This window comes from Platichthys flesus, chromosome 3, assembly GCF_949316205.1.
Source record: "Platichthys flesus chromosome 3, fPlaFle2.1, whole genome shotgun sequence".
NCBI lineage: Eukaryota > Metazoa > Chordata > Actinopteri > Pleuronectiformes > Pleuronectidae > Platichthys > Platichthys flesus.
Genome location: NC_084947.1, coordinates 19,623,693 through 19,695,781, shown reverse-complemented (window position 1 = coordinate 19,695,781; position 72,089 = coordinate 19,623,693). Strand labels below are relative to the sequence as shown.

At 40.9% G+C, this 72,089-nt stretch overlaps 2 protein-coding genes across 3 annotated transcripts; one reads left to right on the top strand and one right to left on the bottom strand.

Moving 5' to 3' along the window:
* The first annotated feature begins 30,576 nt into the window (after window positions 1-30,576).
* On the top strand, window positions 30,577-60,576 carry rimbp2b (RIMS binding protein 2b). The gene is made up of 19 exons (XM_062383628.1): window positions 30,577-30,770; window positions 32,757-32,807; window positions 35,965-36,169; window positions 37,678-37,826; window positions 38,465-38,544; window positions 39,566-39,675; window positions 39,756-40,628; window positions 42,888-43,060; window positions 43,458-44,129; window positions 44,326-44,475; window positions 45,472-45,633; window positions 48,945-49,053; window positions 51,083-51,264; window positions 51,463-51,631; window positions 52,192-52,295; window positions 53,095-53,121; window positions 53,626-53,697; window positions 55,087-55,221; window positions 57,998-60,576. Exons 1-19 carry the CDS (start codon window positions 30,669-30,671, stop codon window positions 58,193-58,195), a joined length of 3,723 nt encoding a protein of 1,240 aa, XP_062239612.1. The 5' UTR covers window positions 30,577-30,668; the 3' UTR covers window positions 58,196-60,576.
* A 357-nt stretch (window positions 60,577-60,933) lies between these two features.
* piwil1 (piwi-like RNA-mediated gene silencing 1) lies at window positions 60,934-71,686 on the bottom strand. Of its 2 annotated transcripts, none has more exons than XM_062383623.1 (21): window positions 71,254-71,404; window positions 71,037-71,170; window positions 69,782-69,887; window positions 69,285-69,413; window positions 68,972-69,186; window positions 68,749-68,870; window positions 68,514-68,594; window positions 67,023-67,220; window positions 66,793-66,901; window positions 66,219-66,345; window positions 65,499-65,616; window positions 65,121-65,235; window positions 64,832-65,013; window positions 64,366-64,438; window positions 64,049-64,249; window positions 63,441-63,544; window positions 63,224-63,294; window positions 62,983-63,136; window positions 62,653-62,778; window positions 62,433-62,580; window positions 60,934-61,600 (listed from the first exon to the last, which is right to left on the bottom strand). In XM_062383623.1, the coding sequence occupies exons 2-21, from the start codon at window positions 71,103-71,105 to the stop codon at window positions 61,484-61,486; spliced, it is 2,565 nt and encodes an 854-aa protein (XP_062239607.1). In that variant the 5' UTR covers window positions 71,106-71,170; window positions 71,254-71,404; the 3' UTR covers window positions 60,934-61,483. The 2 variants fall into 2 exon arrangements, with proteins under 2 accessions (XP_062239607.1, XP_062239598.1); XM_062383614.1 differs by lacking the exon at window positions 71,254-71,404 and adding an exon at window positions 71,551-71,686 and having other exon boundaries at window positions 60,935-61,600.
* Window positions 71,687-72,089: the final 403 nt, after the last annotated feature.

Sequence of the window (72,089 nt, the reverse complement as noted above, 5' to 3'; positions counted from 1 at the left end):
TATCAGAATTCTGTGAAGAGAAGTCCGTCGACCCTGCGACCATTGCTTCAGTCTGGAGGAGACTCATGAGGACTGAAACCTTCCATTTGTGACCCACTGCTTATCTGGATATGAGGGAACTCGTCTTTAAGGCTTGCACCGTCTCTGTGTGGGAGAGGGTAAGACCAGGCTGCTGACAGTGCTCTGTCAAAAATAAGCTTTGTACAGTTTGGGTGAAAACATTTCAGGAGGTCGAGGGAATCTTGGATTGAAATGTGTCAGATTGATGTTTTTACCTTGTCTGCGTGTGTCAGTGTCGGATTTTCTGCTTACCCTTTTTTTTAACAGTTAATCTTTCATTATACAAATGGAATGACTGAAGTCCTGCTGTAAAAGTTAAAAGTTTCAGTTGTTGTATTGAAGTCATCATTTCTTTGACTACAATTGCTTATTTAGTGAAATTCGCTCTGCAAATTTTGTTTGTATAGTAATTATTATAGTAATTCTGCAAGTGTTGACTTTAATGTCATTAAGTCTCATTTGGTTGTAATATTTACATAAAGGCTTTTAGAAACTGTGGCACTTTGAGAAAATCTTTGCAAAACCATAAACAAATGGGTAGATCCCTTACTCCATCGGGCTTTTTTGATTTGCATTTTGTGCACATTTTACATGAATAACCTGGACAGCAACTAAAGCCAAATATGTTGTGTTTTTGTCTGCATTTGTTTGTTTGCTTGTTATCAGGATTAGGCAAAAACGACTCAACTGATTTACGTTAAATTTTGTGGAGGGGTGGGTCATCTAAAAGAAGAACCTCAAAATGTTTGCGAGAATCCAGAATCTCTTTTCAATTTCTTAAACGTTGCGAGAATGGTGTGTTTTTCAATACTTTCATTGGTTTCTCAGAGAATAATTAATTGGTCTTCAATTAAACAGGAAAAAACTGACAGAATTAGGGGAAAGATATTTTTTAGTCTGTATGATTTGGAAATTTAATATCTGGATCTAGTGAATTTAAATGTGACTTCATAATGGGACTGTGAGATGGAGGTATTTTCTCCACTGGCGGCTGCTCTAGAGTTCATAACCTTTTGATTCATCAATTACTTTCTGTCAAAGTAATCATTTACATTTATTTTTTGTTGGTAAATTTCGGGATGAAAGGTTTTGACTTCAGTTGTCTCATTTTGTCTGACAGTCCAAAAATAATCAGTATACAAAGAAATAATCATATAGGAGAAGCTAGAACCATAGAATGCTTGGATTTTTGCTTGATAATTGATTTAATTGATAAAACAAAACTGGTAATTGTTAATTACAATCAATAAATGAAGTCATAACTTTCATTTTGAAAATAGTATAGTAATTTATATCAGATAAATTACTTCATATCAGATACATGACCACAATGGAAAGTCTAAGGCTCTCCATTGTGGCTTTGGACCAGGCTTTGGAATCCTTAAGGCCAATTTATGCTTCTCCGTTTTGACGGACACGGACAGATAGGACCGCCCTCTTCGCCGTGGGACGCCCTCTCCGGGCTCCGCGGAGAGCTTTTCGTGCAGCTCTGATTTTTCTAACTACACGTCGGCATGGCGAAGAGCCTTTGGATAGCCAGTGGCTGTGATTGGTCCGCTAACGACAGTATTTCGGAACAACATCATTTCCTGCGGTGCAAAAACATGCTGTCTCGACTTTAATTCCACGGCTGTCATGACACTGTTTCTCAAAAACCGTCAGGTTAGAAGCAAACACTTGGTAGTAGTTAGTATCGGGAGTCCCTGCTGACGGTGTGTGGAAGCTTTAAGCTGTTGAATTAGCAACGCAGTTCGGAAAGAAGACCGGGGAACCGCTGCGCTAAGAAACGATAACATAACATTTTGACCAGCTGGGTATCACTTTATTTTATTGCGTTGCCATTGTAGACTGTGTGTGTGAAAAGCTGGGAGCGGGTAAATAATGAACGAGGACTTCTGAGAACTCATGAGGTAGGCTTCTCTAAGCTTGTCTTCCGTTGCGCCACCTAATGTTCTGCCACCCAATTGTTTTCAGCAACGGGGGACTATTAATGAAAAAGTGTCCGTCCGATCCGTCCGTCCTTCCGTCGTTAACTGACTCTGAGAAGCATAAATTGGCCTTTAGTATTTGATGCTTAGATCGTTCAGTAAGCAACAGTGGATCTGCATTGCTGAAACACTGTTACATAACACAGAGTCAACATATACATTCCCCAACTGGCAGTCCCTCACCTGCGGCTGTGTGATATTGGTGGTAGATCCAAACCCTGGTAAATATGCCAGGCATTTGGCACTTCCCTGTTACATTGCTTCCATTAGAGCTGTCCTTAACTTAAATAATGCCTCTGTTCTCTTCTCCCTTCTCTCTGCACTGATGATGACTCACACTCCAACACACCCTGCAGAGAGAGAGAGAGAGAGCGAGAGAGAGAGAGAGAGAGAGAGAGAGAGAGAGAGAGAGAGAGAGAGAGAGAGAGAGAGATGCTCTTTTATGTGGCTCTTATACACACATACTGGTTCATGTGTCCTGCTTTACCTCCTCTGGTTCTCTGTCTGTTTACAGAAATACCTGTACTCATCAGTATTCCCTCTGGTTCCCTGCAGAGTGGAAATGCAGCTGGTGTTTTTGCGCTGCTTAACCCTTGAGTGCATTTTTGCATTTATTCTGGCAACCAGTTCTCTTATCTGAGTCCACGGGGCTACAGGCCCACATTTGCATTCATCAGATGAACTTAATACCTTTGAGAAGGTGACGACAAACTCTGAATCATAAAAAGCACAAATTGGAGGCATTAGTTTAAACGAAGCAGTTGCATGTCAGATCAAAGCATTGGCAAAATGTTGCATCCGTAAGGAGCCGGGTGGAGAGGTGCCATTTATAGGTTGTCCTCGTGATCCCCTTACCATAGGCCGCTCCCAGTTAGCGGGCTAACATTGGGTGACATTTGCAGTGATGCTGAAGTCCGGCCAGCACGTAGGTCTGCTGCCCTCAGGATTTTGCTTCTCTGGAAATAGAAAAAGAGCAAAGAGCGCAAGCATGATTAATGGCTATGTATGTGCAGCAGAAACACAACAGGCCTGTCTGCCGCCATTTCCAAACGCAGGGCCCCACAGGCTGAGAATTACATAACAGATCTGCTTAGATGCTCATGCTGATTCTTAATTGCTTTAGTTTGGGTATTGTACGTGCATGTGGCTACGTGGCCTTATGTGACACTGTGTGTCAGGTGGGATCACAGTAATGGTTTCAGATTTGGACTGGTTTGCCCTGAACATTGGTCCCTCTCCTTTTATTTACTTAGCCCACTGTTTGATCTCTAAGGACTGTCTTGAGAAGTAATGTTTTATCTCTCCCTCCTCGTGCCAGTCTGCACTCTTTTTTTTCTATTAGGAATCTTCTATTTTTAGCATGCTGTGTCAAAACATGACTGTCTCATCCTGTGTATGTATGTGCTCACTGAAATAACTTCCCTTCCCCAGAAGGCTTGAGTGGTCTCTTCAGCTGCATGTGCTGGAGCCCTGTTTGCTGTGCTTCACACTGCATGCAGACCCATTACGCAACGCTGTGAATCAGCCGCAGGGCCACCGGGCCAGAATGGCGGCCAGCTACCAATCACTCTCCCTCTCATCGTCCCTTTCTTTCCTGTTTTCATCTCTCGCTCTTTGGCTCTATGTTTTACCCTGAGCCCCTCCTTTGTTCCTTTCTTAGCTCATGTTATTCAAGGTAAAGGAGGATGCATGGTGCATTGGTTTGTTTGTATACCAAATTACAGCAGTGTGTGTTAAATGGAGTCGGTAAGAGCTGTGCATGGCCACTGGCATGAAGAGTGGGTCTCTCTCAGTATACTGGAGTGTGAAGGCAGGTCAGCAGAGGCCAGCAGAAGAAGAGAGGATGATCTGTTGTCAGTGGGCTTCCTGCGTACCCTGCCTCATCTTAATGCAAAGTGGAGGCTTGTATTTTGAGAAAGGATGTAGTCTGCAGTAGTCCACAAATGTTTGATCTACCATTTTGGACAGTGCTCGTGGCAGGTTGAACAGAGCCTTGATTTAGCCTTGTATTCATAATAAGCCAAGTGTAAGATGAAGTCTATTATGGTATTCCCATGAAAAATATACTGTGGTTTGATTTTCTCTTGTAACCTGTTTTGATGATGGTGGTGGAGAGCGCTGTCTTAAGACATTAGGCCAATATCTCCCATAGGTGTTCAACTTGACTAAGATCTGGTGACTGTTAAGGCCATAACATGTGAATCACATCATTTCAGGCTTTTGAAATAATTCAGTAACCCCCACATGCCCTATGAACGGGGGCATTGTCATCAGATTGTTTAATTTCATTTGACACCAATTTTAGTTTTTTAATTTAAATTAACGCAAAGTTAAATTCCTGGATTCAAAAGTGAAAGCACAAAAAGGATCAGCAATTACAATAATTAAGCAATTTTCTAACACATACATTTGTATGAAGAATGGCCACTTTCAGAACGTTAAATCATTGATCCAATGTACAAAGGACACTGAAAATCCCAGATACAGATTTGTCTGTAAGGTTTGGATTTGAAATCAGACACCTGTTGGTCACTAAGTCTAAATTAATTAGGTGGTATTAAACTGTTGGAAGCTGAGCCTCCTCTACAAATCATAGAAGTACACTGTGTACAACTGAAAAAAGGATGAATCCAAATGTGAATTGAAACGGCTTTGTATTTGTAATGCAGACTGCATTTCTACAACCAGCTGCTGTTAGCTTAGCACAAAGACTGGAGAAGAAACAGGGGAAAGCAGTTATCCTGGCTTGAGAACATTAATTAATACTATTAATCTGAAGTGTAAAAAGTGCTGGTCTGCCAATACCAGGATAGCTGTTTCCCTCTCTTTGCAGTCTTTGTGCTCATTAAAACTAATAGACTGCTGGCTTCATATATTTACTCACAAATGAGTCTGATATTTATTGTAGCATCTCAGTGTTAGCAAGTAAGCTAAGTTCCAATAGACAATTCCTTTAACTTTTAATAGTTTAGTTTGAGTAGTAAGTGCTCACTAAACCAAAATATTTTCTGATGCAACACAAAAAATAATGAAGAAATTAAATTCTGTTAAATAATAGCACAATATGCTCATAATCAAGCCGAACCTCAGATATCCACTTTTCACTGAGACACGGTGGAGCTAGTGATAGAATCTGAGATTAGATTGATTTGAAGTAGTGTGAGTTTGAATTTCATTAACAGAGACATTATGTTGAACTAGACTCACACATGACAATCAGTATGATAAACCCATATACAAGTGCAGTCAATACCATTTCAGATTGAACAGAATTATTTTTTGATGTGGATATTTTTTCTTGTGAAGAAATTATTCAGTAAATTTAAATTAAGTTACTGTAAAATCTGCATCAATTTTTATTAGTCTCTTCGGTTTCAAAAGAAAAAACTTCTGCCTTGCCAGCACAAATGCTAAAGTAACTGTTGAGCGCAGTGCAAAATTGTTTAAGTGTTCTCATTGGAAAGACAGTTGTGTCCTTTACACACACACACACACGCACGCACGCACACACACACACACACACACACACACACTACACTCTAAGTCATGTCCACTCTGTCTGGAGGTCTCCAGGTACATGGCGGGAGGAAGCATGAGATTATTGTGGTTGTTGACACAGCTCCAAATTGTCCTGATAAGTGTTTTATTTTTGTCTGCTGTTTGTTGAATACAAAAAAAATAACAAACTTGAAAACAGAAAAGCCTGTTATTACTATTATTATTGACGTAAGACACGGTGCAGCCTTTCTCTGTCTTCCACCCACTTGTATGATTTGAAGCCTTCTGAGTAGATTTGTCCTAGAGCAAGAATCAAAATTGCAGTCCTTTTTTTGTGCTACAGAATGCTCAAATTGGCGTTTATAGTGATAGCAAACTAGAGTCCTATGATTGACAGGTCCGAGTGTTGTTTATCTGCTATTTATCCTCTCCTGTGTGCAGGAATCAAAGTTCTGACAGCCCTTCTCTGATCCCTGGATGAGGACTAGCGAGCATATTGACAATCAAGCCTTGTGCAGCAGCAGCAGCCATCTACTCCAGGCTGTTGTTTATATGCTAATGCTGGTTTCTGTCACTCCTGCTGTCAACTGACTTTCTGTTATGCTGTTATTTGAGAAGCTTGTACTTCATACACATTTCCATCCCTAACCTGTAAATTCTTGATACCTGCTAAATTTAGTTCACCAGAGAATGTCCATTGATTACAAAATAAACTTCACTGTGGCTTCTTGGGAGCTGAGGCCGAAAGAAAATGAGTTTCAGATTTGCAGCATTTATTTACCCTGGAGTTACGGAGCTCTCTGCTGTCAAAATAAGCAATTTGTTTTCAATTTAGCCTCAGCAGGGGCACCTCGTCATTTGATCCACGCTACGTCCAAACTTTAGCTGTGTGACAAGTGTCTGTGGGTGAATGTGACAGTCAGTGTGTACATTTTCTGATATGCTCTCATGTTTTAATCCAATATTTAAATTATCAGAGCATTTTATTCTGTGTTTTTTATGTTGCTTTTTTTTCACATGTAAGGGGTATGGCTACATCATAAATTGTGTGTAAAGATGGACAACATGGCTGCTCAATCACCACCTGGTGACTTGCTGCAGTATAGGTCATAAACCCTGCCTCCTCCATCAAATGGTAACAAAAAAAGGTACGGGTCACATTATGTTTTCTAATGGTTTCAGTCTTTAAGGCAGTTCATGTCACACTGCTGTTTCATATTTCATTCAGTTACATTTAGTTTCAATTGTTTTTTGTTGCGAGGAGAATGGTGTGAAATGTCAAGATTGACACAGACTGATAATGAGATTGGTAGAGCGTGTGTTGTAAGACGGCTACCTTTACCGATTTTGGCTCCAAATACTCAAGATGAAGGTGTTCGGAATACTTTCATGTATGGATAGTGGAGGGACCTAGTCAATGTTTATATACAGTCTATGGGTTAAATATAAGTCAATGTAGGTAATTTGGTCCAAATTTTGTTGGAAATATGTAAACATCTTTGATGGAATACCACACATTTTTGTACAGACATCCACAGTGCTGTGACTTTGAGTAATAGCAGAGTAGAGGTGTCTGGCACATCATCACCTACTTCCATAGTGTATGTGTATGATTTACCTTCCTGACAGGACTGTTTTCTGATGCTGCCTGTACACATTGCCTCGCAAACATGAAGGTAACCGTTGTAAATCAAATTAGTGTGCATCCGTTAATGGTCCTACTTAGTTTCTCTGTCTGACCACTTGTCCGATTTGGCACTTAGATGCTGTGGGCAGCAGGTCCTCTGTTTAACTACTCAGGTAGTGACCAGTAATTGAGTGTCCTATAAATTGGCAGTGATGGTTAAAGAGTGTTCCCCCAGATGGGAGGCAAAGGCGTCTGTTTCTGCTGCGATTGTGCCAGACTCCTATGGGGTGAGAGCCTCGCTCTTTATCTCCTCCTGGGCACCACCTGTCTCCTATTACTGGGCACAGGATCTCCTCACCCAAACCTCAATGTGAAAACTCTTCATATCAGAGGCCTGCTGGTTTTGTTAAGGCCAAAAGCCAAGTCAGCCTTGTCGCTAAGCAGATGATCCTACACTAGAAGAAACCCAACCGTTCTCTAGTCCTCCTCTTTCTCTGGCATTAAAGGTAGAGTTGGTAATCCTGGAAATCTAACAAGAGCAGGCTACACTTTAAAATATGCACCTAAAATGTCTCACCCCTCCTTTCGGCCCTCTCATCAAAGCTACGCCCCCAAAACACATGAATGCGCTCTCGGTACTTGATCGCCAACTTAGAGCTATCATCGTTTCTTCATCTGTGTCTGATTCTCTATGCTTTTGACCCGTAAAGACTCTGGTCATGCGCAGTGAGAGCACAGCTAGTGTTTGCAGGCAGTGATAGGTATGTCCTCAAAATGGGATGTAAAGAGGATTTTTCACAAACGAGATAAAAAGGTGTTTCAGAAACAATTCACCAACTCCACCTTTAGAGAGCCATTAACTGACACCTCTATGGGGCCCGATTGACTGCATTTTGTGGCAAATACTGACGATTGGACTGAGAGAGGGACATTAAAACCTGATACATAAGTACAGAAGTAAAAGCCACCATCAAGTTCCCCCCTTTTGTTGAGGCACATAAAAGGTACAGTGTACTCATTATAGTGGTTTTGCAATCTGGAGAGCAAACTTATTAGTCGACAGCTGTTGCAATGTAGTTAATGAACGGAAAGGCAAAGGAGAGCTGTTCCCTGCATCGAGTACAGCTCCTCCCTGTAGAATGGAGGAGCATATGTCCGTGGCTCTGGCTCATGATCAAAGTGAGAGACAAGCCCCCTCAGCTGGGGACAGCCCCCTTTGCCTCCAACAGCCTGTGCTCTCACTGTGTGACGATTAAATTAGCGCCCTGCCAGTGTAGAATTAGCGTTTAAGAGTTTAGCATTACATTCTGTTGAATTGAGCTTTAAACTGAGGGGAAAGACGGGGGGGTGTATAATTCGTTGCTGTGCTCCTTTGACTCCTCAGTCATTTCATAAATTACAGGTGTAGGTGTATGGAATTATTGGATTTAATTGTCACAGCTGATGATGGGCCTCTTTGTGCCAAAGGCTGCACCAGTTTGAAGGTGAAGGATCTCTGTATATACCTCGTAATTATCAGTTTGAGTCTACCATGACCTTTCATAGGTCAATCATTTTGCATTACCCGGGACGTCAGGATAACACTGGATCACAACAAATGGGACAACATGTAACATTTTGTGTTATAATCAGCTTATCTGGTCAGGGCCCAAGCGTACAGACAGCCTGATTCAATGTGAATTAATTTTATCATGGAAGGTTTCCGAGATTCTCTTCCTCTGTTTCCTTCTGAGCGAGTGGGGCCGCAGATGTGGGAGCACCGACTCCCGGCAGAAAGGGAGCAAGTGAGTCTGCCAAAGTCATGACAGCATGAAAGGAAAGATGGCTTCTCTTTTAACTTTTGGGCCCTTTTTCTTATGTGTCTTGTTATGTTTGTTTTAACTGTCAAGTAATTTATACTTAATGCTGCATATTTGTATGTTGCAAATTTAATTACATAGGATGAAATTTGACCCTAAATGCCTATAGTTTAACATTCTTAAATGTTTACAGTTCAGACACATGATGAGATAAATTGTCTATTTGGTCTTTTGTTGGCCTCAATTAACCTTTGGGATTAACGATCGCAAAATCTGAATTATATTTTTGATATAGTTTGTAGGGTTTGCTCCCTTTTATTTTATAGTGTGTAATTGCTATTGTTTGTTATGATTTGGTGCTATACGAAATAAAACTGAATGGAATTGAATCAAATATGGATAGTGTGAAACACATACTGCTAACATAAATTTACTGTATTTAGACGTTTTAACTGACAGCAAAAGAAATTATATATTAGCTCTAAAGACCATGGGGAGGACAAACACCTTAATGGTTCTACCCTGATCTCCAAGATTAAATTCAGAGTGGTTTTATCCTTTTAATAATGTAGTTACAATCTGTTAAATCCAAAATGTGATCTTTAATACCATATCTGTAGCCAACGTACTGTTAATTGAATAAAGAGAGGCCTCTGCTGAGGTTTATGTGTTAGGTGTGCCTCACAAGTACCTTGATTTCCTGTATGTTCAATTGCATCGTGGTAGAGGGTCTTGATTCATGCTTCATTTGTTCTCCCATGTTTGCTCCTCTGCTCAGTTTCCGATGTTGACACTGCCGCCCGGGGGCTTGAATACTTTGTCCAGACTGCTCAGAGATCAGTCCATCATCTCAGCAGCTCATCTACCTGCACGGCTACTGGCCACTCTAATGAGACTGAGCCTGTCTTGAAACTCCGACGTCTCAGTGTTTTGTATTTACACACGGGCCACACTGTGTACTTAAAACTTCTGCAACACAGTGATGCTGCACAAACTCAGTCTGAAAGAAAACCTTTGGGCATATGCAAGAAAGTTTTGCTGTGGATGAGCATTGATTTTATTTGACTTTGTCCCATTCATTGGTAATAGATGGTAATAGAGAGCAGGATAATAGTTTTTTTCTGTATTTTGAAAGTACTGTTTCACCTCTGACCAGTTCTTGTAGAAATATTTTATGGAGTGCAACATTTTGCAAGGTCTTGCAAATATTCTGGAGGATGGTTTAAGTATTTCCTTGGAGGTAAATAATATGGTGGTCAAGACATCTCACTTGCACTACATTATTTGTAAACACAAATGCAAACCCACATCATGAATGCAGATGTGACACAACTACCACACAAAGCCACACAATGGAAACACAATCACAATGGAAGTGAGTGATAACTGATGCTTAAAATTGTATGATGGTCTATATGAGGTGTGATGTTTCTGCTGATTTGAGTTTATATTCAGGAGCTTCCTTTTTGGCTGCGGCAAGCACCTGCACTCCAACACCTCAAGCAAATCTTGTTGTAGCTTAATCATTCATGGTTTCCATTGTTGCGCTTGTGTGAGATGTCTCGGCCACCGAGCAATGCAGAACCTTCTGGTGTGTTTTAGAGCATTGAGCCAGTGTGTTTATGCGTGTTATTCATCCAGCAGTGATCCCCTGCTGTTCTATGGATCTCTACACTATTGTTAAGCAATCTCTAATTAAAGAAAAAGCAGAAGAATAGTGATGCGGGGGATCAACCCCCAAAGTTTACAGTGAACATAGAGCAAATTACTTCCTTAAATGCATTACGTTATACTTACCTCCGTGTGGTTGATTTTCAGAGTTTTGTCTAAACCGTCATAATAATGGCTGCAGAAGGTAGATAGGTGTTTATGATTGCCATCTTTTGCTACAAGGTGCTTTCAGCTCTGCTGTAAGATATGAAGGTTACCATGTGAACCGAATGACAGTCTGGAGAAGCTCGGCCGGCATTTCCAGCTGGGGATGAGCAAGCCTCCACGTCTGAGTGGGCAACAGCAGTGCGCTTTCAGCAGTAATCATCAGATCTTCTCTGTGGACCTTTAGTCAGCAAAGTGGTTTCGGCTGCCAAAACACAAATATAAAACCTGTTTATTCTTTCATCACACCCTCATTTTTCCACATAACGGTGCATTATTGAATCTTGCGTTGTCACCTACCACACGGGCAAGTGAATAGATCTTACAGAAATACACATAGCCTCCTTCAGAGTCTGTTGTGGCTGGATGAGTCATTGTTTAGTTTCCATTAAGGTAAAAGTCTCATCTGACGTCTTGGTGTTCATGCAGTGGGATTATCAGATTTACAGTCCTCTCTCTGGAGCCTCTCATACACACCCGGGACTGCTCTTTTAAATTAGCACCTTATTCCAACAACCTTACATTTTATTATAGATCTCAGTTGATCCTTTTTTGCTCCTGTTACTTTCCATTGATCACTTCTTTTATACCATAGAGGCCTCTGTTAGTGGCTAATAGTAATTTCTGTCTGTTGTTTATCTCTTTTTTTTATTCATTATCATTCCTCCTCTTCCCCTCTGCCCTGCCCAAAGTATTCCCCCTATCCTCTCTTGCTCTCCTCCCTTTTTTCACTTCAGTAGTAGTGTGTTACACTCATAAGACATCAGCTGGCAGGTAGTGTAATGTTCAGTGGCTCAGAGACGTCAGACCCTGGTGACAGTGGCACCTTCATTTGTGATTCTGCAGCACACCGAGGCGTGTGGTTCATGGTGGGGAGGGAGAAGAGGGGGAGCATGTGGAATCCAGGGTGGGTTATTCCTTTTGCCACTGCTGCATGATGTTTAATATGCCTGATAGAGGACGACTCGCTGAGGTCTTATACCCTGGAAAAAATGCTGCAGAGCTGAGGAGCTTAGATGGTAAATCCTGCCTCCATCCAATTTTTCATTTTGCCCATTCTCTGTTCTTTTTCATATGCATTCATAGCAAATACTCTCTACTTTTACATATATTCCTCTTGATAATACACTGATTCACAATCACTCTTGTTACCTCAGTCTTAACCCTTCTCTTTATCTCTCATTCTGGGTGTGTGTGTCTTTGTAGAGGGATCTACTTATTGACCTCTGGGAGTTTTTCCTGTAAATCTGTGATTCAGCAGTCAGTCTTGATGTTGTTGTGCATATATATACACACACACACACACACACACACACACACACACACACACACACACACATACACACACACACATATATTCTTGCAGCTGGACTGACGAGTACTATATTAGTGGAGTGCAAGCATCTGTGCCTAAGCACACAGACTTAAGCAGTAGAGGTTATGTAACTTACTCTGCCATTTTAAATGATTTGAAACCACGAGTGCTTTCTCTGCTGGACTAGATTACTGTGGGTCGGAGCCATGAGAATCTGCAGTACACTTATAAACTACATGTTATACTACATATACTAAATGTGCATTTGGTTCCTGGGTGTTGTGTAACAGTAGGGAATCCTCTCTTCAAGACCCTGACAGCACAGTGGCTTGTTAACACTCAGCATCTCTAGTCTTTCCCTCAGGCTTGTTAAAGGCCTTTCTTTTAGCTACAAGAAACAAAGACACAATAGTAAGAAGTCTCTCAGTAGAATATATGTGTCTCAGGGAGTACAGCTGACATTTTGAGAGGCAGCAAATTAGCTGTAGAGATCCAGCATGTGCCACAGATAGAGGTGATGTACTATTTGTTTCTGACTGTAACCACTCACGGTAAATGTTTCTCTTAGTGTCCATCAGTTTTATTATAATGTATCTCAGCTGAGTTGCAGCACACTGAATGCCTGCATATTTTTTGAGGATTAAAATTCTGTCTCATAATTTGATGTGAAGTTAACTTAAAAGATTTTGCAACAAGAACAGAAACTAGTCTATATTTTATATTTCCATCAGATTTCTGCTGTTTGCATAAAATCGCCCCCTGGTAGAAAAACTGTTTTTTTGCTCTGCCATCGGCAGGATTATTACCCATCATTACGCATCATGCATATTCAACGCAACAAGGGATGGGAGCAAGAGAGAGAGAAAGAAAAGAGAGAGGGAGTAATGAGGTTACCCCTGCTCACCAGAGATTATACACAGAGCTTTCCCTACTACAAAAGATCAGAAGACTGAACGCTGAGAATAGGATGGGGAAAGCCTCCTGTGTTAATTTGTCAGTGCAGAAGTAATGGTGTAGTATGTGGACCTCATTTCATCAGGACGCCTGTGTGCATTGAATACACAGAAGAGATTCAGAAGCAACAGAACCAGTAGAGGTAAACTGTATGGTACTGGTATGTGAGCTCAGGGGAACTATCCATGGTGCTGAAAACAGAGACCGCACTGTTTATCTTGTTATCTTCTTTTGTTGACCTCTTGCCTGCTTTAGTTCTAGTATTGTTAATTATAATTAGATGTAAAGACTGTAAATATTTTAATATATTAAAATATTTGTTTAAATTACTGTCTGTAGTTGTTGTTTTAATGAGTATCTCTTTACAGCCCAAGCGATTTGGGGCAATAGCCATTAGTATTCAGTGGATAACGCTAAAAACTATTCACTCTTTAGAAAGATAGAGACACATGTGCCGAAATGATTACTGTGTTCATTATTCATTCATTTGCTATTAGATTGCTTAACATTTTGTCTATAAGATGTTTTCAATTAACACAAAATTATAAAAGGAACCTAGATCCTAAGGTGTAACCCAAACCCACTTATATTTGATAGGAATAAGGTGAAATGCAGCAGGTGCAACCTGAAAATGTTTGGTATTTTGCTTGATGATTAATGATTAATTAGTTTGATAAAAGGCTAAATTAATTCCCCTGATGGGTTCGATAAGTACATCACAAATTAAATAAAGATTTTTCTGATCATGAATCTGGATCCAATATCTAAAGGCCAAAACATAGCATTGTCATCTTGCACTAATCTCTCACATGAAAAATAAAAGGTGCCATTGTTTTTTCAAAGATGTACTACCGTCTGACAAAATCACCAAATGGTTGTTCACCATGATAACTGCCCTAACTGCACAGCCGTGAAAGAGGCGCTGTGGATGCACCTTTCTTGTGCATGCATTTGCATTAGTGCCACCGAGGCACGAATGCTAGATCCAGCCTACAGGGATAGTCTACCTCATCTGTCTTCATCTGCTGTGTAGTAAAAGCGTCTTCACTTAAACAGGGGCTCATTACTCACAGCGGCAGCCGTTTGAATCTTTTATCAGAGGGGGATTTTTAATTGAACATTGGCAAATATGCTCCAAACAAATGGACAAATGGTCCTGGGAACAAGCCGTGTGTGTGTGTGTGTGTGTGTGTGTGTGTGTGTGTGTCTGTGTCTGTGTCTGTGTCTGTGTCTGTGTGGGCGTGTGTGTGGGAGCAAATGTTTGATTGAAACATTCATCGTGCATGTCAGTGCAATGTCATAGCCGTCTGGTTCAGAAAACTGCACACATTAGATACCAGCCCTCATGGGAGATGGCAAGCTGTGGCTGCGGAGGCTGTGAATATTGTGCTTATGCATACTTTTTTGAACTTGTTCCATACTTTTACCATTTTTGTATTTTATATTTAATACATTTAGCATTTTCTTGGTTTTAAAAATATAGTGAATAAGAACGGTGGGGTTATAGTACGTGTTAATGCACTTAGAAAGTGAAACCTAGAAAGTTCATTAACACCCACGGTAGTTATCATTACTCCCTGATGAATAAGAAAATGAATCATCTCTCAAACGTTCCTGTCACAGTAAATGTCCTCATTTTGTGTTTTGTGAAAGGTTTAAAAACCTTTTTCCATTTTACTTTCAACCATAATGCTTACAATACATTTAAAACAAATCCCAATCATACAAAAACATTTGAAAAACTGTTCATAGTGAAATCCTCTTTTCTGAGAATATTTGTTTTCCCTATCTTTTTGTCTCTGTGAGGGTTTAATTCCTTGACCGGATAGAAATAGTAGAGCATATGCACACATTGTGAATGCATTTGAGCAGGATCATTGGTGGACCAGCTCCGCCAGATAAAGGGTCAACAATTTATTCCTACCAACTGTCACATGCCTGAGGTAAAACACCACAAGGTCACAGATCATGAAAGGGTCAAAGCTTGTTCCTCCTCCTTCTGCTCCTCATGTTCGCTGAACTCATTGCTCACTGTTTTGTTAAATATTGTTGGCACTCGTGCTCGTAAAGAGGTGAATCAGCAGATGTAGCAAAGAGAAGTATCTTCCATTTAAATGGATTTTGATCTATATTCAAAGTCAAACCAAGCTTTGAGCGCTGGGCTGGCTTTGATGAAGTACACGTCGATGAAGGGTATATTGTGCGTTTTGGGCCTCTGGTGGCTCCGCTGGTGCTTATTTTAGTTTTGTTCAGGGACACATGGTGCCATGCTAGTGTGTGTGCGTGTGTGCGTGCATGTGTGAGTGTGTGACACAGATTAAGCCATTTAATTCTATACCCTAATCTTGGAACGTTCAGCTGCACTTTCACTCCCGTCCATAGACGGATGTTCTTCATACACTGATAGAAAGCTCAGTCTGCTGATAAACACAGGATCTGGGATGTGATGTAACACTTTCATGTATTTTGCTTTACTGTAAGAGCAGTGCAATAGCTGGCTATGCATTAAGTGAATGCACACAAGGAAGATGTGCTCTCTCTGCTGGGTTTTCCTCTCACTACTGATTTCTTTACCTGTGTTATGTCCAGATTAAAGTGAGGTCCCAGATATGTGCAGGAGGACTGAACACAGGCTTCTTTGATGGAGGAATCCCACTCCTAGCTATCTGCTCCTACTGAGGAGCCAACAGTGATGAGTTCTCTGAACAGCGTTGATAGACTAAAGAAGTTTATTCTCCCTGGAAACTGTAGACTTTAGTCATGTATTATTGGCTCTAATCCTACATTGTGAAGGAAACTGAATTTATTCTGTTCATTGTTATTCCAGCTAACTCAGCATTCAGCTAGCAGCTCAGTTAAGTGGCTGCTTGCTGGAAGCAAAATATGCAGTTCAGACAGTTAAGAATGATCAGTTCAGAATATTAGGTGTCAGCGAAGCATTGAGGGAACCTTATTACAACTGAACAGAGAAGGCAATCTACAACACATGCAAACATATTTATTTGTGTTTGATTTCTTCAACTTATCTATCTGTTCATTTAGATTTTGTCTGAACGATATAAGAAAAACATTCGATATGCGATAACATTGTTTAATATCGTGATGATGATAAATAAACATATAGAGTCCCTGGCTACGGATGCAGATATCACGGCCAGCTCCACGGCCAGCTCCATGGCCAGGAGAAGACGCATAGCCCGGCAACAGTGCCACCAAGTCAGGGGCAGACACCAGGGAGCCATGCAAAGCTCCACTATGTCCACTTACAGTGTTAAGTTGGAGTCTTGTTATCCTTGTTTGGACCGTGAAAAGTCTTTTCTGTCAGTAGTTTACATCCTGTCTTGTGTTTCTGTCAATTGCGCTGTGCTCTGCTCGAACTGCGCCAAATCAAACCGAGCGTGACGCTCTCTCCTCCAGCTCTACACAAATTTACTCAGACTGAGTTTACACATGTGTCCGATCACACTTTCTTGTTTGTGTGGGAGAAAGAGGAAGAGAGATAGAGAGGAAAAGAGTGAGCCTGATGGCTGATGAATGTGCACGCTGCTCTGAATAAAGATTTTAAGTCTCACTCTACATAGGTATCGATTATTATGTGATGATCAGTGTTGATAATGTGGCAGCACACAAATACATTTTAAACTGTAGCGAGTCATGACATTTCAGCTGAAGGAGACAGAGAGAAAGACACACACAAACACACAATCACACACACACACACACACACACACACAGCAGCAGGGCCTGTGTGTGCATGTGCGTGCTGTTACTTATCTCAGATTGTAAGATCATTAATAAGCTTCACAATTATTTTATATAATCAACCACTCATATTGATGAATCTGACCAGGGACAAACATGATCACTAGAAGTTTCCACTATAGAATTTAGTCGGAGGAGGCGGAGCAAGCTTTGACAAGGCTGCGTCGCTCCGTCAAATCTCTCTATTCTCTTCTTATTCTCTTATTCTGACAATGATTCACTGACAGAGAAACACGTCAATAAACTGAATTGTCTTTCGGCCAAATACACAAAAGACGATAGAGTTGCTATATAAATAATATATATAAGGCTGCATTTCATTCAGAAGTATCAGTGATCTGCTGTTGTGCATGCTGGCTCACCTAGTTCCTTAAATGGAACAGAGCCATTGTTTAAATAATTGGATGCACATATGCTTTTTCTTGCTATAACAAGTGTAATCCTCCACGATAGAAATCCACAACACAATTTGTACAAATTTGAATTTCTTTTCATAAGACCAAGTTTTGCAGGTTTTTAAACAGATTTTTGAAGATTAATCATGACATTAGAATAGGGCAAGAACCGTGGGTGATGAGAGGCATCCTCTCACTTCACCATTTAAACTGCTCCCATCTTGTTATTGCTCCTGTCAGATTACAAAAATAGATAAAAAATGTTCCTCAAGCTGCAAAGTTTTATGCACATAAATAAAGAATTCCTGCTGGTCTGGACCAAATGTCTACTTCTGTCAATCCAGAGCTCCTAAAGTTTTAATATAAGTGTTTGTTATGCTGGTGTGTGGAAAATGGCTTGTGATTATGCTGCAAACCAATTTCCCTATAGGGACACAAATAATCGTATCTGTTCATCACGACATCGCATTCAGTTAGAGGAGGAGTCTAGGCTGGGGCTGCGTTCAGCACTGCTGAACACTATGTTCATCCACAGTGAGGATTCATCTCCACCACATGATGTAAGAATTTAAGTCGAATCACCTGTGTCCTTATGTACAATCTCACAGAGTTACGAGTGTTGCAGTGAGTTTGTTTCTGTTAGTTTTACTAATTACTGACTCGGCCAGTAAAGAGTAAATGCTTTTAAACAGGCTTTAGTTTGATCTTTTTCACAACATTATTTCTGTTGGGCCATACCCTTACTCATCATCTGTACCTTACAATCAGTCCAGCCTCCTGTCTGTTTTCCTGCAACAAACACATTTTGTAATATCTATTATCTCTGGGATTCTCTCTCCATGTCTCTGTTGCACACGTACAAACACGCGATCCCACACGATCACCTAAATACTGCTGAATAATGAAATGCTCCTGCACCCTCTCTCTCTCTCTCTGTCTAGTTCTCTCGGGAAGCTTCTGTTCCTGACAAACCATAGCTTTTTCTCTCTCCCCAGGAGACTGAGATCAGCACCAGAAGGAAGGAGTGTGAAGCACTTGAAGCAGAGGTGAAGAAGAAAAATCAAACATGTCAGACTTTGGTAAGTGCTCCAAAAATATACAACACCTTGGCCTCTGAGTGAAAGGACAGAGGCTAAATTTGATTTGTACCTGAGAGCCTCGTCTGCTATCATCACACACAAATGTCCCCTGAGAAAATGAGTGGCGGGCCACTGTAATGAAAGCTTGGTGCAGGCGTTGATGACTGAAATTGAAAAACGGGACCAGTTAAGTTGCAGTGTCTGTGGGTTGTGTTTTGTTTGCTGCAGTAATTATATTCTCTGTGTGATCATGCACCATCACGGGAAATACAGACTACGGTGTTCTGAACAAATGTTTGTATTACTAGTGGGATCTTTAGACTGAATACATTAGTTTATTTTGTATACACATTAGTTTATTGAGCTATAATTACATCAGCACACAGGATTGTGTGAGTGTTTGTTAAGCCATTGCTACAGAGCCATTATGTTTACGAGTTTTCCAACCCTCCATCTGTTTGTCACATTCCAATCAATGCAATATCTCAGAAACACCTTGAGTGAATTTTTATTACAAATTTGGCACAAACGTTCACTTGGACTCGAGGATGATCTGATTTTCAGTGATCAAAGGTCAAGGTCTCTTTGACTCATGTCAATTATGTTAAAGTTGTCAAACAAATGCTTGACTGGGGAGAGCGTGGCCTAGGGGATAGAGCGGGTGTTCTGCAACAAGAAGGTTGCTGGTTCGAAATCCCACTCTTTCCCATCTGCATGCCTAAGAGTCCTTGGCAAGATACTGAACCCCTAAAAAAATGGCCCCTCATAAATGCTGAGTGTTGTAAAAAAATGTAAGTCGCTTTGGACAAAAGCGTCAGCTAAATGACATGTAATGTAATATGGCACCCATACCAAATTTGACCGAAGGATAAGATCATTCGAATGTGGTGGTCGAAGGTCAAGGTCACTGTGACCACACAAAACACAATTTTAGCCATAACTTAAAAATGAATGTGCTAATTATTACAATTGAGCCCAAATACTTGCTAGAATAACAAGATGAAGTGGCAACATTTTATGTCTAAAAGGTCAAATTACAACTTCACTGAGACTTCAACAATGTTGAGTAGAAACACTTGTATGTTCATTATTCAACTGCCTAAAGGATTGTCACCATATTTCAGGCAACTTAATTGACCATCAGAGGCATACAACTGCAAGATGGAAATTCTAGTTCATGCTATGTTTACTGCTGTAAAAAGTCAGAGATATGCTACACTAGTCTTTTATTTGCATATGTTGTTTGGAGCCTTTTGAGAGATTTTTTTTCATAATGCCCTAGAAATGTCACTCTGTCTGCTGAAGAGGCCTTGACACAGGCCAATAAGTAAACTAGTAAGATAATCTGCTGATAAGAAACAAATTTGCATGTGTTAATTATCGGAACTGTAGACCGACAAACTAAGTGACCTGATGAGTTTTTCACCACTAGCTGTGCAGTTGAAGTCTTTTGATGAGTTGATTCTCTGTTTGTTTGTTTGTGTCCTTGAAGCATAAAAGACCATAAAAAACAACGTAAAAATAAACCATAGCAAAAAAAGAAAAGAAGACTTAAAAACATATCCAAATGCTGCATGGCTGATGCATGAATTACTTATTAAGTAATTATTACTTAATAAGCTTATTAAGTAATTATTACTTAATAAGCTGAAATTAAGCTATTTTGTAATTTCAATGACTTAGGCCCATTTCACCCCTTCTCCCCGTCGTCGTTGTAAATAGACGCTTAATTTTTTTTGCCAGGGACGTCATTGTAATAACATTGTTGAGATATTAAATAAGCCACAACGGCAGCAACACACCTTCTTCTTGCTGGCATTCAAGTCGTCTAACATGACTTGTGTGAATTATGTAAATAGATTTCTGATAAATAAGACGTACCACAAGCAGCTAAAAACGTTATTATCTACAAATGGTTAAACTTCTACTGATTTCCAATTTGTTGTTAATTAATATATGAGAGATTTATAGTCATTACAGATGTTAAAGTTGACAATTATTGATGTAACATTACTTTACAGGGACAATTAGAACATTTTCTTCTAGTAATCATCAACCAATACAAACAAATTGTTTGGTTAATTTAAACACCAGTATCTTCAACACAAAAAGTTTCAACATTGCTTCTATCTCGGTTACTGGAGAATGTGTGTAGCCTGTAAAAGCAGAAGTAGGCACAGAATAGTGCAGATGACTTGAAGTGAGATTTTTACGATGATTTTTTTTTTTTAAAGGCAGGAGCTGTAGGGACTCAGCAGTAATTTAAAGGCAGTGTTTGCTCATAGACCATTTGAATTCATTCCCTCATGCCCTTAAGACGTCCTCTTCAGAGGAGCTGCCCCAAATTTACACTCCATTAGGACTGTTTACTGTCCTCCTCTCACGTTCCCTGCCCACAGCAGTGCTCCCCTCCTCACCCATTGTCAGCCTGCTGAGTACGAGGGACGGGGCCCAAAGGACAAACTGTCCCCAAATGGCGAGCAAAAATGGAAGGATGGTCTCCACAGACTGTAGCACAGTTCTTATCTCCTCCGCACCGAGCTCTGAGAACAGAGACGCAAACAAAGACAAGCCCAATGTAGGCTTTTGTAAGGGGACGGCGAGTTGACAGTAATGTCACTCCCTGTTTGGTCCAAACTGTCTCACCTCTCTTTCCTGTTTTTCTCCTTCTCAAAAGAGTGCACATACTACATACATAATTAGCTGCAGCTGTTGGCAACTCATTTGCTCTGCGGGTGGATTTCTAATAGTCACCCTACCGAACACTGACATCTACTCTTAATAACGGAAAATACATAGATTTTTCAGATATTCTAACTGGTATTAATGCCACGTCACCTCAGTTAAATGGTAACGGTTTTGTATATATATGGCACTAGTTCAGCTGTCTTGTATATCAACGTGTAGTCTGACTGAGTGTGTGTGACAGTAAACACTGGCATAGCCATCTGGCACCTCCACCTTCCTGAATGTCAGGTGTATACAATTAGCAGAGAATGCCTCCACTAGTATTTAAGGCATGTTACCATGGTGACAAGCACTAGTGGTGCCAGTGTCACTCAAAGATGTAACCTTGCTAATCGAACATTAATACTGAGGCAGACCGGAGGAAGACTCAATAAGTCCGAGGATTAGACCGAGGAGCTGTGCTCTCAAATATAGCTTAATAGCCAAAGTGCAATGTCTGCCTCTGTGGTCGTCTGCTTTCATTTATGCTGTTTATAAACACAAACACCTTCTGTTGAAGGAGTGATTGGCAGCTCTTGTTGTTTAGACAACATGGCGTGCATTATATGTGCCTAAAGCAGGAACTGTGAGAAATCAATTGCATGATAGACTTCCCTTTTTCTGTTTTAAATTTATCTCTTTATTTATTTTTTTTCCATTATAGACAGTGCAGTCAATTCAGACATGTAGTTGTCTTGTAAAGAATACCTGGCTTTGCAATTACTGATTTGTTGTCTTCATATAAACCAGAGAGAGCAATACTGATGAAGATTTCGGGTGTGTGGTGTTAAAGGTGTGCACGACCACAAACCCTGTGTCGGTGATACTGTATGTATATACAAATTATACAGTACAGCTGAAGTCATTACAATTCAGCTGTACAGTTGAATAATGTTGAGTGACATTAGTTAGTAGAGTTTGCATGTTGACTGGGCTTTGTCTGCCTTACAAAACATGAAGATTAGGGTTAAGTTAATTTGAGAGATAAAATTGGCCAGGAATTTGATTGTTGGTGGTTGTTCATTTCTGTATGTTGGGGTTGTGATACAATGGCGACCTGTCTAGGGTAGGGGTGGGAGTCTCTAGGCAGGATTTGATTCTATTCAGTGGGCTACGATTCGATGATAAAACGAGATTCATCAAAGAATATTATTTCTGTACATGAGTTGCACTGAGGGGCATCTTCACTAGCCTCATGATTTGTGATTCAATTAAGTATTAAGACTGTTACTTTTATAACAAGTGTGCTGTAATTTACAAAACAAGGTTTTCAATTAAAAACTGCCACAGTCAGTCTGTAACAGTGCCATTGCTCTCCACACTGATTTGACATTGAATCAGATTAGACTTGTGTGCTGCATCTTTAGCCTTTAGCGTATCAGGATGGCCCCGCCTGGCCCCCCTTGGCAGCATCGAGGCGCATTACTCTGCCAGTCAACGAAAGATTCTACTCATCTCCTCTTTACTGATCACTCACACTTAGTGCTGATCTTTATAGAAACTTGCGGAATTTAGATTTATGTTCCTTGATAAACTGGACGTCAATTCCTCTGCAACAATGAATTGGGGAATAAAACTGCATTGTTTGATAATCTGCGGGAACTTCTCCCCTGTCTCCATTGCAACCTGTGTCTGTGTGTGTGCCCCTCTCTGTCGCTGACAAAAACTGATAACCACATGCATTTAGTTATTAATCGATGGTGTCGGATCATGAGTCCGGTTTGCTCTGGTCACTTTAACCCTGATGTCCTGGCTGTGTGGGTCTTGTGTTGTGTGTAGCAGGTGAATTACATGCGCACTTTAATACGAGAGATACGTGCCTCATAAACGCGAACGTCACAACTGTTCAGGTCCTAATAACTTCTGATAAGTGTCTGTGTTTATTGTTAATGTGTAAAGTGAGCGCAGGTCAGCTGTGGAGGATGCACACCCACACAGGTCATGCTGACAGGGTAAAAGACGACCACACCTTTAATGTACGTCTGTCCTGATCCTGCAGCAGTGGTGGTTATAATCATGCAGCGGCGGGAAATCAATAAAAACTATTTATGTAGTGTAAAAAATATGAAACGGTTATGTTCCTTCTCTGCATCTATGCCGAGTCGTCCACGCACGCATCGCGATGCATCTTAGAATCGAGAAATGTCCCCACCTCTCTACATGTTTACCTCTTTTAAAATTGTGATCGTTGTACAGAAATAAGAACCAATCTGAAAGGGGTTAGGTGATCAGTTGTGTCACACTAAACAAGCAAATGACGCTGCTTATGCCAACTGACTCTACAGAACAAGAAGTAAGTGAATAAAATGTTTGCTTTGATCGTAAATGGCTGGACAAAACACACGTCTGCCTCTGTGGTCCTCCCAAAAGGACTGAAAACTATCCTGGCTTGTCAAGAATGAATTTACACGTCCTTGTTTATTGTGACATAGTCAGGTGATTTTAGTTAACTTGTCACTTCACACCATACATATTATTGAAAAAATTTAGGGAAAATATTCAAATATCATATTACAATAAATGAAATAAGCTTGTATGTATTTTTTATTATCTATTCTATAAAGTATCACAAATCTATTAATTTATTTTCTATCCATTTCAAGTGCACATTGGTCTTCAAAGCGAATCTCAAAGAGCAGATCTCACGTCAGCGGAAAATCTCAGCTGTATAATGTTGGGGGCAGCTCAATGTAGGTCATAGTGCGTTCTGCCTGGAGTTCTCCCTCCATCACTGGGCTCTCCATACACATGTGTCTTGCCAAAGGATTATGGCGTATAACTGATCTTTTTAAAGCGTTAACGTGTCGACAATGAGGGACAAAGAAACAGCTGATTCTCTGTTCAAGACAATTTGATTTGCATCACCGTCACATCCAAATTCCAAAAAGGATTTTAAATGAGGAAGGCATTCATGTTAAAATGATTAAAACAAATACGAGCTTGAAGATTTATCCGACCGTTTCTCTCATCAGTGTTCATTCTGTTAAATGTGAGCTCTGTTTTTTTTGTTTTTTTTTCAGTAACCGTTTGTCCTTCAGACTGAACACCTGGAGGCTCTGGCAGCCCACACCAACTCTTAACTGCAAGATCAATGGATATGAATAGGAATGCCAGTGCAATCTAGTGCTTGTACGGGAAGCATTCAAATTGGACACTATTGATACAGGTTGAAATGCCGATACCTTTTTTTTCTGTGAGGGAAATTAGATTAATGTAAAAAACAGCAGATCTCAGTTGTGACTTTGCTGCTGTCTCCAGGCTGTTGTTTACTTATTGCTATCCATCCTTCACAGTATTTCTCCTCTATCGTGTGCATTTCGTTGCTACAGTTCATGTCCATGTCAGAATTTATTATCATCATTATTGTTAGATGGAGTGAGAAGTAGCAGTAGGGGAAGAGAAAAGTAGTAGTAGTAGTATCAGGAGAATATTTGAGCAAATATGGATATATCATGTGAATAATAAAACACGCCTTTGTGCATTTCATAATCTTCTAAAATACAGACATTAAAACTTAGATAGCATGATATTATATTTTAATTTAAATAAATGTATGTTTTATATTTATCAAAAGACATGATGACATGATTTAAATTCAAGTTCAATTAAAATTGTAATGTATTTAAGGTTCACATGTATAACAATTATTAAATATAATGTCTAAAACCAACTGTATGTTATATATTTGGCTGACTTATGTACCATAAATATTTCCACCAAAGTTAAAACTCTGGTGGAATTTTATTTAACGTAATAGGACATTTCATTCATAGGGTATTTTAATTGCATCATAGCCGCTTTTTGCCCATCTCTTCTCTGCTACAACTTCCGGGGCAGATGACATATAACGAAGGAAAAACTCACTAGTAACCAGTTAGACTGTCTGTTGTTGTTTTCCTTCCATTGTTAGAATTTGTCATGAGTAATGATCACAATTATTCGTAGCTTATCTCATCACCTCAGTGGCCGTGAAGACAACAATTCCCATGATCCCACACTGCTTCCCCATGTCATCAAACTAGATCTGGACTCCTAGCAGCCAAAGTTACATATTGTATGATTGATTCATTTAATGTAATATTAATATCTTAAATGTAAATACAGATTCTATCTAATATTTATACAAATACTTTATTAAAATTAAAGGTGAATTGTTAATGTATATATATTTAATAAATTTAATAAATACTTTCATACGCCCATAAATGTAAGTGCCAGCCAGAATAATTTATAATACGTGTAACTGTCCTGTCTGTACTGTCTGTATATATATATGTATATATATATAAATATTTATATTTATATATATATAAATATTTATTAGAAATGTTATAATGTTAGTAGGTTTCTCTTATTTGTATTACAATTCATGGTCCTGAACCAATGTCTGAATGCTCTTCAGAAAACGTATTCATAGCAGTTAAATAAGTATTATGTAGTTATCATTTACCTATTAACATTTTGACCGTTCATAGGAGTAAAAGCAGAGATCTTCCTTATCACTCCAACATTGTCTCAGTTCTATTCCCGGGAAACCATATCAGTGTAACAGTGAGACAGAAAGCACAAGCCCCTAAAACTGAAGCAGCTACGTGAATTCAGTAGTCATGACCAGCATCTATTTAATTTTGTGCATTTGCCAAGGAACTGAGTTGTATTGCGTTTTGATTACTCTCCAGCAAAGAATATTGCTTAACATATCTAGCCTGCTAAAATGTCTACGCTTGCATGCTACTTTTTCTGTTTACTCCTGTCTTCATTTGCCCTCTGAATCCATCCTTCATAAGTAAAACATAAGGGACCAGGAGCAGGCACGCCCTTGCTAGCCATTAAGAAGCACTGTATTTACTGTAAATGTATCATGCATGAGCCGGTAGGTTTCTTAGCTCCTGACAAGCACAACACTTGGCCTACATGCGGCTGTAGCTGCTGTGAATTGCATGTCTCGGAGAGCTCTCCAGTTGACACTGCAAATTGCATCCATGGCACGCCTCGTGACTGTTGATTGAATGTAATTCAATTTTCCTCCTCTGCAATGAAAGGATTTTTTTACTCCCATCTGTACACACTTGGTTGAAAATAGTGGAGAGAAGAGGCTCTTTGTGTGTGTGTTTGGTTAAGATGGTATCAGAATACATGTTTGGTTAACATCCACTAGCAGGAAAACAATTCATTACATCTGTTACAGTATGTTAAAGACATTGAGATAAAAGCTTATATTATAATAACATATTGTTCTGCTGTATGATGGAAGCTTCTTTTAGTCACGCTTTCTAGAACATACCAGAAAACCTTGAGCAGCCTCCTCTGATAAATAATGGATGAGCTATCGCTAACTAAATGCTGGGTTTGATTGCTGTGCTCTGGTCTAATCATGGCGACATCTTGGGCACTCAACACTGTTTTCTATTTTCATCTCAGGAGAATGATCTTCAAGATTTCCTTCAGGAGAACAAGCACTTGAACCTCCAGTTGTTCAACAACAGCCCCAAGGCATCTGGGTATGAGAAGGTAAGAGGCAAATTGGCTTCTCTTTTTAACATCCCAATGCTACAGAAGAGTATGCTGTCACACCAGAAAATAAAGAAAATCATGTTTTTAGGTGTAGACTGAAATATCCAAGTTGTTATTGCCATTGAATTTTGTACAAGCACTCATTGTCACCAGCTCTGTGACTTGTACTTGTTGGCTAAATCTCTTAATAGTCCATAATACAAAAAATTGGTTTCTTCAGTACTTTGGTAGATGACCAGGTACCTATAGATCAGCACCCAGGAGAGCAGAAGGCCCAACAGTCCCCTCAAATTCAATCAAGCATCCATGTTGAAAAAAGGGTGAAAAAGAAATTCATGCAACTCCACCTTTGTCCAGATCTGTTCCAAATCTGATTGGCTCTGTCTTGGCCCATATCCCACCCTTTCATCAAGTTGTGAGGAAATCCATTGTCTAGTTGTTGCATAAGCCTGTAGCCAAACAAAGCAATCAACCAACCAACCAACAAATGGACAGGGGTGAAAACATACCTCCAAGGCAGATCTAATGAGATTCCCACTCGCCTTTTGTTGCTAATTAGCACTTCATACCCGGTCTTGTTAGCATTGGCATTTTAAGCATATGAATAATTAGCCTTTTGCACAAAGCATCGGACTACAGCCTCTCAGAGCTCCTAATGTGGTTGTAGAGTCTCAATGTTAGGTCCTGATAGACCACAGCCTGGTCCTACAGTAACACACTATCAGATGACTCTTTCATACTATTACAATGCTGGATAAAATGGATCTGTTTTTCCTCTTTCTTACATATCAATGCAAGAAATAAGCAATTCAGTTAAAACCTCCTCACTTTCCTTCAAGGCTCAAGACCTCAAAGGTCTGCAGAGCTGATAACAAAGTCAAAGTAGAAACAAACACAGAGCACAGGGCCTCTCTGTGGACAGGAAGGCAATTTCCTGAAGGAGCTGATTGGCAGGTGGTCGCTTACGGGGTTGAAGACGGGTGAAATACTGGTTATTGATGTTTTATCAGGACTGGGGTGGCTCTCGGAGCAGCTATCACACTGTCGGATATGAGAGCAGCACTCTGCAGGGCAGTGTGGATATAAGCCCTCGCTTATACCTCCTGTGTTCTGATCCTTATCGTATCTGAATGAACTAGGTGGGGTGGCAAATGGCACCTCCTTCTTCCCATAATAGACTTCGACCTGCTTCTGCTGAATCGAATATAGATATATATTTATAATATAGTCCTACCCGTGAGGATAGGTTTTTTACTAGGGGGTGGACTGTACGGTGGATTCACAAACAAGTTTTCGTTTGGGTCTTGCTCTGTTGGTGTTTGAAACGCCCTCCTGAAGGAATCATAAGTCATTCATAGCAGCTCCGATGAAGGGGTTTTACCCCATTACAGCTGCAGGAACCAGTCATCTCACTGCTGGTTAGAGGCCTTAAAAGCGTAGCTGAAAAATGTTAAGAGCAATACAACTGGTGTAGAGTATAAAGTAAATGTAGAAATGGAAATAGAAACATTTATCATGTAGTGTTCTCATCAGCAGTATCGACCTCATGCTGTTGAATTGATGTACAGTGTTACTGTTAATACAATGTGATTGTTTCACTCAGTTAAAAGCATAGTTCTTAGTTAAAATTATAGCATAAATAATGTATTAATGGTTTGGTCTGCAGCCATTGGAATCTGTGAATTACTCTTTCATTTTAATTGTATTTAAAGGATTTTATCACAGAAACCACCCAGCTACAACATCTGACCTTTGACAATTTCTGCCTGCTTTGAATGCGTGGAATAGGTTGAGTGGCATTAAAACTAATCTTTCTTTAAACTATCATATGTAAAATTAGCACTTCAATACCAGAAAAATATCAAGGGCTCTAAAATATTATTCAATCCAAAGTAACAGCTCTACTTTTATACAGAATAATATCTTCAGTTGTTGTTGACATTGTATCATAGATGCACTGCTTTGGCTCTGTAATCAGTGGCTAGAGGATGTTGTGGTGTTTCTCTGCCTTAGAAAGGAATAACCTGCAACTGTCAATGATTAATATAAGCTATTTAATTTAAATTAACAGAAGCCAAAATACAGTTGTATTTTCATTTCTGCCATATGTACAGGACATAGACAGGTGACTATATGATTTGTAAAATGACAACCTATTTTTCAATATTTTTTTAATAATCTGTGATTCAAGGGCAAACAATTTTACTTTTGCAATTTGTCCTTTTTCTACTTTAAAGGCTGCCTATCAACACACTTAAGTGTCTGCAGCTATGCATTTAATTTAAAGCTTTTGAAGTACTTTTATATTAACAATATTGCCTGACCAGATTATGGTGATGACATCATGAGCCATACTTACAGGTACTCTGGTATCTACATTATTATTGATGTCATCAGATGAATATTGTATCCGACAACAACCACTACACATAAAAAGGCAAAAAATCTGTTCCTTAGGGTTTGGAAACCAAATACAACCTAGTTTGAACTGCTGAAAACAAATTTTAATACATCTCTGCTCTCTGTCACTCAAACTCAGCCACTCTGCTCCTTGCTTGCTGTGTCTGCACAGGGGAAGTCTGAGTATGCCCAGCTCAAAGAGACCCTTGGTGCTGTGACGCAGGAGAGAGATTTAGCCCTGTGGGAGAGGAACCAGCTCCAAGGCAAACTGGAGAACCTAGAGCAGGTGCTCAAGGTGAGGAAGCTGGCTCCAAGGACAGACGCTGTCTGTCAGTACTGTGTGCCTTTGTAGTTGTAGTAGTCAATCTATCCTGGGATCCTAATTCAGGTGTTTTGACACAGCCTAACCCTTTACCAGTACCCCTTCTCCTACCTGTGCTACACTGCCTCCTTCTGGTTATCTTCTGGAATACTGTCTAATGTCCCTGACATGTCTGTTGCCTTCCAGTGTCGTGTTGGGAGTTCTGACCAGGAGCTGTGAAAGAGTAGAAGCTTGGAGCAGTCTGCCCCTCTTTCCTTTCCTTTTGCACCCTGTCATGTTGTCCTACCAGCCCCAACCTTTCCTTTCCTGCCTGTCCTCTCTCCCCCCTGCTAGATTTATAAGGTATCACTGCTATGTCCTTCTGTCAGGGAGCCGTCCTGTTCAGTCCCATTCTGAATGCTTTCTGTCACCCTCAGTGGCTTTGCTTATCTCTCCCTTTATCCGTGGGCTGCTTACTAGACATTACGTATGGTCACCTGGCTATATGACCACAGCACTGTGGAATGTAATTTTTGCATGAGGCAGGACAAAGAGTTTGGCTTTATGACGACGGGAGGGGGAGCAAGAGGAGATAGAGAGAGTGGGTCACCCTTCACGATGATAATGTCACCTTCAAGTTTGAAGACATTACCTATCTTAGACCTTAATTTCTTACTGGCATGAATAAATGTCACTTGCTTCTTTCACCTTTACAGTGTCGCAAAATATTAACTTATAGTGGGAGTGATGTGACTGGATGACCCAGGCATATTGTATTATGAAGAGTCCCTGTATTGTATGGCTTCTTCTGTTGTTGTGGATGACCACCGACAAGTGAGCACGCTATGGAGTTTGCTCACCCTTTTCATGTAACATTGAACCCTGTATTGATCACACAAAGGCAACATCACTGAGGACAGCTTTTCAAAGAGTCCTCATAACTAGACTTCTAACAGGTATTATGTTACTACCTAAAGGGGGCAGCAAACCTGACTGTGGATTGATGTTAGTGTGGTTTTTGTTCACACAGCAAAGCACCTCTAGTCCTCATCCATGAGCACCATTGTGCAAAAATTGATCTCTTGACATAAACTTTTCTCACATGGCATTTGCCGTGGCATAGTTTATGTCTGTCTTTGTTAAGGGTTTTAAGATCAGTACACTGTTACTCAGCCTCTGTATGTGTGATGTGTGTGCACATGTGACACCTGTGTTGCCTCTGACTGTGGAGTAGACAACTGGAGATTTTTGCATTTTGTGTCGGCTCAGTGCCGTTTGGATTTTAGCTCCCACTAACAGCAGCCCTCTCTATGCTCCCCCTCCCCACAATCCTCCCCCTGGTCTCTCCACCCCTGCACGTCCTGTGGACAGCATATGCGAGAGGCTGCAGAGCGGAGGCAGCAGCTAGAATTGGAGCATGAGCAGGCCTTGGCTGTACTCAATGCAAAGCAGCAGGAGATTGACCTTCTACAGGAGGTAAGGAAACATCACACTGCACAGCACCAGAGGGTCGGGCTCTCTTGTTCGCCCAACCTGTGTCTGTGTCATGGGGCAAAGAGCGTTTTGTCGGGCACCGGTGCAACACATGTGGTCCAACAAAGGTGAAGTCAACTCAAACTTTATTATAGAGAGCACAGCATAGAGTAGTGCACTCGACAGGCCATGGCACTCACTCCTCTGAACATTTCCATCAGTGGCGCTCCCAACGAATCCTCTCAACCTCATCCTTCAGCTGTCTATCACTATCCAAACCCTGAGTGCTCAACAATTCAGGAGCACTCCTCTTGTTTGTTACAAGCGACCAAATCCAGCATTCAAAACGCAGAGTAGATATGACACTTTTAGGAGGCTTACTTGAACAAAAAGAGAACGCTGGCCCATCAATGGTTGGTCTTCCTCCTCTGTGCACTGGAGCTGACTGTGATGTCAAAGCAAGCCTAGCAAGGGCCGAGATTGCTGATAGTGTGGACGTGATAGGAATTGTCACCAATGCCTCTTCCTCACTGTGTGTGTACCCCAGTGCTGCTGTTGCTGCAGTGTGGCTCTAACTTCCCAGTCAGCCTTTCATAGGCACAGTTCTCAGCTTTTTTCTCTCATTAGCAGAAGCTCATTATTGCCTTATCTTCCCTCAGACACTCTGCTCTCTGCATTCTTCTAAATTAATTGCCTGCAAAGTAGATTTATGAAAAGTCCACAGATGCTCCCATATTCTTGTGGAACGCTTTTTTTTTTTCCAGAACAGATGTTTCTGGTTCCTATAAGACGAAATGGCATGTATTATGTTATGTTCTGATACATTTTGATGTTTCTCTAAAATGTAAACCTTTGTACAAAAATATTTGTGTTTGTTTGTTTGTGAGCCTCTTTCATAACCACTGAAATATCCACCTCCACAGTCTGAATGAGCATCTACAGTTAGTAAACAGTTGGCAGTTTATTAGGTACACCTAAGCTAAACCTAAATCATTCAATACAGCGGTCCTATAGTAAACCGTACCCTCATCAAACTGAACATTATACTCTGCATTAGTTTTAGCCAGGTGTTCCTAATAAACTGCCAACTGGGTAAACTGTAGCTGTAAATATTCATCTGGTTTAGTTGCAGAATGACATAGCTGGGATTACCATGTCAGGACATCAGGGGTCTTAAACTCAAATAACCGCAGGGCCTGTAGCAAGGTTGTTCTTTCCTCTGTTGCCAAGTGAACTCTCACTTGAAAAAAAACAGATTCTGAGAAGAACCTCCTATATGTTGAAGGAATAGCTCTCTTCAACTCTCGGCCATAAATCAAATAAACATAGTTCCTGTTATCCTATTATTTCCTTTATTGTGAAATAAAAGCACTTTCATTTCTTGAGGCGTAGTTAAAGCTCAGAGAGGAACATTGCCAGGAAACTGATTGACTTTTATTTTTGGAAAAACCAAGATGAGAAAAAAAAGCATTTAAATATAACATCAATTCTTTTATGGTCGGGTGAGGCCCCTGGGACAGTAGTTTCAGGCCCCTACTTCAGATGTTCTCAGGCAAATGGTTTTCACACAGAAGTGTAGTAATGTGATAAATGCCTTCTTTCCTGCATGCACACAATTGTTACATGTTGCATAACTCTAAAACTGTAAAACCGGCTTAAAAAAGAATAAATTATAAAAGGCAAAAATGGTGAAAGAAAAATCTACTATATCTTTAGCTGGTTGGGGTTGAGTAAAAAAAACATCTCTGCTAAAATGAAGGCACTGTAAGCAAATTTTAAATAAGGTGTATAATGGGGAGGAAAAAATAAACTCTCAATGTTTAAATGATCAGAGATGGTGGCTTTCTTTTAAACCATTTTCACCCTGAGCACCAATGAATGAGAATGTTTCTGTTTTGTCTGCACGGGCCTTTCATTGGTGTTATAAACTGCAACTAAACTGTAATATAAATGAAGGTGAACTGAAACACTGCACCCTGTGTTTCCTAGGCTCAGGTTGAGGCTAAAAAGGAACATGAAGGCGCTGTCCATCTGTTAGAGGTGAGCGTCTGGACTCTCTGGGGGGTGGGAGGGCTTCACTCTCTCTTTTTGTGGTTGCTGCTTGAGTTTAAGGGACTAGTCAGCCCTGAGGCAGACCTGTGTAGACCTAGAGACATGTCCTGCTTTTTTGTCTTGACCTCGTACCTGAATCTTTCTGCTCCTTTTATTTTTTACCTCTCTTTTTTGTATTAAACAATATTGCTGAATTGACTTGTGAAGTAGACATTCAACTGTATTTTCAGCTATTAGCTGTATAATAGGGTGATATGTATGCGCGAGTGTCAATGATCACATGTGAAATTATGCTTTATTTCTTTCTCACATCTCTGTACGGGTGTGTGTTGATGCTTATCAGAACCACTTGGACAGCATGCAGGTATTTCAGAATTGCTTTTATTTACTTACTTGATATTTATTTAAAGTCCACACATTACTTTGACCGATCAAGCGTGACGCGTTTGTGAAGCTTTAGGATTTTACAGGGTTTCTGCAGGGTCATAAAAAGTAAAAAATTCAATTAAAAAGGATTTATCTTTAAAATATGATGCACCGAAATTGGCCTTGTTAGGTCTCAATCAGGTTCATTTTCATGTAACGCTACTTCTGTCTCGTTTTTTTGGGGAGATGTTTCGGCGGCATGCAAAGTTTGCAATGTCTCCATGTGTTGTTCCTTTTCAAAAGTATAGATATTAACATGCTGTAATCAAACTACAAACAAGAACAACATGGAACTGATGATTGAGTCTACAAACCCTGGTCAGAATGTATCAGCTCATCTGTGGGAGATTACACGTGGTGTTTCGAGGGTTATTCTCTATTCTGCTACCACACCTTATCTTCCCTTATGGGGAAATTAAAATAATTTTGGGACTTTGATATTCTATCAAGACCAATGTCTCACTTGAAATTGGTCTTAAATTTCATTAATTATGGTCTTGAAAAGTAACTTCAATTGTTACGTAAGTTAATTGTAACTTGTTGAAACCTGCAGAAACCCTGTTTTAAACTCTTTTTATGAGCAGAAAATAGAAACACTAAACATTTAACAAATCTGAGGTAGATTATTTTCTCTTTACTGTGCGTACACAAGGCATAAGTATTATAACATTAATTATATTGCTATTGATGAAAATTATATTGCAATGGATAAATATATTGTTTCATTGCCCAGCCGTAGTTCAGAGCTGCTTCAGCACAATCTTTCTTGGCCTTTACCACAAATCCATGTTTCCTTTCATTACAAACTCACAAGGGCTTTTAGACAGATGTGAGTGACAGCATTAACCAGGCTCCGAGATGATCATAAGGAAATATTCAGCTACACTCGCTTAACAATTGATGAAAAGATTCAGACATTTTCAGAATACGAATCCACTACAATAAAAAATAAATGCCTGGGGCTTCTCTGACCACCCTTAATTCCACAAAATCAAAGCCCATCATCACACCGAGGCATGCAAATTTAAATGTATAAGACCAGATATTTTTGAAGCATGTGTTAAGATATAAACAAACCAAGACTATAAAAAGGGTAGCTACAGTAAATTAATCCATAAAGTATATTACATGAGTAAAATTGCAGTAAAAAAAATGGTATATTGCAGATGTTTTGCAATTAAACATTGGTCATTATATCTCAATATTGATGCATTCAGTAGGTAGCAGTGTATTGTTAGCAAAGAATCACAAACAGTAATGATTGTGATTCTTTCCCGTTGTAGTATTGCATGCATGTTCTCCAGCACATTTTTTACAACCTGTCTTCTTTGCATACACCTGAGAACTGAATGATGCTATTAAAATGAATACCACTTAATTTACTAATTCTATTTCACAACTGCTGGAGTTCCTTTTGTCGTCTGTTTGCTAACAGCATGTGATATCCGGCAACAACCAATCTGCATGAAATGGACTCTTTTCACAGAACAGTGAATACAGTGCTGTTGCAGCAGGCCTTTCCGTGTGTTGGGCAGTGAAAAAGAATTCCACGGTAGTTTCAGCGTTTCAGATAGAGAAGTGGTTTCTGATGCATGACATTGTTGAGAAACTTTTGAAATCACCGTAGCATTTGGAATTTCCTTTATTTCTGCCCAAACAAATATGTTCATGTTGTACAATTTTCTTGCTCTTAAAGTATTGATGATGATATTTAAAATTGTTGTTATTGTTCACTGATCCAATGAAAATACCGTAACTAACACTAGGGTGGCACTCAGTGGAGCAACACCTCTGCCAAGGCTCAACAGTGCTCTTGAATTCAGTCAAGCTGCACCTCATTGGACACACAGACATCAGTTCCTTTAAAAGGTTTTTCCCTGACACCAAGTCTTCTGCCAAATTTCGTAGAAATCCGTGCTGTTCTTTATGTAATCTTGCTTACAAACAAAAAAGCAACAAACAGAGAGGGATGAAAACGCTAACCCTAACCCTTTTATACTGTATTATGGAACTCTTTTCAGCTCTAGAACATATCTGCAACAGCGTGAGAGTGTAATTAGAATTGACATCAGATAAACTACGTTACCTGTCTTTGAATGAATATGGTAGCCAGAGCAACAGTGCGGCTCATGAATGTGTTTGTGATAGATTTTGGACAGTGGAGGCAAAATCCTTATCAGACTTTGACTACAAAGACAATACTTTGTTCACTTTGTGGATTTTGGTATTTTCGGGGAATTTACTTTACAATAAATACACATTTTGAATATCATCAGACTCATCGTCTAAGAAACTGCCGCTTGGTATATCCATACTTCCTTGATGAGGTTTGAGGCTTTTTTATTTTTCAATATTATGAGCAGTAAGTGTACCTGTGCATGTGATTTGTAAACTGTACTGTCAGTAGTAGTGAAGTAGGTTTTTCACTGTGATGACTGATTAAGATGTTTTAAGTGCTATCATTTCATTCCTCTTTCTGTTTGTGTTTTTTACAGTAGCGGTACATACAGTCCCTGCTGGTCATTTGTGTATTTCTGTGTGCAGAATGTTCAGACCAGCATCCTGTGCTATCCTTATTCTTCTTTTGCTTCTCTCTTTTTACCATCCTGTCTCTCCCTCTCCTCCTTATCTGCCTGCCTGTCTGTCCTCTTTTCTTACTGTCTCTCTCTTCCTGTCTCTCATCCCTCCCTCAATGACTCTCCTTCCTCACCATCATCAGGCCAAAGTCCGCGAGCTGGAGGAGAAATGTCGGAGTCAGAGTGAGCAGTTCAACCTCCTGTCAAAAGAGCTGGAGAAGTTCCGGCTCCAGGCTGGGAAGTTTGACATCCTCAGCACGGAACCTTTAACTCTATGTGAATCTCCTGGGTCGCCCAATAAATCTTTGTCTCAGCTCCTCAATGGATTGGCTGCCCCCCTAGGAAAAGGTGTGTACGGGATCTTTTTATTCCAGTATGTATGACTGGTCATATAATAGTAGGTAAGCTTAAGTGTTTTTAGCAAAGAAAATAGAAATCATGACACATCACAGATATTCCTTGGTGTACAGATCATCTTTTTAAATAGAGATGTGAAGGTACCATTTGCCCTTCCTTATTCTAATTCAGGTACTCAGACTTTGAGTCTCGTCAGATACCAAGTTCAGATCCGATAACACGGCCTTTGAAAAGATAACGTGTACAACGTATTTTAACAGCTCTGTGCTCCAAACCCTGTGTGGAAGGGATGATTGCTATCATTTGATTTGGTGCCTAGCTCAGGGTTAACCATCTGAAAAACAAATACATACATAGAATTAATGACTTAGGACTTTCTTTATTATCTAGTTTGACAGTCATAACTGAAAAATAACACAAATAAAACAAATCTACAAAATAACAAAAAATCACTTACTATATATAGCTTCGAACTGAAGTATTGCCTTCAGTACAATCTGCAGTTTTACTTATGGGACTTTCCAGGGGGAAATTCTGCCCAAATGCTCATCTTTTTGCTACATCTGACTAATGCTACACTGCCAGAATCACTTATTCCTCTCTGCTTCAAAAGCAGTACTTGTCAGTGGCAGCACAGTGCAACTGCTGTTCTGGCAGCAAAGAAGTGATATCTTAGAAAAGGAAATTGCAGTTTTGTGAAACCAATTTACATTTCCAATATTGGTATTGGAACTTCTGTATATTCCGAGTATATAATAATATCTCATTTATGAATTAAGTCAACAACAAAAAAACAGGACAGCATATTTATTCTGCTTGATGCCGGCAACTCTTATGTTTGGTTGAATAACTTGTACCATATCCTCTCTGTCATGTAAGAGACGCTGGAAGTTAGTGATCATACTGTACATCTTACAAGTTCCTTCAAAATGGAGTGAACAAATTTGCAGCTGCATTTAGAGGTGTGAGTTCAGAGTCAGACTTTATCTGTAGTAAACAGACTGCTAATAAAATAATCATAGTGTAAAAGAGGGTCCAGCCGGCAGAACCTGGTGTCAAATACACAAATGCTTCATTAATTACAGGTGTATTTATCAATACACTTGACAAAGGTGTATTTGTCAAGTCTTTAAAATGTTATTAATCATGTTTAAGTCACTGGTAAGTGACGATTATAGCACATGGAGATCTCTACCTGAATGATCCCAGGTTGAAAATATTAATAATCAGTTGAAGTTGTGGAACTTTTCAGTTAAGTGGGCAGGTACGCTGATAACTTATTTTACAGGGTTAGATCACAATTTTCTTACGTTTGAGATTTGTGTCGCTTATTGAATATTTCAAGGATTCTATTTCTGTGTCCTTTATCTGTGTCTGTGTCTCTGAATTGAACATAGAGAGTGGCTCAGTTAATTAACTCTATTGTAATATGATTGATCAAAGTTAACTTAAGCACATTGTGATGTGAGGATCTGATGTGAGACGTGTTTGTTCCACAGGCAATGAAGCTCCATCAAGCAGATCTTTGATATCGGAGTTCATTCGACCGCTCCAGATCAGTGGAGACAAGCCCGAGCTCCTCTCCGTCAAGCCAACATTCCTCACACGCGGTCGAGCCAGCAGCCCGGCACAGGCCTTCCTCTCTGAGGTATCCCATATTGTCCGTTTGTTTGCCATATGGCTCCTATTTCATTGCAACATTCTTCAAGTTACACATAGTAACTATATCTCAAAATCATAAATTACAACATGGGGCTTCAATAGATATTCATATTTTATCATTTCAAAGTTTTATTCTGGTCTCCTAAACAGCATTGACCTCTTCTCATCAATCCGCTTCCTCTCTCAGGATTGTTATCCTTTTGTCCCGACTGCACTTTGTAACAATTTTGAGAAATATGCTGCTTGGTCTTAATCTGAGTAATATGTTATGGCTGAACAAGAGAAAATCTATACAGCAGGGATACATGAGGCTTCCTGGTTTTACTCATTCTACAGAGTATTTGGGATTGATCACAATATTTTAGTGCACAGGAGGAGAATATATCAAATATAAGAAATATTTTTAATGTGCTCTTTAGTAAAACAAAAAATAATTGGACCTGCATTCATTTTACACTTTGACTGTGTATAGTTGCAATCCTCAACAGGGGTGTTTTAATTTAGAGTCATTGATCTTAGCATTTTTTACGCAAAGTTGATATTAAATCTCTTGTGTTCTGAAACCTCTGAGAGGTAAAAGCATTTGATGTTGGTGTTTATTTGTTCCTTTTTTATTTGATCCAGATGGACAAAGAGCTGAGCTCAACCACCAGGTCCAAACCAAGATTCACTGGGAAGGTTCGTCTGTGTATTGCTCGGTACAGGTACGTAAACACAACACACAATTACCAATTGATCTACTGTTCACAGTATATGTAGTTTCATTCAATACCCTACACATCCATTTACTGGTTCCAGAAATCTCTGTTGGTCTGTACGGCATCTGTAAAGTATATCTCCAGAACCGTTCATCGTATCGGCTTGCCACTTGACATCGGTACTATTTAGGGCCAAAGGAAGTGCAGTGCTGAATGTAGTGGGATTTGTCCACACAATAAGTTTAATATTAATACAGTTTGAACCAACAGACCACCACCGCTCCGTAGAAGTGGCGGCTGCACCTCATCTACGTAAATGAAGTTGTCGGTCGCGTGCTTCACCAAACTTTGAATAAACAGGTGCACAGTTCTCATTGCAGCAGCGGTGGTTTCAGGGTTCTGCAGACCTGTCCTGCAGCTGGTCTTTACTCGCCTTGCCTCAATCACTGCAGGTCACTTTCACAAAGAAAGCCCCATTCCAGTCCAACTCCAAACAGGAATTTCACTAGTAGACTAATAAGTAAATATGTTAATGTTGTTATGAAGCGGGGTTGTACAGGGTGATCATTAAGAGAGATTGCAACAATCCTGTGCATGCCCCTTTACAATAGACTGATCTGGCTGCTTAGTGTCCTGGAAAAAATTTGCTGAGATTCTGTTCTTACTCTCACAGAGAGTCTGTGGTCTTAAAGATGATTCAGTGTTTCTCTCTCTCAAGAAAATGACCTGTCAGCACAAAAATAATTGAACTCCTCACGGCACAAGAGTGTGAGTCCGAGCCGGAGCTTTCAACCCACACTTTTTCTAGCCCTGTCATATTTGTAAACCCACCCAACAAATTTTTTAAAAATTGGATCAAATTTAATACCCGTCAAAGCAGCACTCTGAAAATCATTTCCCATGGCGTACATATAAGAGAGTATGTGTTTGACATTTAAAAAATCCTTTAGTGGAGAAACTATAAATATACATTTAATAAATATATGACTTTGGCAGATTAATTGTCCATTTATGTTTTTTGCTGTAGTTACAATCCTTATGATGGGCCTAATGAGCATCCTGAGGCAGAGCTCCCCCTGGTGGCAGGGAAGTACCTCTACGTTTACGGGACAATGGATGACGATGGCTTTTATGAAGGTCTGACCTGACTTGATTATTGTTTGTTGTTTTGTTCTAAGTATCACTACAATATCAACTTTGCTTTGCCTGTTTCTCAGGAGAGCTGCTGGATGGACAGCGGGGCCTCGTCCCATCCAACTTTGTAGATTTTGTCCAAGATGAGGAGACCTCGTCTGTCCAGCAAAGGGGCACAGTGGCTAAACAACCTGGCTACCTCAACCACAGTAGCCTGGGAACTCAGAGACTGGGGGTCGGCACAGGAACAGGAACAAGCATTAGCAGCCTGCTGTCTGACAGTAAACTAGACTGTCTAAGTTCAAGCAGCTTGGGCATTGACCTCATGGGTTCTTCCAGCAATGGAACGGGAACGCTGGATGTCAGCATTGACGAGATCGGTGAAGACATTGTGCCTTATCCCCGCCGCATCAACCTGATTAAACAACTGGCCAAGAGTGTAATTATTGGTTGGGACCCCCCTGTGGTTCCACCAGGTTGGGGTTCCATCAGAGGCTACAATGTCTTGGTGGATAAGGAGGTGCGCATGAGTGTCCCCTACGGGGGCAGGACAAAGTCTCTTATTGAAAAGCTCAATTTGACTACCAACACTTACCGTATCTCAGTGCAGAGCATCACTGACCGGGGCCCGTCGGATGAGCTCCGGTGCACTCAGCTCGTGGGAAAGGATGTGGTGGTGGCACCTTATTACTTGCGGGTGGACAGCATCACGCAGGTCTCTGCTGAGCTCTCCTGGATGCCGAGCAACAGCAACTATAGTCACACCATCTTCCTCAACGGTGCAGAGTACGACATGGTCAAGGCTGGGGGCTACAAGTACAAGTTCTTCAACCTGAAGTCCATGACAGTTTACAAGGTGAAAGTTGCGGCGCAGCCACATCAGGTGCCTTGGCAGCTTCAAATGGATCAAAGGGAGAAGAGGGAAATCTCGGTGGAGTTCTGCACTCAGCCTTCAGGTCAGCCTCCGGATCGTATCTCACATTCACACTTCATATGCAGGCCCTATTTTACTGTGAGGTGAATAGCCACAGCAAGACTTACTGTGGTCGTTTTAGTCATCCTAGCATGGCTCTAATGTAGATCAGTTGGTTGGTGGGATGATCCATCATTTGTTTCAGGTGAAAATATTTCCATTATATTTGTTACAGATATTCATAAGGCCCTAGCATGAATCCTAATGATCCCCTGACTCTTCTTCTAGAGCCACAGTTAAGTTAATATCGTGATATGAAGTGAATTATCTCAACTGCTGCTGCATTGCTTATCATGACATTTGATGGAGACATTATTGCCCCCACTTCCCCCCAGGGTGAATTCTAATAACGTTGGTGATCCCCTGATTTTTTCAACTAGTGCCATCATTAGGTCAGAAGTATAATTTGCTCAATACTTTAGTTTGCATTAATAGCATTGCCATTATCATTAGCTGTATGTTTTAAGTGCTAATGAGCTAATTATCACATCATTCACTAAGATAATAAACATGGTAAACATTATAATGGCTTACAACCATCAGCATTGTCATTGTGAATATGTAGCCATGAACATGTAGCTCAAATCTGCACCCTACCTCAGACTCACAAAACTTTTGGTATGACTTAAGTCTTGTTATACTGCTGTACTTGATTTTAGTCGTGTTCAATCAAACCTATACTTCCATAACCTGATTTTTATCGACAGTTGGGGACAGTGTAAGATTTAAGATGAACTTGTTTGCAAATTGTTACTTATTTACTCATCCAGCAAACACAAAGCGACATTAGCATTCATTTATAGAAATATTTGAATAGAGCCACGTAACACTGGGAGCATGAGTCTCTTAAAGCAAAATTTGCATAACTAGTGAGCATAGATTTCTTCTCCCTCGAGGCTTGTTGATGCTTTGCGGTTGCAAGCGTTAACTTGAGTCTCACAGCCTGGCTGTCTAGCTACAGGAAAGTGAGAATGTGAAGTGATAACATGCAGCTACAGTTTACTGTGTGCGTCATAGTATAGGTATAAGGTATTTAGCCAGCTGGTTGCAGCTAAAAAAAGGTTCAAACATGTCATATGGTTTGTTTCCATCACTATATGCTCAGGGGTATGTGATTCAAATTTTGTATTGACGTGGTAAATAAGCGGAGGTCCGGGGGTAAGATGAAAACATATTAGAACATTTGAAACAGATATGATCAAGTTATGAGTAGTTAAAGGTTAAGGAGAAAGAATAAAGGAAGGAGACAGAGGGAGTGACAGAGAAAGAGAGGCGAGGACAGAGAGAGAACGATGCTGAAGTTTGAATTGACGTTTTCTGTTGGCAGCTGACAAGCAAACATGCCGGGAGTTCGTTAAATGATCTGTCTATTGAACATGTTAATCAGAGGGATCAGAAGTCTCTGTGTTGGTGGTGGGCAACTCAATAAGGCGGACAGTGTCTGGAGGGACTGTATTAAAGCTTTCACACTCAGCATGTGCCCCTCAAACAGGCGACTTCATTAGTTGTCTGCTGAAATGTGATTAAGATTGCATTAATGTAGATTCTCTGACCCACACACAGCTGCACGCTGCAGCTCGGAGATACTGCTGACTGCATCTGCTCGCTCTCTCTCTCACTGTGTGACTGCAGGGGAGCAGCAGCACTGCACAGATGGGGCATGTTGTTTAGTATGCAGGCATCGCTGACAGATTGTGGAAATTGCAATGTGTCTGGGAGTTTTCCTTACATTCCATAGAATACTGTCAGATAAACTGGCAGCAGGATATTGCAGTACACACACTGATGGGTGAATGTTGTCAAACTTGGCCTTTTCAACCAATGTTACGCTTTCAGTCGATATGCATATGAATGAATCTCGGGAAACTGCGGAGAGGAGTATGAATACAGAGAAATCATCAACAACATTTGAATTTCGTAAATACTCCATTCATCTGTCACTGGCTCATGGTATCATAGCGAATGCCCGCTGTTGATTTCCATGGAATAAGTGAAATTTAGTTCACACTGTTTGCAATACAGTTAAGAGTAACACACAAGGTTAGGCTATATGCAGTACTTTAGATTGAGACATACTATACGGTTGTCCGTGAATGAGGATATCCTTACTCCAGTCCTCTGTAAAATGGTTTACTGCATGTGAGATGTCCATAGTGCTGAGGTCAGCACAGTCATCTGTGATCAGATTGGCAGAAATGCCTCAACCACTGTTGAGCTCTTTGTTCTTTCTCTCCTTATCCAGAGAGTGTGTTATGCTCCTCAGGGCCCCCTCTACCTCCCCAGGAGGTGCATGTTCAATGTGGTCAGACGCCTGGGTTCCTGCAGGTCAGATGGAAGCCGCCACCTCTGTCGCCTTCAGGAACCTCCAACGGAGCCAGTGTGATTGGCTATGTTGTGTGGACAAAGGGAGAAAAGGTACCATGTGTCACAAATGTTAGAACAAATTATATTTTGGAGTCTCCATCAGGTGGCCTTTACCTTCCTCAGTGACAAATTCTGTCTGTGGTACTCTATTGCCATCTCATGGAGAAAAGATATAATGCCTCTGTGGGCTGCTGTGTTGTGTTGTGTTGTGTTGTGTTGCTATCATTAAAACATGGTCAAGTATATTGTGCTTGACCTTGAATATAATAATCTGTGTGTAATGATAATAAGGAAACATTTTGTATTGCTCTTAAGCCAATATATAAGAGCTACACATACCTGTTTTTATGTCTTTATGAGGGTATGGGTACAGAGTGAGTCCTTTTTCAGCCTAACTTTCTGAATTGCTCTTTGGTAACTTTGGACTCTGGTTTCTTTGTGAATGCAGATCGCAGAAGTCTTGTACCCAACAGCAGATTATGTGACCGTGGAGTTAAACAGGATTCAGGGTCTAGAGGCCAGAGAAATCATTGTAAGGACGTTATCAACACAAGGAGAGTCCCAGGACTCTCCTGTGGCCGTCATCCCACACAATCTCTTGGGCTCTCCACGCCTCTCCCACCGAACCATGGCACCCCCTCCCCCTATGCCTCACCTGCAGTCCCATCCAGCGCACTCACAAACCCATCCTCCTTACCCGTCAACTTATCCCCCGAATCACCCTCAGCCCCAGATGCAGCCTCTGTCTCGACCGCAGCCCCACACGCTGCCCCACACACAGTCGCACTCGGAGCCTGACCATCATCCTCCTCCTCCTCCTCAACCCCAGCCTCATTTCCAGCGCCACCCAATGCCCAAGTCCAAGCCGTTAGTAAGTGCCAGAGAGCCAGAAACCAAAGAGCACGGGGTGGGCCCCCGGCCATCCCAGTCCTGGGAGCGCTCCTCCTCTCCACTTCCAACCATGCGCGGCCACAACCTAGAACCGCCCCAATTTCAGCCACGGCGATCGCCCTCTCCTCAGAGGATCCTTCCGCAGCCTCAGGGAGTCCCCATCACCAACACCATCGCCAAGGCCATGGCCAGGGAAGCTGCCCAGAGAGTGTTTGCCGAGGGGAACAGGGTGCGTGGAGATTTTATAATAAAACTGTGTTTATCTCATTATGTGACAGAATCTAAGGTTATACTGATGTTATTATTGTTTATCATTTGAACATTCTTAAGATACTACATTTTTTTTTTACATTAAAATGTAACATTCTTACATCAAATTATTTGGATCCCTTTTAAATCTAAAAGTCGTACATTTCTCTTGTCAGATTGAGAAAAGGAATATCTTTAGTGAACGAGGTAACACGTTGCATCCACTCAACTCTGACGAGGAGGAGGATGGATACGACTCTCCTCATGCAAGGAGGAGAGGAGCCTCGGTGGATGAATTCCTCAGAGGCTCCGAGATGCGCGGACAGGTACTTAATAGTAAACACAACAAGCTGTGCTCAGCCAATCAGTGAGTGTTGATCATTTGTAGCTACGAAGAACATGGAATCAGTTTCCTACATGTTGAGAAAATCAAACCGAATTAAATCAAATCATATCCTATCACGTCCTGTAAAATTAAAACCTTTCTTAAAGTTTATTTCAGAATATGTAAAGACATTTTATCTGTTGTACTACTAGTTTTAGTTAAATCCTTTTAAGGGAAGTCAAAAAAGTATACAAGTGTGAAAAAGTCCAGTTGTAAATGGAAATTCTACTTATTTTGCTTATTTTTGTACATGTTACTTTGCGATACACACTTTAGCTGACAGTGACTACTTTTACATGGACTCATATTTTCTAACTATTTCCCTTATTCAAAATAAGATATTGTTACGATTACCATGTTTACATGAGTTGCTAATAGAATATTCCATTCATATTCCAGTTTACATGTTACAGAGCTTAGGCTAATGGATAAATGTACGTGGATATAACATATGGGGTGATTTCTTTCAAATTTTGTAAAAGCTACAACTCGTCTTAATTTCTTTGTTTACACCCATGGTGCGTGTTCAAGTTGGGTTAGGGTTGGTATGTAAGTGCTGTGTAAATCTTGATGTTAAAAAATGCAATGAACATTCCAATAAGACGTTTTAAAGCGATGAAAGTCTACATAATGTGACTGAGGTCGGAATACTCCACGTAGTAATTCACTTATTGCTTATTCTGAGTGTGACCTTACTCAGGTTAAGGTAATCAGAAAGTGCTTCAAGAGTCCTATTCAGACTATTGGTTTAATCGAGTTTGTATCAGAATATTGCTGTCCTTGTATACATAGTCAATGTCCTTTCTCTCTTATTTAAAGCTGGCTGTTGCCACGTAGTCCAGCACCGAATACGTCACCAATTTAAAAAGATATAAATATACAGTTAAGAACTTGTTGCTCTCTACCTAATATGCTTCAGTTTCTCTGGCTCCCTCAGCAACATCATCACCACTACAGCCACAGTGAGGAGTACCAAACAGAGAGCAGCCGGGGTTCTGACCTGTCCGACATTATGGAGGAGGACGAGGAAGACCTGTACTCTGAGATGCAACTGGAGGAAGGCCGCAGGCGCAGTATCAACTCTCACAACACTCTTAAGGTACTCAACTGCACGCATTCATTCAGTAGTGGCACCCGTGGGAAGATAGAGGAGGGGGGGGGGACGAAGGGTTTAGACAGAAAACGGGGGTGGAGGGTCTTGCCCCCTGCAGATGTACCCACTCTCTCTCACAGGCTCTACTACCAGGCCCATCGTGGCTTTGCCTGGCTGGACTCCCGCGCTTTTCATAAGCTAAATCAGCCTCCCCACACAAGACTGCTCCTCCGTCTCGACCCCCCAGCACTGCTTAATTCATTCAAGGCTGAGCTCATGGGAATGGCTGTGTATACATAACTGTACAGCATGAGAGAGAGAAACTAAAATCATTGTTTTGTTACATTTTGCATTGCATTTTGATGCTCTCTATACCGCACTGAATGGAGTGTTAAAATCAAATGTTAGAATGTAATATTGAATGACTAATTTTGATAATATACTTTACTGTATCAAAGGGTCATGGCATATCAAGGGTATATGGGAATCTCATTTAAGTGAGCACTTAAATGGAAATATTCACTTTTGTGTATGTCTGTCATGTCCTAATGTTCTTTTTTCTGTTGTCGATGTGGATGTTAACATTGTTGCTACATGATCCTGTGTTCATTTGGTCTGTCATTGGGTAAATGTGGATATTAAGCCAATCCGCCCTGTAATAATGTGAGAGAGAGGTGATTAGCTCAGGGGTTTTGGTATTGACGAGGGGTATTCACTGGTGTATCAACTCTTTTAAATACACCAGTACTGCACCTCCTCTTTGTCATTGCCATCCAATCTATAAATCTCTGTTGCACATAATCCATCCCTATCTGTAAAAATATTACAATTGTAAAATATGTTAGGTAATGATATTGTTAAGAGGATAGTTAAAGATGAATTTGGGTTTTCCGTGAGCACATAAAGGAAAGTTCTGTATGTTTCACTAAATTGTTTTGCGTAAGAAGTGTCCTAATGATACGTGTTACTTAGCTTCATGTTGTAGTTTTGGGCTTTTATGAGACTTTATTTATTCATCTCATCCTCATTGATGATTTCATTAACCCTTTACCTGTGGCACTAACTTTTTTTTGTTTGAATATTTCTAATTTCCCACAAGCGAAATTCCCTCCTCCTCTTTTAACGTCTGTGCTCTCGCTCAGTTTCTCAGTTCTCACACCATATGTTAGCCTTTACAGATTCCTGTTCAGAGCATGCCATTTTCTCCTCACGGAATGAGACTGCATGTCTTAGTACATTGCCACAAGTAACTAATTCTCTCTTTATTTTGTCTTCCCTCCCCCATTTGTTCTATTCACATTCTGTGTTGTTTCCTGCCTGTTCTAAAACCTCCGAAAAACTTTCCAACCCCCTCACAAAACAATCTAAACTGAACGTTTTGAATTGAACTAACTGAACTGTGAAAATGTGGAACTTTGCCTCCTGGTCATGACCGAAGGCATATTACAAGCGTCAGGACTTAGCTGAGGATAGAGACTGCTGGGACCTCCAGAGGGAGGTGGTGAAGCAGAAGTCACTCCGCAGCAAACGTCTCCACAGCATCCCAGAGGTGGCCGAAGAGGAACCTGAAAGCGTGGACAGCATGGGCCAGCGCCCAGGAACGCCGCACACTCAGCGGAGGATGTACCCCCAGGATACCCAGACGCACAACCATTTCACCCCCAACAAGACCTCCCGCCATCTGCAGCGCCAGCGTTCCTCCCCCCGCTTCACCGACAGCCGCTACTACTGTAACACAGACGACCGCAGTCTGGGACGCCCCAACCGCCAGAACACCAAGAGTCCTGACAGCGGCTTAGACTGCGGTAGTGAGGAAGAGGGATCTCTTGGTCGGGTTCATCGCGGGTACTACACTCATGGAAGCCCACTGAGGGGACCCGTGCGCATCATTCATTGTGAGGGCCCAGTAGAACGGCGGGCCCTGGCAATGGGCCGTAAAAGAACTCTGACCCGCCAGTGCAGCGTGGAGGAAGAGTTCTCCGACATTCCAGTGACTGCAGCCAAGTTTGTTCACACGGGTGACTTTAGGAAAAGGGATAAATTTGGGCCTGGCCGGGAGGCCGGGTCGCGAAACTACTCCAGGGAAGGCGCCCTGAGCGAGGGCCGGCTGAACGAGCTGGACAGGGTCTATTACAGCCCCCACAGGGAGGCTAGGGCCCAGTCTTTGTCCAGGCTCAACCGGGACCAGCCGCTGGTGTGTGATCCACACTTTCCGCTGCACTTCCCATACGCAAGCTACAGCCATTCTGTTTTCTTAATGTTGTTTGTTTTTTTCTTTACCCTTCCTTTCATATTTTTTTTCGCATTGAGTTATTATTACACGTTCATGGTTGGTCTGACTTTAATTTTGTGTGTATAAGTTTGCTTGTACTCAGAATATCAGGTGGATTTTTAAGTCAAGCTTTTTATTACCTAAAGGCCATTTAACTAAGTTTTGACTTCTCATGTCTTTGAGGAGAAAGATTCCACTTAAGGAAAGTCTCTGTGCGGTGCATGGGAACGTGCTGCTTGTGTCTTTTCTGCCCCCGCCAGCTGCTGGCTTCATATGTTGCTCTTCACATCTCACCGTCTAGAGCGACGAGCAGCGCTCCACCACGTGCTTGGAGCTTTATTTCGGCCTCTCATTGCTTTTCATACAAAACGAGGCCAGATCGAGACTCTTGCAGCCCGCTGGGCTCCATTTGGCCTCCAACCCATGCACATCATCTCTCGCTTGTCTTTTCACTTGTTTCTGCAAAACCCCAAAATCTCATCATCACTTTGAAATATGAAATGTGTTGATTGTTGTAACACAAAGCCCCAGGATGAAACTATAATGGCTTTGCTCATCTAACCACATCTTTATCCATTTTCAATCACACTCACCCTCTGCTCTCACTCTGTTTTTCTTCTCATCCACTCTTTCTCTCTCTTTCTTCTCACCATCTGTCTGTGTTGCCATCATTTGCTTCCTTTTCTCATCAAGGAGCTGACATGCACAGAACAAAACAATTCAAGAAAATGGTCTTTAGCTAAACATCTGACCCGTTGGGACCCCCAGGTCTTGTTGTTGTTGCGTTGGGGGTTGATTTGATTTGATTGTTTGTTTTTGATGGTTTGTTGGATTTCTTTGTTGTTTTATGGTATTTTTTTTCTATCATTTTGCCTCCCTAAGGACAAATGGAAACCACATAATTTGCTCTTGTGGTTTCCAGTTGTTGGAGCAGGATTTTGGGATTCTTTTAAACGGTTTTAAATGTATGTTTAAATGTACTTGTCTTTTTATTGCTGGCCCTGCTGTTGTTCTAACCTCTTATCTGTTGTTTTTTACTCTTAAGATCATTGGGAACTCAGCGTCACACGGAAACGATGATCGTCTGGACCACTCGGGGAGGAGGCCGGTTCACATCGGCACCCCCCCTCAGCGACGACCCATCCCATCCATTGGTTAGTGAGGTCACCATGTGAGGAGACGCCTCATCCTCACCTGCAGGGCCACTGATGTTTGTGCTGTTTATACCATATGTTTCCCATCCCCATGAGAGCCGAGCTGTACGTCTCTCCCAAAGAGCTTTAACGACCTCATAGACCCTTGTATGTGGGGTGTCTGAACACCCTGTAGCTCTCCATCCTCATGAGCTGGACTCGCCAAATGTTCACATGCAGATTTGCAGGAAGGTTTCCCCAGATACACCCTTTACTCTTGTGTTTACTGTGGGTTAACATGTTTTGTCTTGTTTTTTTACGTGTCCACCCAATTTGACCTCCCCCGCAACAGTGAAATGCATTGCTGTTTTACACCCAGTGACTCCAGAGTGAAACCTGTTGCCTTGTACACCTTCCCACATCAGGGCAACCTCATCATCTTACTGTCTCAGCATGAGTGAGTGGGCCATGGGGTAGAGCAGAGTGTGTGTGTGGGGGATCTCTGACCGTAACGTTGTGATTGGTGTCTTCTTTAGAGATCACCATGGACAGTAACAGTGAGGGGAGTGAGGGGAACCTCTCACCCGTCAAGGACGATGTTTACTATGGCAGTGTAGCTCGGCGCAGGATATGGCGATCTATGTCCTCAGAGGATCAATATGGTATGTGATACAGCTTCTCTCCAAGATGACAATTAACCTTAACAATGCCAGAAAAGGCCCAAAAGAAATCATTGTTGAACACATGCAGTGATATCATGGTGGTCTTTGTTCTGATAGCTGCTTTGTTTAGCTTATCTTATCTTAGCTGAATAAAGCTGACGGGGGAAGACAAGACTGGCCACTTTTTCCGTTGCTGGAGAATGAAAATCCTTTTCCCTGTATGTACTCCTACTCCTTCTATCCCAAGAAACCCCAAACCACCCACCACTCTTCCCATCTAACCTCCATATCCTGGCCACTCTCCCACCCCCACCTCCACATAGCCCATCCTCCTCTATTCTTTCCTTTTTCGCCAACTCTTCTTTTCCTTTTCCTTCCACCTTTATGAGCCAGCAGCTCGTTGGTATTGCTGGTTTTTGCATGACCTGTTTACAACACAGTGAGAAGGAAAGACGCATTACTGGAGGAGTTTTTGCCTTGTTGGTATCATTCGGTTGCACGTTCATAAACTCAGCTGCCATCGAAAGCACATTCTACATCTTCCACCAAAAAAGAATATCTCAGTTGCCTAGTTGGTATTGGTTGCTCTACCCTAAAGCCATTATTTCAGACTTACGATCTGCCATTGAAACATTTAACATGGTGATTCATGGGACGCATGGGAAACTGATATCAGGTTCATCCCTTCCCCCTCACTGTCCCTGATATCTGCATTGCTGGGAACGACTGGGGCATTTGATGTGTCATCTCCCTTAGGAACGTTTCTCCTTTGCCTTTTTGTTTTTTTGTTTCTTTTTTTTTGCTGCACATTGTTTCCAGATTGTGGCCTAAAAGCATGACACTACACCTGCATTTAAATGTAGGAATGCTCTCCTTAACATGTCCAAGTGAAAGCATGCATGCTGATCAGCCTCTGTGAGATAAGGCAGTGAAACAGCAATGAACAATAGTTCAGCGTTACCTGTGTCCTCCCGGTGTCCACAGTCTTTGAGTTTTCCCTTGCAACCCAAAATCTGCTTGGCGTGTGTTTCCTGTGCGTGCTGTGTTGTACCGTGTCCTGTGATGTTTGGTGACTGTCACGCCAGCAAGCAGAGCTGTGTGAACGAAGAACACTGCTGTGCTACGATTGTACCGAGCCTTTGATGTAAAAGCATCCTCTGCTTTTAGTGCGTGGACGCAGCAGGAGAATCGTTTTCCAAATAAGAGAAATTAAAACAAAAAAATTTAAATTATGGGATTTGATCTCTGGCTCTTTTTTCACACATGACTCTCACCGCCCTCTCCCCTGTCAGCTCTAACAAAGAGACATCTTCTGCTCTCATTGCCTCTGCAGCCAGCGTGGCTGTATAAGGCTGGTAGTAGCAGCAGAGGCCTCCTCTATGTTTCAGACGGCTATGGCGGTCGCAGGCACGGGCGGGGACGGCGTTCCCTGGACTACTATGAGGAGTCGGAGCCGGAGGAGATGACCCGTGTGTTCGTGGCGCTGTTTGACTATGATCCGCTGTCCATGTCTCCCAACCCTGATGCTGCTGATGAGGAGCTGCCGTTCAAGGAGGGCCAGATTATCAAGGTATAGGGGAGGGATGTTTCATGCCTACCTAAAAAATAATAACGAGAAAATGATTCCCCTTATGCTTCAATGGTGTCTTAGATCATGCCTTTAGAATTATGGATAAATTGTAGTAATCTTTGCATGTTTTGTGGTATCTGTTTTGTGGTATCTGTTTCCGGCTGCGTGTCTTCACCTGACACTTTGTTGTTCCTTCAGGTGTTTGGGCATAAAGATACAGACGGCTTCTACAGGGCGGCAATCCGAGAACGAGTGGGTCTGATCCCCTGTAACATGGTCTCTGAGATCCAAACGGAGGATTACGACATGATGGACCAGCTCCTCAAACAGGGCTTCCTGCCTCTCAACACTCCTGTGGAGAAGTTAGGTGAGACATCATTTGCCCTCCAGTACCCGCTCCCCTCAGCTTCTTTTGGTTTTACTTTGACCTTTTACCCTTTACGTCTTTCTTAGGCAACTTCATGTTCTGCTAAATTGTCTTTAATTGACACAATGTCTCCTTTCCTCTACTTTCCCCACTTAATTGCGTTTTGTCTGCTTTCCTGTGAAGTGAACTGCGACCGTTTCAAAGATGGCCGCTCAATAAATCGCAGGTCCAGAAAATCCAAGAGAGGTCTGTGTTCCAGTGAAACGCTCTACTGCTCTCTGCTCTATCTTTACTGCTTTTTTCACTCCTCACCATCCTCATTCATCTGTGAACTCATTTCTCCTGCATGTATCATCTTTACGCATCTCCCAGCTACACTACTCACATGGACATAGTTCATTTTGAAATCCTGATGGTCACATATCGTTGAGATTGTCGGACCTGCCAGGCTGTTATGTGTTGTCACCGGTCATCGCATCCTTCAGTGAAGTTTTGCTTACGACATTACCACTGATTACTTTTATTTTTCTGTCTTTCTTTCTTTCTTTTTGTCTTCACAGAGAGGAATAGGCGGAGCGGCCGTCAGCATCCAATGTCGACACGAAGAATGGTCGCTCTGTATGATTATGACCCCAGAGAGAGCTCCCCTAACGTTGATGTAGAGGTACTGTTCTCCCGTCACTCCAGCTTTCCACTGTGACTGGACCATTCTGTCATCATCATGTGACCAATGCATATAAACAGCTAAAGTAGATAACATTTCCAGGTGAAGTGAGATAGTTACTCTGTCATTTTGAAGATTTAGATTATAAATAAATGTGTTTGACATTCTGAGAAATATGCTTATTAACATGCTTGCTAACAAGAGCTGGATGAAAACATTCATATTACTCTTATGTTAATGTTAAATGTAATTTCGTAAGCTGGTTAGCTTAGCCAGGCAAAAGGGAGTGGAACCAGAGGGAAACAGCTAATCTACCTACCTGCTCCTCTGAAGCTGACAATCACATTTGATCTTGTCTGACTGTAAAATGACAAGTTGTGTTTTACAGCAGGAGAGAAGAACATCAGTATTCTGATTGAACAAGATGAATGCACTCGTCTAAGTCTTGTGCATAAATCACGTAAAACCACAAACAAATGATTCAGTGTGTGAATCAGTCCGCTTTAGAGGAGCTGGTTTTCCAACTTCTGGACAGAGTGCTGCTGTTTTCCTTCTCCTTCCAGCTCATTGTTACTGGTTTTATTATCATCTTTACCAGGCAGATAACAGAGTGGTATATATTTCTTATCTAACTACTGATATGACTAACTATTAATTTAAGATCAAGATAGTTGAATGAGGAGTTTCAGTTAGCATTGTGTTAGCTGGAGGATTGAAAGTTTTGTCTAGTACTGTTGTTTTGGCCCCTCCCCCGGTTTCACTTACTCTCACCTTTCTATTGGCACCGCCCCCGACACAGTATGAGGGCAACAGACTGAATGAGGAGGTGAGTGAGGGTGAGGAGGGTATGGAACTGTCTGCTCTGTTTGTGTTTCCTTCCCCATTTGTTGGCGTGCAAATCATGACTGCCTCTCCCCCTGGCAGTCATGGATATAAAGCCCCACATGCATTGCCCGAGCCGGCATCTCCCTCCACGGTTTGGTCTTTTTAGTCGACCTGTCCCCTACACATTGTACAATGCACATCTGCTGTGTTTGGTCTGTGTGTCCTTAAGACTCCCTTAGGAGAGATGTGTCCACTGTAATGCAATCCTGTCTTCACAGTTCCAACATTTGATGCATTTATAGTTGGTCTGCTCAGACTGAATTGACACTGGTGTTTAAGACGCATCATATTGATTTGGAGAAGGAAGCACAGCATTTTAAACTCATAGAACCCCAGTAGATTTGATGTGTTGGAAAATTCTTTGACTCACATTTTGTAACTGCTGTAAACTACAACTACAGTAGAACCGGGCAGACGTGTCTCAAGCCTCTTTCTTCTCTGACAGGCTGAACTGACTTTCTGTGCCGGTGATGTCATCATGGTCTTTGGTGAAATAGATGAGGATGGCTTTTACTATGTAAGTACCAACTCTTCTTTGTGTTTATTTGTTTACACTTTTAATTAGACAATACAACCTTAGAGGTTAAGTATAGTAGATACATCTTTACATAAAAAAACATCTGTACAATAAGGTTTAACCTGATTAGGGCTCATATCATTACGTCCACTATGCCAGTTTTAAAACCCTAACCTGAAATTATTTAATACTCAATGTCACCTTATACCAGTTGTTTTTCTTTCTAATTTTGCAAAAGCTACAACTCCCTTTTAACATTAAATCTTGTGAACTCTCAAATTGCTGTAAAAACTCCAATAGGACGCTAATATATATATATAAGACATATACATGTAAACTTAATGTGACTAAGGTCAGAATACTCCACATCTTCATTAGATTATCGCTTATTCAGGGTATGACCTTTATCAGGTTAAAGGGATAGTTCACAGATATATGAAAACTCACTCACTATCTACTCACCACTATGCCGATGGAGGGTCGGGGGAAGTGTTTGAGTCCACACAACCCTTTAGGAGTTTTAAGGGTAAACAGAATTGCAGCCAGTGTGGACATAAAAAAAAAAAAAATCATAACATGACTTAATATTGCTCCTGTGGTTTCATTTGGTAATCAGAATATGATCTTACCATGACTGTCTTGTTCAGACTGTTGGATCAATCTGGTCAACATCAGAGTACTGGTGTCCATGTAAACCTAGTCAAAGAGTTGTGAAGATGATTCACTTTGGGCATCCAAGGTCCTGGACATAAAAGTGTCTTTTTCTGCAGAGGAAATCCCTTTCTTAGTTGATTTGCAGACTCACCAGTCCCAGCAGGAAGTCTCCATGTTGAATCATCAGCACAAAAGATGAGCCATTTCTAAAGAAAGATGAAGGTTCTGTGATAAAAAAGACACAAAATCAAAAGACATGAAAAGACAATTCCTCGCCCACATCCCTGCAAGAAACCGCCACAGTGTTTAAAGTAGGCTGTGAGCTCTGGTCATGCCATGTTGAATTATACTTCATTGAGCTCTGCTAATACATTCAGCCATCTGCAGATTCTGGGTCAGAGGAGTTTAGCAACAACAAAGCAAACTGAATCCGTTTAAGCTCTTTGTGCCCCAGAATGGAGTCTTCACCCAGCTATGGCAGCAGTTAGTGAACCCAGCACACCACATCTATTTCGGAGAAACAGTGACGGACAAATATTTACAAGCTTTTGTAATGTATTGTTAATATATTCAAGAGACAGCATCATGTGTGTTGACGATGAACAAAAGTCTGTCGTACACTGAAGACATTTTGATTTAAGAAGAATATGAGATAAGAGTTTAGGATTTCAGTGAATTTCTAGTTTCTAAAGTTTGATACCAGCAGAGGGCGTCTCACTGTCGTGTGCTCCACAGGGCGAGCTCAATGGACACAAGGGACTCGTTCCTTCCAACTTTCTAGAAGAAGTGCCTGACGATGTAGAGGTTTTTCTCACTGACTCATCGTCTCGATACCCCCAGGACAATCCAGCTCGGATAAAGACCAAAAGGGTACATGCTCCTTCGCAGTACTAGCCCTCTGTCTCCGTTTACTCTCTTTCAGTTCCCTCTATCTCCTTTAGTTCTGTGTCTGTGTGTTTGTGTGTCCCATTGATCGAGTTGACTCAATGGGATTTCTGACTTTGGAGCATTACACTGTAAATAAGATAGATGTCTATGAAGATCTATGAAAAAAAATAAAACTTATAAGACATTAAAACTAATACTTGACAGAGGTACTTTTATTTTTTGTGTTTACTGCTGTGAAGGGGGGGGGGACTCAGCTCTGCATTGTATAGTACGAGGATATATATTGTACTCATAAAGAATTCTCAATGAGAGTAAAATGGAGACAGAGAAGCTCCTGTGACTTTTGACTTGTTCTGTCCTGTCTTGAGAAGTTAACACCTTTTGCACATGCATACTCAGCCTTCTGTGTTTGATCCCCACATGATTTCTGATAGAGTCAATAGTTCTGTTGTGCTGAAAGATGAACTCTGTAGTCTGTAGCTCAGCATGTTCTATAGTCCAGATGCATGACCTCTTGAAGATTTTATATCAACATAGAAGTCCAGTGTAGTTCAACTTTTGTATCTGCTCCTGAACGCCTCGTTTTGTAAATTGCTTTCTTGTAAACTAGCACGCAGCCATCAGAGAATATACTTTCAGACGTAATTATTTACCGAGTGTAAATATGTGATGTTATTTTTGTGTTGAACAAATAATGCAACTGTTGAAATAATAATAATAGGTGTCATCAGATGTTTACTTCCTTGTGCTTCTAATTTGCCATTGTCATAGTTCAAACTGTATTGAAATGCCATCACCATATATATTTTTTTATTTCTTTTCCTCACCCGCTTGGCAAAACAGAAGAAGAGTGTTCATTTCACACCTTAAAGGCTCTGTTTCCGTCACGTAAGTGAGCAACTGAGGATACCACGAGTACACCCCCCACCCCCCCTCGTCTAATGCAGATGACATGGGTCCCCTTAGTTTCTGGTATGCAACATGTGCACTTTGTCTGCCTCTCCTTCCTGTAGGTAGATGTTATAAGACTCTTCTATGTTCCCCCTAAAAACACGGAGTGCTGTTTGTTTGGTAGGAGACAGAGACCCCAGCCAATGCATTAGACAAGAAGTATGGTATCTTCAGTTGTTTCTCTTGAGTGTTGTACCTGACAATGTCCGTCTCCTGCAATAAGTCTCCTGCTGTAATTCATGGGAAGCTAAAAGGCCATTGTTGCACAGTCGATTGAGAATGTGGGATCAGATTAACGTCTCCAGCACAGTTTGACTTCTGTCAGTGCCATGTGACCTGCTGCATCATAGAAACGTATTAAACGAATCCAGAAAACAATTCTATGCAAAAACCCAAAGAAAAGCAAAGCAAATTTAGGACCTATTTTCTTGTTTAGTGTAAAATGTTATGAATCACATGAAATCTAAAAATAACAAATCCGTCAAATCAGCTGGATTTTTGGTTTTAGTTTTATGAATCAATGTGAATGTTTGAATTGATCAGATTGCAAAGTAACAGTTATGGATTTGGAGTGAGACTATGCTGCTTCTGCTGAGACGATTATTATAGCATTAAGCTCAGGGGCACATCCAGCTGAAATCTGATTGGCCCCCAAAGTTCCCCTGTCCTGTCACTAGTCTTTTTTTACACAAACTAGTCACTAATACTACTACTACTACTACTACTACTTCTATTAATAATAACTAATACTAACATGAAATCTGACAATTTGTTCCGAATTTTAGACGAACACAATGTACTTGAACAATTTCTCAATATATATTCAGTGATGTGCTCTTTTGTTCAAAGCTATAGAGCTCAAATTAAACAGGGAATAACTTAAATTACTGAATCATTGTACATTGATGTTTGACATATAATTGGCCCCTCGGTGTAAACTGTGGCCCCTTTATGGCCCCTGATTTTAGGAAGATCCACCTAGGTTAGTGGAAATGCTGAATTAGTGTAGCAGTTACACAAGTGGTTAAAGCCAGGAACTGACTCAGCAATATTGACCTAACGTTTGATAATAATGTTTCAAATGTAAGCTACGTCTGAGCCAAGCGGATTCAACTTTTCATTTGTGAGTGAAGGAAAAAGGTTTTGTTTTCTCTAAAGTTCCATAGTCTCACTTTAAACTCGGCCAAACACACGATGCAGCAGAATGATTTTGAAATGTTACATGTTCTGACGTCCAAATTATGTTCACACAAATTGTACATAGAAATATAAGCTCATACAAACATCCTCTCTAACCACCTGTCTTTCCAAAGTGCAATTCAAAGGAGCCTTTTAGCTCATGATTACAGAGAAGGAATAGTGACTCGTAGTTTCTCTGTAATCCAGTGTATTCGTAAATATTTCTCTCTCTCTCTCTACATATGTATATATACACCCTTTGAAAAGGAAAGGAAAGTGATTGTGATATAAATGTTCCCAAAACACAAATGTATCTGTTGATGTGAGGGGAGCTGCCCCGCCTATGATAGTCTCTGATGGGAAATGTTTTCACCTGTCATCGATGTGGGAGTTAGTGGATGTCACGCCTCAGTGCTCTGTCCTAGCTTATTCGTAGCAGCTTCATTATTAAAAAAAAAAACACGGGAGGGAGGGAGGGATGGGGGGTGAGTGTGTTCTGACTCCATCCGGGCAGGTAGATGGCAGCGCTCTGGTGGCCCTGCTGAGTCATGTAGGGGAGTGGTGACTGAGGTGTGTGACACTCGGCTTGTTTAACACCCTCAACTGTCCCTTACGGGTCTCCCATTAGGTTCCATTGGACAAATCGGGTCCGCCCAGAAGAGCAGCCTCTCCCACGGTGCGTCCATGCGCCCTGGACTGGGGCCCGGCCGCCGCGGGGCCTGGCCGGCCCATCGGGGCCCCACTGGACTTGTACTCCTCCAAAAAGAAAAAGGGACTGATCTCCAAAGGGAAGAAACTATTAGGAAGACTTGGCTCTGTAAAATAATTTCTTAAGTGTCAAACACTCCTTCATCGTTTTTGCAAAAAAAAAAAAGACATGAAAGCACCACAGTGGACAAGACAAGTTGCATTTGTGAGCTGAGCAAATGCTTTATTCTTGTACATCTGTTGTATACTAGAATATTTGTATTTTGTTAACATCACAGCATCAACGACATATTTTCAACAACACATTTCATACTAAGGTCCTGAGACCTCAGCAGTGCTCGCCGTCTTACCTCCAAAGTCTCAGGAGGGCCCCATGCAGTTTTCAGAGCCTGATGAGCCCTCACACGTGGTGAGGCCTGTGTCTCTGCTCAGAAATCTGAATTTCACTCAAGGGCTCGCTCTGGGATCCCGTTAAGAATCTGAGGGAGCCGGCTGTTTGTGTAACGTACGACAGGTCCACACGCTTTGACTTCAGCACGTCCCGCCCCCCCCCAAGCGCGCGCGTGACGTGACGGGCTCGGAGTGGAACCTGGAGAACGATGTGACATTTACTGTGAAAAATCACCTGAATTAAATCCCACTCATCTTCTGCCTCCATCTCAGAAGGGAATAGTGTACAGTGACCCCCCCCCTCCCAAAACAAAATGTCAGAAACCATGGAAACAAGCACACGTGTTCCTACTTCAGGGTCTCTGCAGTAAAACGAGCCTGGATGGAAATTCCTAGTGGATCCAACCTTAATGTGTTTGCCTTATTATCGCACAATGTTTAGTAGTTTGTCCAGAAGAGTGTGAAGCTTAATGCTTCTATTTACAGGCGGGTGACAAATTAAAGGAAACCCCTTCAGAATGTCCCCCATCCATACCACACCACACCAGGACTCACTTCTGCAAACATAGCCCAAACAATTTAAATTTTTTGGGGGGGGCCTTTTGTTAACATGAGGTAGTACAAAAATTATAATATTGGCCGATACATATTTATTTCAAAAGGCAAATATTCCTAAGATTCATGCAATTGTGGCTCCATGTTTCACAGATGAACCTTTAACCTCATTAGAGCCATAAACAAAGAAAACTTGTTACTACTATGTAGAACTTCAAAACCTGAATTTTGTAAGTAAAATGTCAACACATACGTGCACATCCTGCATTGTTCATTCTGTAAAATATAAGTTTTAATATCAGCCAACAGAATAACAGGCACTGATCTCTGTAAGAGGCTCTATGTGAAAACAATGACATGTCACATGTTGTGGCCTCTGCAGTCACCAGATCTGTTGGTAGATTTTGGGCCGATTCCTTTCCAAGTGTTGTATGAGCAGTGTTAAATGGTAAATATACTATATTTATACAAGGCTCTCGCATCGACCAAATTTAACAGTCAAGTTCATGAACTCAAGACCGCTTCTGTTCACCACCAATGACCTTTTAGAGGATGACCTTCTCTACCGCCCGAGCCACAGCCCCTCAGAGACCTGTAACATCTGGTCCTACACCTTCACCCTTATTCCTTTCATTTGTCACCTGTACGTGGTCATGTTGTAACATCTGACTGCAGCTGTCTGTCGACCTGGGACGTGCAGGGCACAATAGGTCTGTGGTGATGTCCACTGGGCCAGAGATAACACGTAACCAGCCCATCACTCATAACTGTGCCCCAAAAAGAAAATATTTTATTTTCAAAAATATTCCCTGAAAACTAGATCATTGACAAACTCGACCTGCAAAACCAAATTCTGGGGTTACTGATGAAAAAGAAAGTTGTTGGTGCCACACTGATTAAAAACAGTGACTACAATGTAAACTGTTACACAAACAGATGGGAGACTAAATATTATCCGAACTTTTCTAGAACATCAGCTAATGACCGGTTTGTTGATCTGCACTGGTTTCATGACGTGCACTTGTGGGCTACAGTCGGAGACAGTGTGACGTCTTTCAGTCGATCACAGTGAGACACAAGGCTACCTCCGCCCCTGACCCCACCTCTTACATCTCTAACATTTCTTCTAACCAGTCTGTCAGCGATGCCTGTTCCAGTGTCCCCAGTTCTGTTGGTGCAGGATACAAGTACTGTATATCTATATATATATAAAAAATATACATATATATATATATCTCTACACCGTAGAGTAGTGAATGTATGATGAATTGAAAGCCAATGTATGTTCAAAGCTGTCCAAAAACGATTGTGCAGGTGTCAGTCTTTGTGCGTGAAATCAAAGGTCAAACTTTATCTCCTCATTGTTTTTTCCACTTCATCGTCACGTGTATTTTCAAATCGAGCCTATATTTTCTATAACACAGGAGTTGAAACTGAAACTGCCAAAAAAGAATGTATGCAAAACATTCTGATACTTTCTGTACTGAAGATTTTCAGCCATGTTGACCTAAGGTGACCTGATGTACGTTTTCCTATTGACGGACCTCGTCCTCAAGACATGCTTCTGTTCATTTTGAGTGACTGTAGCTCTTTTTGTACTTTGTCCATTTGTAAAATTGTTTTTAAATGTTTATACTTGATTTTCAAACTGCCTTTTTTGTACATTTAACTTTATAATCAAACAGTGCAAGCTTTCCCCATGGTGTCTTTAAGACCATATTGTTTAAAAGTCTGCAGTTGTGTGCTAGCTTTATGATAAGATTTATCAGCCTATATTGATGGTTACAATTTATCGTGTGGGTGTGCATGTGCAATTTTTTCTAAAAAACAATCTAAATAAATTTGATATTTTGTAATGTTTGTGCGTCTGACTTAACTAGAATTTAAAAGCACAAATCACACAAATCAACGTTTATTGCAACCTTCAGCAACAGAAATTGGATTCAGGGCCTAGATGTCATCTTATTTCAAACAAAAGAAAATGTACATCTCCAGCTGGTTTTTACTCATAACTTATATTTTTTATAAACAGTGAAATCCTCTGAGGCCACATTACTAATATAACACAAATAAAGATTCTGGGTTCCTGCCTAACAAATGTTTTTTTTCTTTACTCAGATCACATCAAACTGTAAAGAATATTTAGAATTGATTTGTCTTTGAAATATTTTGTATTTCAGAAACAGCCTGGATTCACTTTGTCTTGTGTCATTTCACTCTGAACATGTGAAGCTCACATGGATTTGAGATGTTCAGGCTTTCATCTCATCCTTGTTCTTACATCAGACCCGAGTGAGCTACAAACCTCTAATACACAGGAATTTAGAACTCAGCATCTTCAAAACTCAACTTGGAACATTTTCACCTGAAGAAAACATTTGGAATAAAACTTGACATTGGCGATGTTCTTCCTGAGGAAGCCTCAGAGATGGAGCTGAACACGTTGCTCCTTTTTGTGTCCTCACAGGTAGTAGAGGAGGTTGTCCAGCTGCAGGTTATGCTCCCGGTGGATGCTCTCACCCACCAGGAAAGCCAACTTGTGTGCGTACTGGCAGGGAGCGGGAACTCGGACGATTCCCTACAGAAAGAAAAAAATATATATATTCTATTGTGTTGCAAAATCACGACGACACTTCCCTGCACTCTTGGCGGTGTGCTTGCCCGACTCATAATGACAATCACTTTCACTCTTGGGACGCAAAACAAGGCCAGCTTTTGTGCCAACGCGTCATGCTAGCCATTCACATTAACCGATTTGATTGGTTAGTGCCTGTGCTTGAGGATTTGTTCCAACAGAAACTGATTGGTTGGAACCTTGGACGTTGCATGCAACTGAACTACAAGGAATTACATGACCCCATTCAAAGTGAATGACCATTGTTTAAGTTGAATTTGTGTGAGTCCTGCGCAACTGCTTCTCTCTTTATGAAAAAAGTATTTGTAAAGCATATTTCAAAACAGAAAAAAAAAAAAATTCTGAATTAGGCAGGAAGCACACATCAATAAAGAAAGAGTCTTTAAAAGATAGACTTCAATGAGGATAAGGAAGGTCAGACAGATCACCACAGGGAGATTGTTCCAGAGTTTGAGTGCAGACAGGAAAGGTTCAGTCACCTCTGGTCCTCAGCTGTGGAATAGCAACCAGGGCCTCCGCTTAAGGTGCTAATCTTTACTTTACTTCAGCAGGTACATCTTTACATCTATTCTAAAATTCACTGGAAGCCAATGAAGAGAAGATCAAATCTGCGAACTATACTCAATGTGGACTCTGATCAGTTTTTCTCCTGAGGTATCAAATTCAATTACAGAAGAAACATTTTCAGTACAACTCCACTGCTGATCTGTGGGAACACCTTTTATTACAGCCATCCAGGATGAAAGGTGTTAAAGACAGGGATTTGAATACCTACCTGCCAATTGTAGTACATGTGGCACAGCTTGTAGGTAAGTCGCTGCATATGATCAGGCTTCAGTCCGCTGGTGTCGTACAAGACATTGTAGTGGGTTGGGGAGACGCTCCCCGAGCGAACAGCCTGGCTCACGATGAAGAAGTCGTACCTGACCCAAGGTTGCAACAGTTCAGTGCTGAATACATCAATGAAAAGATGAGGAAACAGTTTAGAAACATACCACTCAGGACGGGTGACCTCTGTGTCGATGACGGTGCCGGGGGGAGGGTTGTTCACTTTGCCATTAAAGTGGGCGAAGAACCTGCTGCTGATGCGCTTCTTCACCACCACCACACTCAGCTTGGGCCTGTTGGCAACAGATGGAAACGTTCCAGTGAAAACGGACAATTTTAGGGAGGATTTAACCTTCATTCAAGTTATTTTGCTGCTTCAATTCTCACTTGACCAGATACAAAGCAAATTCACTGTCAGTCCACATTTGCAACATTTGCTTTCAGTTTCAATGTGCAGCGGACTTTAAGGAGGAAAATTGAGAAAATAAAATACTCACATGTAGTCTTGCCCCATGGACTTGATGCAGTCGAGGATCTGTGAGATCTCATAGTTGACCACGGTCTGCAGCTGGCCGTCTCCCACCCCATCTCGGTACACAATGATGCGTGAGGGCAGGCAGGTGTTGATCCTCAGGTATTCTTTCAGTGCCGCTGTTAAACAAGGACCGAGTTACTCTGAGACCGTTGACAGAGAATTGTTGTGTGTATTGAAATTAAAAATTATTGAAAGCAACTTGCCACCCAGGGCCATCTTCAGACCGTCCATGATTTCCTGGCCTTTGTTCTGCAGGACAACCTTTGAGAACCATCTGAAAATGTTTCAATTTCACAACTTATTGTACGTAGTACTTTAATAAAGCAAAGGTATGGAGTCAGCAAAATATCCATGCAGTAATCAAGGGGAAGTTAAAAAAACGTGTCAGCACAGCAGCCTGGTCCTGCTGTACTTACTGACCTGCTCATGCTCTGGTTGAGGCTGGCCACTAGAGCTCCGATGGATCTTTTCCCAGCAGTAGTGTCATGGTAGCAGTCAATGCCCACAATCATCAGCTGTTTGAGCTGCACAAGAGATGAGACGACTTATTAGTACAATACCAACAATCATCATTATTCTATTTGTAGAACTTTACTGTGTGACTCAAACTCTAATGCTGACTAATTAAAAATATAGAGATGAATATTAAGGAATAATTTCACTGAGCTAGACTATGCAGAAACCATGGTATTGCATATGTGAAAAACATATGAAAAACACAAAGCCTCCAAAGAGCTGAAGATGGCCAACAAGCACAAAAATACATTTTGTTCTGCTGTGGGGACGACTGGAGCTTTGCCTGTTTGTCCAAGCATTTGTACTTTTGTGTTAATCTGTGGATAAACAAACTCCTTGTTGATCCTCTTCTGTGTCTAGTTTCACTGTAGAACAATGGCTATCATTCTTTATCTGCTCTAAAACAACTTATAGGCTCTAAATTTGGTAAGAAACTTTTCAATTCTTGTTTGTCCACAACACAGCCTAACTTTTATTTTCTTTATTGAATAATTTTACTGATGTTGACTTACAGGGATTTCCACGCTCCACAGCTCTCCTCCCATCTTGCAAGCCATCTGCAGGGCAATTTTGGTCGCCACAGTCATGAGTGTTTGAGGTCTGCTGATGGTGCGGGATACCACACACTGGCTCGGGACAGGGCAGTCCACACAAAGGAACTTCTTGACGCTGTCATACTTGTCTTTCCTGTTGCTTGGGAGGACCACCACCACCTAACACATGAAAAATACTTCAAGATGACAATGCAAACATCACATTCATAAAGGAATGTCACAGAGTCAACTAAATAAGAGGAAAAAGCTCAAACTAATGGATGCGAGTCACTTACCATCTGTGTATGTTGTCCAACATTCTGCTGTAGGGCTCTGAGGAGAGACTCCTGTTGATCCTGGTACTCAATCCTGTTTTAAACAGTTAAAATAAATACATGGGATAATTGTCAAGAGCCAATGAAATCTGGGTGATAAGATGAAAAATCTATTTGAAGGTTGGATTGGTGAGGTGTTTGTGAAATAATTAATTTTGTGGAAATCTTCAAGTTAAGAAAACGTCAATAAAATCATCGGAAAAAGCAATAAGCATTTTTTTTTTTTTTTTTATAAGTGTAGCCTGCTAACTTTTCCAAATCTACAAACACTAGCTTTAAGCAGGAAACGACACACTAGGTATCAAGTTAGCGTATTGTTCAGACATTCAACTTCCAATTCAGAAGCATGTGGACTGGGTGAATGGTAAATATCATGCTCATAGATTAATTCCTACGTGAGTGAAAAAATATACATGCTAGAACTCACATGACAGCTCTCTGCATGCGAATTCCAAGTGGACCTGACACTTTGTTGAGGGTCTGCAGGAGGGACTGAGCCTCGTTACCATTGCGACGGGTGTAAAGCATGAGCCAGTTGTTCAGTGGAGGGGCGGTGATCAGAGGTATCCCACGCATCTCTCTGGACCAGTCAGCGGCTGGAGGGTCATACTAGGTGACACAAATAGTTCAGAATCCCTCAATTAGGAGAATATAAAGAAGTAATTGTATACGTTTGTTTGCAAGAACAAATTTATGCAACCCCATGCATATTATACCGATCTTGATCCCTGGAAAATCCTCTCCGTTGGGAGGACTCTGCCAGTCAGTCTTAGGAGTTCCTTATCGAAGCTGAGACCCCACTTATCCAACTCTGCCTGTGCATCCGGGTTCCTGTGAAATCATTTACAGGATTTAAATCCAAGCAGGGATTAACTGCCTGAAGATGTTGACAGGAAAAATTGCTATTGCAGCTTCTGCGCATATGAACAGACAAAATAGAAAGAACATTTAGAGAAAACAAGCGTTCATAACCAATTGAATAAATGAGCGTTTGGTGCAATCGGATCTCCAAAAATGGAAGCGGGTTCCTTCAATATTTCTGACAACAAAACAAGAGCACAGATAAAACAGTTCACATGTTGATCATCACCTACTTCTGTATGTTAGAGACAAATCTGTCCAGACGTCCCTGCCTCTGTTCTGGTTCCAGTCTGGTTTGGCTGGCCAAGTCCTTCATTATGATGTGGTCGTTCATCATCTTATCAGTCAGCCCTGTCAAACACATTGCCAAAAACAAATTTCACTTTAGTTCATCATGTATGACAACTGAACAAAACAAGCAGTTTTGTTGCAGTTAACCAACATCACCAACTTTTACTCATGCTCTCACTATTCAACCCTTTGGTTCGACTCGAGTTTCTCCCGACAATTCAAGTCAGCAATTGGTATCCAACACATACCATAAATATGATTTGACAGTAAGCCCATTATTTTTAATATAATTGAATATATTAATATTTCTTTTACTTAAATTTTGCATACATCCTTCATGGTCAACTATACTATAAAGGGCATCTGATCTCTTTTTAATAGTTGTTAACATGTTTTGGATATTACTTGAACTCTTCCTTGAATTGTGGCAGTCATCCAAACATTCTTACCAAGAGGTCCCTAGTATTACCTTTAAACTTGGACAAAAAAATAAATAATGCTAAACCTCTATAACGGTTTCAACATATAGTTTATCACCCTCACACAGCTTTTTCCCAAGAGTGGGCTACATTTCAAACTATCCAAAAAATAGGCCCTATTGGCGATCTATGCAAGTGCATCAAATAAGAAAAACCAGGAGAAATACAGATAAATGCAATAACCTGTAAGGTAGCACAGTTCTGGGACGAGCAGGGCAGGACCAGGCGGAGGGGCTCCAGAAGGACCTAACCTCTTCACATGGCTGACCAGCAGCGCCTGGTTCACATCAGTGATTTCCAGGTTATATTGCTAAGAGTAAAAGTAGAAATATTTTAGCACTTACTGAAACAGTAACAATATACACCACGTAAAGCCATTGTCATCAGTTCAGGTGTGTTACATAAGCTCTAGGGACAGAAAAGTTGTGCGTTTCAATATGCAGCTGGTGTGCTGGCTTTGGGTAACGGTCATGTCCTCTATTCGTGTTAGCCTCACAACAGGAAATTTAGCAACAATTTCAGAACACTACAATTTCATGTAACTTTACAGCATTCAAATAGTTTTACAGTTTGTCAGCACAGTACCATCATCTTTGTCTTCCACCAGAATTGTTGACTCTCCCTTTAAAAGTTTGAGTTTTTTTTATTTGCAGTAATAGATATTAGCCCCCCAATCTGTCTTACAAGACCTAAAATAAAGTACATGCGCTTGCATTTCCCCAGTTATATATACTTTTGTTGAGTGCATGCCACCTACTGTCTTGTAGTAGTCCCTGAAGGATATCTCTTTGTCTGCTCTTGTAAACGTGTTGTTGGGAGTGTGATCCCAGGAAATGTCGTCAATCTTGTAGGTTTTGTTATTGTACCTAAAATTTCAAAAAAACAAGCGAGTCCCGTGCAGGTAGTTCACTGGGTTTTAAGGCTGTATTATAAAACACATGATTTTCATATGAATACAAATATGAATGTGCGAGACAAGGAGCCTACTTGGTGAGGACTATGAGTCCAACAAGCTCCTTAGTGCAGATCTCAGGGAACCGATGATCCCCACACCTTTGCCTCAGGTTGACCATGAAGTCAAGGACTGTCTCACTACGAAGCACTTTGTGACTCACGTCAGTACACATCATAATCGATGACTCGTACTCCAAGATGGCGGTGGTGTAGCCCGGCCAGATTGTCAGCCTGATATAAAAGACAGGATCATTTGTTTTTCATCTCTTATCTAATGAAAACTTTATTTCCATAAATGAAGATTACACATCAACACTACACGAGTGAAGCCATCTGTGTCTTCCTAAAATCTTCCCTCGATTTGGACAAATCATTTAGTGTTTGAACACCAACATAACACTCTTGTGAAAATATACCTTTAGTCAGGGAAAGTCCTTCACATTATACGTGTTGTCTGTTAAGAGTAGGGCCCCTTTAGGTGTATTTGACTGCATTTCTTCAACAGTATACGGACCTAGAGTTTATTACACTTTTCAGAAAACAATATATTCAGGAACAAAAATTTTAATTCATCATCTTTTTATAATGATCAGTTCTACGTGTGAGTGATTAGGTAACATCAGAGGGGCAGAGTCACCTGTTTACCAGCGGAGTAATGAGCCTCAGTGCCGTGGCGCTGATTTAAATTAAGATTAGATTCAATACATTTATACTTCCACACACAGCAGTAGGCAAGTCCGAATGAGATAGAAAAGAGAATAAAGAAATATAAAAAGGCAAAAGAAAAAAAAATTGACAAGCAGTTAAAATTCTGTTTTGTGCATAAGAAAAAAAAAAATTCACATAACAATGTACATAAACACAAATGCTACAATTTTATTCAATATCGCTGAGCTATAGGGCTGCTAGATTATGGAAAAAAAATCATAATCACAATTATTTTGGACAATATCAAAATCACGATTATTCAAACGATCATTAATATGTGCCCCTATTCTGAAGTCTATGCTTTATTTTTTTAATCACTTCCGGTTTTGGTAAATACCGAGGACAGCTGCGTGTCTTATTGCTCCGTTCAACCAGGAAATCTGTGCCCGGTTATTCAAACCCTTAATGATGGCAACCCTAACACTCTCTGACCGGCACAGAGAAATGCCGGTCCGGTCTGAACAGCCAGGCGGGAGCGCGCTACATGTTGTGAATGTTTGCGCCAGATGGGAAATGTTTCTTTTGACGGCGTTCGAGATATCATCTTCAAACCAAATGTGCTTAGTGAGGTCAGTGACTTTTGACCACCAACATCTTATCAGTTCATTCTTTAGTCCAAGTGAGTATTTACAACAGATTTGAAGAAATTCCCTCATATTGTTTTAACAAGAATGGGACGGATGTACAGTACAAGCCGAAAACATGATGCCTCCGGCCACTGGCGGAAAGTCATATTTTATGTTAATATTGTTATTTATTAAATGACTTATCTTAACCCGTTCTGTGTGTGTAACAGCACTGTATGAAAGAAAGTACCTGTGCTGTGGGATGTTGAGTGCATCTTTGGGGTTGTAGTAGTTACGTCCAATCTGCTGCATGTCGAGAATTCTTAAGATCCTGCACAAATTAAATATCATCATTAATCATGTTTGGAGGCTTCAACAGGCACTTTTGTAAAACATTTATTTATTTACCTCCATATAAACAAGCAGCAACCACAAGTTAACTAGTAACAACTAAATGCTAGTATTTAAAGTAACAGGAAACTTGCCTTCTGAATAGGATGTTGTAAAACTGAATACACACTGGTGATGTGGGGGGCAGTTCATTTGTCAGTGTGACAGTGATCTGAACTTTCTCATCATTCCTTGTTACGCTGTGAAGCACAGTCTCCTAAACACAAGATTAGAAATTTATTACGAGGCATTCAACTTCCATAACTTTAACACTAGTATTACTATTGTGGGGAACTTAAGCTTAAAGTAGTAGAATACTTTGTTTTGCAATCTGTTAGGCAGAAAAAGAATAGCTCCATCAAAGCTCCTGGCTGAGCCTAGTATTTCCTCATGGTGGAACAGGAGGGCAAATCTCAGACGACGGGACTCCATTGGTGGGTTGAAGTCAACGTGGTACTGAAACAGGACCCACTGAGGGCGGGACATGAGGCGAAAGAAGTTGGCTCTTAACTGAATGGCATGCCCACTTGAGCCTGATGAGGAACAAACAAATTTGACGAGTTAACCTTGTACTTTTCAACTACAACATTTTAAAGTGCTTTGGAAATGTAAAATGTAAATGACGACAGACCAGACTTTGACTCCTTAACATGCTCCATAGCTTGTCGGGTGTTAATGCCTGCATCATGAAAATCGCGGCGACGTCCACCTCTCTCTCCCAGCTTCACCTGCTGAAATCCAGCGGAAATCTGCATAACAGCTATTAACAAAAATAATAAAATTCACACATGAAGTTGAAAATCGAATTTGTAGTTTGCACACATTACAGTACTGAGGATAGAATAGGCACATCAAAAAGCTGTGCAGGTGAGTACATACCCCACTATTCTAGCATGCGATTGTTAATATAATTCAATCCTATGATTTGAACCTAATTCGCTGCAACTCTTACCACAGTTAACGTGGCTCTTGAATCGCAGATGGTGAAAGGGATGAAATAAGGTGCATTCATAGTTGCATTTTTCCATACTTTTCTATCACTATTGCATTTCAAAAAGACTTTGAAAATTAAGAACAGCCCAAATCAATGCAGGTGTTAAATAAGTATCAGGATGTGTTTGATTAGACCTTCTGTAGAGAATGGTCCTGGAGCTCCTTTCTGTCTCCCTCTGCCAACCAGCTCTTCAGCCACACCAGACGCAGAAGTTGCTGTTTGTGGCTCTACAGCCTTACTCTACAAGAAAAAAGAAGAAAGTAGAGATTTGGGAAATGTATTGTTATAGAGTTTATAGAGAATATGGACATTCTGTCCAAAGAAACGTTCTGTTGCTTAATTACTTACGTTTAGAGTGGAAACGCTTTGTGTGCACCCACCAGATAAAATAATGTTTTTAGTCTTTACCTCACTTCACATGTGCATCAGTGTCTCTATCCTTGTAGTAACAACTTGTCCTATAGATTTCTTACAGTTGGACTACGTGATGCAGAGATCAGGATGTTTAGTCACTGACAATGTTAACATCTTTTGCGCAGAGCTAATATTTACCATTGTGAGCTAATTTGAGGTTTGAAAACAAGGCTCAAGACTCATTGATTTAAGCCTATTTATTTTATACAAAGTACCTCTTATCAGAACAATGAGGTCCATGGATCATCCTCCAGATTTGTTTAACTTTGTATTATGTGGATGATACATTTCATTGGTTAACATCATACCTGACATTACATTCACCTGCTAGAAATCTGATATTGTGATAAGAAAAAATCATTTCACGATATTTCTTTTATTTTTCTAGAAACACATTGAGATATGAATCAAATAATTATTAAATATTTGCTTTACAAAAAAAGAAAGTAATTAAGAACGCAACAGGAGATTGTCAAGGTCAGAAGCATTGACAACAGCAGAGGAATGACAGGGACCTTCAGGTGAAGGCTGGTGTCTGGGTAGAGCACACAGGAGGCTGGACATGACAAATAAACTCTGCTGTGGAAACACCAGTTCTTATCACCTAAAGTTTGACATCTTCTACATGTCTGAATCCTCTTTTTCATCCGGGGATATTTGAATTCTTCCGGTTTTGCATCTCTCAAGTGTTACTGATCTTATCAACACTTTTAGACTCAATCATACATTTTACAAGGGGTGCGGCCAGGAAAAGATATGGAAAACGTCTTGAGCAGCAGACAATTAGGTTTACGTTCTCACATCAAGTTCCTAGAGGAGATTTCCAGAAATTGTCACTAAAAACAGTGAGGAAGGATTTAAAAGCAAGGATCTTTATTCAATTTCCTTAATATTTGAGTCACACAAAGATCGGTGACATAACAGAGTATATGTTGTGTTCAGATGTGCAGTGGTTTCGGTGCCGACTTCTCTCACCGCTCCTGGTGGTGCAGTCTCCTGACCACGTGCCCGACCTCTGGCTCTGGCTCGTGCACGACCCGTCATTTCGGGACAGTCTTTTAACGGTTTAACAAGTGAAAAGTCACGGCCGCTGCATTAAGAGCAATTAACTGAAATGATATGAAAAATAGGACAATTGTTTTAAACAGCTTCAAATAGCACAAATACGTCATACAATTGTCCAAAGTCGCACCTGCTTCCAACGACACAAAATGGCGCATGCTAATCATCGTCACGTGAGGCAAGCCGCAACTAGCATGCTAACAGCTCCGAACACGAAGTAAAAAACTAAAAGTTTTTCCTTTTTCAGTCAATGACACCGTCTAATTACTCACAGGTACTACACATGGGACATAGTTATAATACTGATATGTTGACTTAGCGGAGGTATTCACTTAAATTATGGATATATGATTTTGATTAAATCTAAAATATGTTAATTCGCTGTTAAATAGATACTTAATATTTTGATGCTAACAAAGTGACTCACCTTTGAAGAAGTTTCTGGAAACACGACGGCCTAACATTCAACTCAGGTGCATCCGCGGAGAAGAGGAAACTTGGACAGAGCACCACCGCGATACCTAGGCCTATTCACCGAGCAGATTAATACGCTAGTAAAGAAGAACAAATTAACGCAATCTAACTTTCCTTCAGACCTCCCTCAGTTCGCACATGAGAACACTGTGTTACAGTTCAGTCCTTTCAGAATCAGAGCACCTGATTAAGACATTAAAGAAAGGCGTTTGTGGAAGTTAATCAGAGAAGTCCATGGGAACTACTTTTTAAGCGCAATGATCCATTTAACCTGGAGCTGCTGTGTGGTTTTTAACAGTTTTAAACGATCTCATCAAGGGCCACTAGATGGCAGCAAAACTCACCCAGTAAACGTAGTGACTCAGCCAACCCTCCAGTGACTGGTGGAGTTCACAGCTCTGACAACAACATGCGAAGCACAGTAACAGAGAAGCCTGCCCCTCAAACACCCCCTCGATCTTTTGTGATCAATCAGACAATCAATCAATCTGA

Bases quoted from the DNA above. Each gene is read 5' to 3' on its own strand.
- rimbp2b (XM_062383628.1), top strand. From the start codon at position 30,669: ATGCGAGAGGCTGCAGAGCGGAGGCAGCAGCTAGAATTGGAGCATGAG. The intron at 39,676-39,755 runs GTCTGACCTGAC...CCTGTTTCTCAG, and splicing joins TGACGATGGCTTTTATGAAG to GAGAGCTGCTGGATGGACAG. The intron at 53,122-53,625 runs GTGAGTGAGGGT...CTTCTCTGACAG, and splicing joins GCAACAGACTGAATGAGGAG to GCTGAACTGACTTTCTGTGC.
- piwil1 (XM_062383614.1), bottom strand. From the start codon at position 71,105: ATGACGGGTCGTGCACGAGCCAGAGCCAGAGGTCGGGCACGTGGTCAG. The intron at 69,888-71,036 runs GTGAGAGAAGTC...TTTTTCTTGTAG, and splicing joins AGACTGCACCACCAGGAGCG to AGTAAGGCTGTAGAGCCACA. The intron at 65,014-65,120 runs GTATAATATGCA...TGTGTCACCTAG, and splicing joins TTTTCCAGGGATCAAGATCG to TATGACCCTCCAGCCGCTGA.